Genomic DNA, 72089 nt, shown 5'->3' with positions numbered 1-72089 from the left:
AAATACAAGGATCACGTCTACCAGGTTTGGGGCCAAAACTCCTTCCAAAAAAATTTTAAAAAATCCTGAACCATAAAAAGTTTCGAAAATCGTGAAAAATAGAAAACGAGTCGTCTTGCCATGAAACTTCACATGAAGGCTTAAGGGACCATTGTATGAATTTACAGGCCATAAAAATGGCATTGCCACATAGAAATATGAAGATGTGCCTAAACCCACCTACCACCCTATCGATCCGCAGCTTGCGCATCCCGTCTCTCTGGCCGGCGTAGTGCCCTCCCGCCCGCCCGCTCGTTTCGTCGGTTCGCTTAGGCATACCGAGTTCATTCCCAATCTAAGATCGAACCGGTTTGAGGGTTACAGTAGCAGGATCGATAGCACGTAGAGTGGGACCCGATCGATCCCCGGCTTGCGCATCTCACCCCTCTGGCCGGCTGAGCGCCCGCACGCTCATTTCATGGGTCGACTTAGCCATACGCAGTTCATTCCCAGTCTAAGCATACGAAGTTCATTCCCAGTCAAAGATCGGACCAGACCGAGGGTTGCAGTAGCACATGCTGGGCTCGAGCATGTGCTGGTGCTGCATTTTTCTTCGTCGGGGCACCATCGTCGGAGCATCATCGGAGAACCTGACCGGCGGCATTGAGGTTCCGGCGATCAGGGGGCTGGGGGGTGTGCGCACATGATATGCGATGGGTGCTGGTACTTGGCCCTTATATTGGCCCCCTATCCCTCATCAAACCTTGAGAACTCACACCCCCTTAAAGAGCATTTTAGATTTTACAAGTTTGCTGCCAGTAGCCATTAAAGTGTCTGAAATGGGATACTTTTTTCAAATGGTCACAAAATCTTGTACAGTTTGAGTTTTTGGCTGAATTTTTTTTTGCACTCCAAAAAAAATACAAGGATCACGTCTTCCAAGTTTGGGGCCAAAACGCCTTTCGAAAAAATTTTAAAAAATCCCGAACAGCAAAAAGTTTCAAAAATCATGAAAAATCGAAAACGAGTCATCTTGCCATGAAGCTTCACGTGAAGGCTTAAGGGACCATTGTATAAATTTACAAGCCATAAAAATGGCATTGGCACGTAGAAATATGAAGATGTGCCTAAACCCACCTACCACACTATTGATCCAAGGCTTACGCATCCCGTCTCTCTGGCCAACGTAGTGCCCGCCCGCCCACCCGCCTGCTCGTTTCATCGGTTGGCTTAGGCATATGGAATTCATTCCCAGTCTAAGATCAGACAGGACTGAGGGTTGTGGCAGCAGGATCGACAGCATGTAGAGGGGGACCCAGTCGATCCCCGACTTGTGCATCCCACCCACCTGGCCGGTTGAGCACCCGCACGTTCATTTCATGGGTTGACTTAGGCATACAGAGTTCTTTCCCAGTCTAAGCAAATGGAGTTCATTCCCAGTCTAAGATTGGACCGGATCGAGGGCTGTGACAGCACATGCTGGACTTGGGCATGTGCTGGTGCTGCATTTTTCTTCGTCGGGGCACCATCGCCTGAGCATCACCGGAGAACCTGACCGGCGGTATTGGGGTTTCGGCGATCGGGGGAGCTGGGGGGGTGTGCGCACATGATGTGCGATGGGTGCTGGTATTTGGCCCTTATATTGGCCCCCTATCCCTCATCAAACCTCAAGAACTCACACCCCCTTAAAGAGCATTTGAGATTTTACAGGTTTGCTACCAGTAGCCATTAAAGTGTCTGAAATGGGGACACTTTTTTCAAATGGTCACAAAATCTTGTACACTTCAAGTTTTTAGATGAATTTTTTTGTGCATGCCAACAAAAATACAAGGATAATGTCTATCAAGTTTCGGGCCAAAATTCCTTCTAAAAAAATTTTAAAAAATCCCAAACTGCAAAAAGTTTCAAAAATCTTGAAAGATAGAAAATGAGTCGTCTCACCATGAAACGTCACGTGAAGGCTTAAGGGACCTTTTTATGAATTTACAAGCCATAAAAATGGCATTGGCACGCAGAAATATGAAGATGTGCCTAAACCCACCTACCACCCTATCGATCCACGGCTTGCGCATCCCATCTCTCTGGCCTGCGTAGTGCCCGCCCACCCGTCCGCTCATTTCGTTGGTTGGCTTAAGCATACAGAGTTCATTCCCAATCTTAGATCTGACCAGACCGAGGTTGTGGTAGCAGGATCAGCAACACATAGAGGGGGACCCGACCGATCCTCGGCTTGCGCATCCTGCCCCTCTGGTCGGCTGAGCGCCCGCACGCTCATTTCGTTGGTTGACTTAGGCATACAGAGTTCATTCCCAGTCTAAGCATATGGAGTTCATTCCCAGTCTAAGATCGGACCGAACTAAGGGTTGCGGCAGCAAATGTTGGGCTCGGGCATGTGCTGGTGCCGCATTTTTGTTCGTCAAGGCACCATCGTCGGAGCATCGCCCGAGAACCTGACCGGCGGCATTGAGGTTCCGATGATCGTGGGGACCGGGGGGGTGTACGCACATGATGTGCGATGGGTGCTGGTACTTGGCACTTATATTGTCCCCCTATCCCTCATCAAACCTCGAGAACTCACACCCCCTTAAAGAGCATTTGAGATTTTATAGGTTTGCTGCCAGTGGCTATTAAAGTGTCTGAAATGGGGACACTTTTTTCAAATGGTCACAAAATCTTGTACACTTTAAGTTTTTAGCTGGATTTTTTTGTGCATGGCAAAAAAAATACAAGGATCACGTCTAACAAGTTTGGGGCCAAAAATCCTTCCAAAAAAATTTAAAAAAATCCTGAACCTTAAAAAGTTTCAAAAATCATGAAAAATAGAAAACGAGTCGTCTTGCCTTGAAACTTCACATGAAGGCTTAAGGGATGATTGTATGAATTTACAAGCCATAAAAATGGCATTGGCATGCAGAAATATGAAGATATGCCTAAACCCACCTCATCCACGGCTTACACATCCCGTCTTTTTGGCTGACGTAATGCCCGTCCGCCCGCTCGTTTCATCGGTTGGCTTAGGCATACGGAGTTCATTCCTAGTCTATGATCAGACCGGACTGAGGGTTGTGGTAGAAGGATCGGTAGCACGCAGAGGGGGACCCGATCGATCCCTGGCTTGCGCACCCCGCCCCACTGGCCGACTGAGCGCCCGCACGCTAGTTTCATGAGTTGACTTAGGCATACAGAGTTCATTCCCAGTCTAAGCATACGGAGCTCATTCCCAGTCTACAATCGGACCGGACCGAGGGTTGCGACAGCACATACTGGGCTCGGGCATGTGCTGGTGTCACATTTTTCTTCGTCAGAGCACCATCGCCGGAGCATCGTCGGAGAACCTGACCGGCGGCCATGAAACTTCACGTGAAGGCTTAAGGGACCATTTTATGAATTTACAAGCCATAAAAATGGCATTGGCATGCAGAAATATGAAGATGTGCCTAAACCCACCTACCACCCTATCGATCAGCGGCTTGCGCATCCCGTCTCTCTGGCCGGCGTAGTTTCCGCCCGCCCGCCCGCTCGTTTCGTCGGTTGGCTTAGGCATACGAAGTTCATTCCTAATCTAGGATCAGACCGAATTGAGGGTCACGGCAGCAGGATCGGTAGCACGTAGAATGGGACCCGATCGATCCCCGGCTTGCGCATCCCGCCCCTCTGGCCGGTTGAGCGCCCGCACGCTCGTTTCGTGGATTGACTTAAGCATACGGAGTTCATTTCCAGTCTAAGCATACGGAGTTCATTCCCAGTCTAAGCATACAGAGTTCATTCCCACTATAAGATCAAACCGGACCAAAGGTTGCGGTAGCATATGATGGGCTCGGGCATGTGCTGGAGCCACATTTTTCATTGTCGGGGCACTATCACCGGAGCATCGTCGGAGAACTTGACCACAGCATTGGGGTTCCGGCGATCAGGGGGCCGAGGGGCGTGTGCGCACATGATGTGCGATGGGTGCTGGTACTTGGCCCTTATATTGGCCCCCTATCCTTCACCAAACCTCGAGAACTCACACCCCCTTAAAGATCATTTGAGATTTTACAGGTTTGCTGCCAGTAGCCATTAATGAGTCTGAAATGGGGACATTTTTTTCAAATGGTCACAAAATATTTTACACTTCGAGTTTTTAGCTGAATTTTTTTGTACATGCCAACAAAAATACAATGATCATGTCTACCACCCTATCGATCCACCCTATCGATCCACGGCTTGCGCATCCCACCTCTCTGGCCGGCGTAGTGCCCGTCTGTCTGCCCGCCCGCTCGTTTTGTCAGTTAGCTAAGGCATACGGAGTTCATTCCCAGTCTAAGATCAGGCCGGACCGAGGGTTATGGTAGTAGGATCGGTAGCATGCAGAGGGGGACCCGACCGATCCCTGGCTTGCGCTTTCCGCCCCTCCGGCTAGCTGAGCGCCTGCACGCTCGTTTTATGGGTTGACTTAGGCATACGGAGTTCATTCCCAGTCTCAGCATACGGAGTTCATTCCCAGTCTAAGATCAGACCAGATCGAAGGTTGCGGCAGCACATGCTGGGCTCAGGCATGTGCTGGTGTCACATTTTTCTTCGTCGGGACACCATCGTCGGAGCATCGCCGGAGAACCTGACCGACGGCATCGGGGTTCTGGCGATCGGGGGGGTCGGGGGGGGGTGTGCGCACATGATGTGCGAAGGGTGCTGGTACTTGGCCCTTATTTTGGCCCCCTATCCCTCATCAAACCTCAAGAACTCAGACCCCCTTAAAGAGCATTTGAGATTTTACAGGTTTCCTGCCAGTAGCCATTAAAGTTTCTGAAATGGGGACACTTTTTTCAAATGGTCACAAAATCTTGTACACTTCGAGTTTTTAGCTGAATTTTTTTTTGCATGCCAAAAAAAATACAATGATCACGACTACCAGGTTTGAGGCCAAAACTCCTTTTGAAAAAATTTTAAAAAATCTCGAACCGCAAAAAGTTTCAAAAATCGTGCAAAATGGAAAACGAGCCGTCTTGCCATGAAACTTCACGTGAATGCTTAAGGAACCATTCTATGAATTTACAGGCCATAAAAATGGCATTGACATGCAGAAATATGAAGATGTGCCTAAACCCACCTACCACCCTATTGATCCACGGCTTGCGCATCCCGTCTCTCTGGCCGACGTAGTGCCCGCCCGCCTGCTCGTTTCGTCGGTTAGATTAGGCATATGAAGTTCATTCTCAGTCTAACATTGGACCGGATCGACCGTTGCGGCAGCAGGACCGGCAGCACACGAAGGGGGACTCGGTCGATCCCCGGCTTACGCATCCCACCCCTCTGGCTGGCTGAGCGCCTGCATGCTCGTTTTGTGGGTTGACTTAGGCATACGGAGTTCATTCCCAGCCTAAGCATACGGAGTTCATTCCCAATCTAAGATCAGACCGGATCGAGGGTTGCGACAGCACATGCTGGGCTCGGGCATGTGCTGGCGCCACATTTTTCTTCGTCGGGGCACCATCACCGGAGAACCTGATCGGTGGCATTGAGGTTCCGACGATCGGGGGGCCGGGAGGTGTGCGCACATGATGTATGATGGGAGCTGGTACTTGGCTCTTATATTGGCCCCCTATCCCTTATCAAACCTCGAGAGCTCACACCCCCTTAAAGAGCATTTGAGATTTTACAAGTTTGCTGCCAGTAGCCATTAAAGTGTCTGAAATGGGGACACTTTTTTCAAATGGTCACAAAATCTTGTACACTTCGAGTTTCTAGCTGAATTTTTTTGTGCATGCCAACAAAAATACAATGATCATGTCTACCAAGTTTGGGGCCAAAACTCCTTCCAAAAGAATTTTAAAAAATCCCAAACCGTAAAAAGTTTCAAAAATCATGAAAAATAAAAAACGAGTCGTCTTGCCATGAAACTTCACGTGAAGGGTTAAAGCACCATTGTATGAACTTACAAGCCATAGAAATGGCATTGGCATGTAGAAATATGAAGATGTGCCTAAACCCACCTACCACCCTATCGATCCATGGCTTGCGCATCTTGCCCCTCTAGCCGACTGAGCACCCGCACGCTCATTTCGTGGGTTGACTTAGGCATACGAAGTTCATTCCCAGTCTAAGCATACAGAGTTCATTCCCAGTCTAAGATCAGACAGGACCGAGGGTTACGGCAGCACATGCTGGGCTCGAGCATGTGCTGGTGCCATATTTTTCTTCGTCGGGGCACCATCATCGGAGCATCGTCGGAGAACCTGACCGATGGCACTGGGGTTCCGATGATCAGAGGGGCCGGGCGGGTGTGTGCACATGATGTGCGATGGGTGCTGGCACTTGGCCCTTATATTGGCCCGCTATCCCTCATCAAACCTTGAGAACTCACACCCCCTTAAAGAACATTTGAGATTTTACAGGTTTGCTGCCAGTAGCCATTAAAGTGTCTGAAATGGGGACACTTTTTTCAAATGGGCACAAAATCTTGTAAACTTCGAGTTTTTGTCTGAATTTTTTTGTGCATGCCAAAAAAAATACAGCGATCACGTCTACCATGTTTATGGCCAAAACTCCTTCTGAAAAAATTTTAAAAAATATAGAACCGTAAAAAGTTTCAAAAATAATGAAAAATCGAAAACGAGTCATCTTGCCATGAAACTTCACGTGAAGGCTTAAGGGACCATTGTATGAATTTACAAGCCATAAAAATGGCATTGGCATGCAAAAATATGAAGTTGTGCCTAAACCCACCTACCACCCTATCGATCCACGGCTTGCGCATCCCATCTCTCTGGCCGGCGTAGTGCCCGCCCGCCCGCCCGCTCGCTCGTTTCATCGGTTGGCTTATGCATATGCAGTTCATTCCCAGTCTATGATTGGACCAGATCGAGGGATACGACAACAGGATCGACAGCATGCAGAAGGGGACTCGGCTGATCCCCGACTTGCGCATCCCGCCCCTCTGGCTAGCTGAGCGCCCGCACGCTCATTTCGTGGGTGGACTTAGGCATACGGAGTTCATTCCCAGTCTAAGATCAGATCGGATCGAGGGTTACGGCAGCACATGCTAGGCTTGGGCATGTGTTGGTGCCGTATTTTTCTTCATCAGGGCACCATCGTCGGAGCATCGCCGGAGAACCTGACCAGTGGCATTGGGGTTCCGGCAATCGGGGGGATCGGGGGGGTGTACGCACATGATGTGTGATGGGTGCTGGTACTTGGCCCTTATATTGGCCCCATATCCCTCATCAAACCTCAAGAATTCTCACCCCCTTAAAGAGCATTTGAGATTTTACAGGTTTGCTGCCAGTAGCCATTAAAATGTCTGAAATGGGGACACTTTTTTCAAATGGTCGCAAAATCTTGTACACTTCGAGTTTTTAGGTGAATTTTTTTTTGCATGCCAACAAAAATACAAGGATCATGTTTACAAAGTTTGGGGCCAAAACTCTTTCCGAAAAAATTTTAGAAACCCCAAACTGTAAAAAGTTTCAAAAATCGTGAAAAATAGAAAACGAGCCGTCTTGCCATGAAACTTCACGTGAAGGCTGAAGTGACCATTGTATGAATTTACAAGCCACAAAAATGGCATTGGTATGCAGAAATATGAAGATGTGCCTAACCCCACCTACCACCCTATCGATCCACGGCTTGCGCATCCCGTCTCTCTGGCCGGCATAGTGCCCGCCCGCCCGCCCGCTCATTTTGTCGGTTGGCTTAGGCATACGGAGTTCATTCCCAATCTAAGATCGAACCAGAGTGAGGGTTGTGTTAGCACACAGAGTGGGACTCGATCGATCCTCGGCTTGCGCATCCCGCCCCTCTGGTCGGCTGAGCTCCCGCACGCTCGTTTCATGGGTTGACTTAGGCATACAGAGTTCATTCCCAGTCTAAGCATACAGAGTTCATTCCAAGTCTAAGATCAGACCAGACGGAGGGGTGCAGTAGCACATGCTGGGCTCGGGCATGTGCTGGTGCCACATTTTTCTTTGTCGGGGCACCATCGCCGCAGAACCTGACCGACAGCATTGGGGTTCTGGCGATCGAGGGGTTCGGGGGGGTGTGCGCACTTGATATGCGATGGGTGCCGGTACTTGGCCCTTATATTGGCCCCTATCCCTCATCAACCCTCGAGAACTCACACCCCCTTAAAGAGCATTTGAGATTTAACAGGTTTGCTGCCAGTAGCCATTAAAGTGTCTAAAATGGGGACACTTTTTTCAAATGGTCACAAAATCTTGTACACTTCGAGTTTTTAGCTAAATGTTTTTGTGCATGCCAACAAAAGTAGAAGGATCACGTCTACGTAGTTTGGGGCCAAAACGCCTTCCGAAAAAATTTTAAAAAATCTCGAACCGTAAAAAGTTTTAAAAATCATGAAAAATAAAAAACGAGTCCTCTCACCATGAAACTTCACGTGAAGGCTTAAGGGACCGTTGTATGAATTTACAAGCCATAAAAATGGCATTGCTATGCAGAAATATGAAGATGTGCCTAAACCCACCTACCACCCTATCGATCAATGGCTTGCGCATCCCATCTCTCTGGCTGGCATAGTGCTCGCCCGCCCGTTCGTTTAATCGGTTGGCTTAGGCAAACGGAGTTCATTACCAGTCTAAGATCAGACCAGACTAAGGGTTGTAGTAGCAGGATTGGCAGCACGTAGAGGGTGACCCGGTCGATCCCCGGCTTGTGCATCCCGCCCCTCTGGCCAGCTGAGCGCCCGCATGCTCGTTTGGTGGGTTGACTTAGGCACACGGAGTTCATTCCCAGTCTAAGCATACGGACTTCATTCCCAATCTAAGATTGGATCGGATCGAGGGTTGCGACAGCACATGCTGGGCTCGGGCATGTCTTGGTGCCGCATTTTTCTTCACCGAGGCACCATCGCCGGAGCATCGCTGGAGAACCTGACCGATGGCATTAGGGTTCCGGCGATCTGGGGGGCCTGGGGGGGGTGTGCGCACATGATGTGCGATGGGTGCTGGTACTTGGCCCTTATATTGGCCCCCTATCCCTCATCAAACCTTAAGAACTCACACCCCCTTAAAGAGCATTTGAGATTTTACAGGTTTGCGGCCAGTAGCCGTTAAAGTTTCTGAAATGGGGACACTTTTTTCAAATGGTCACAAAATCTTGTACACTTCGAGTTTTTAGCTGAATTGTTTTGTGCATGCCAAAAAAAATACAAGGATCACGTCTACCAAGTTTGGGGCCAAAAATCCATCCGAAAAAATTTTAAAAAATCTCGAACCGTAAAAAGTTTCAAAAATCGTGAAAAATAGAAAACGAGTCATCTTGCCATGAAACTTCACGTGAAGGCTTAAGGGACCATTGTATGAATTTACAAGCCATAAGAATGGCATTGGCACACAAAAATATGAAGATGTGCCTAAAGCCACCTACCATCCTATCGGTCCAGGGCTTGCGCATCCTGTCTCTCTGTCCGACGTAGTGCCCGTCCACCCGCCCGCTCGTTTCGTCGATTGGCTTAGGCATCCGGAGTTCATTCCCAGTCTAAGATCAGACCAGACCGAGGGTTGCGACAGCAGGATCGATAGCGTGTAGAGGGGGACCCAACCGATCCTCGGCTTACGCATCCCGCCCCTCTGGCCGGCAGAGCGCCCGCACACTCGTTTCCTGGGTTAACTTAGGCATACGGAGTTCATTCCTAGTCTAAGCATACGGAGTTCATTCCAAGCCTAAGATCGGACCGGACTGAGGGTTACGGTAGCACATGCTGGGCTCGGGCATGTACTGGTGCCGCATTTTTCTTCTTCGGGGCACCATCGTCGGAGCATCGCCGGAGAACCTGACCGACAGCATTGGGGTTCTGGCGATCGGAGGGGCCAGGAAGGGTTGTGCGCACATGATTTGCGATGGGTGGTGGTACTTGGCCCTTATATTGGCCCCATATCCCTCATCAAACCTCGAGAACTCACACCCTCTTACGGAGTTCATTCCCAGTCTAAGCATACGGAGTTCATTCCACTCTAAGATCGGACCGGACCAAGGGCTACGGTAGCGCATGTTGGGCTTGGGCATGTGCTGGTGTCGCATTTTTCTTCGCCGGGGCACCATCGTCGGAGCATCGTCAAAAAACTTGACCGACGGCATTGGGGTTCCGACGATCGGGGGGGCCGGGGGGGTGTACGCACATGATGTGCCATGGGTGCTAGTACTTGGCCCTTATATTGGCCCCCTATCCCTCATCAAATCTCGAGAACTCACACCCCCTTACGGAGTTCATTCCCAATCTAAGCATACGAAGTTCATTCCCATCGGACTGGACCAAGGGCTGCGGCAGCACATGTTGGGCTTGGGCATGTGCTGGTGCCACATTTTTCTTCGTCGGGGCACCATCGTCGGAGCATCATCAAAAAACCTGACCGACAACATTGGGGTTTCGACGATTGGGGGGGTCGGGGGGTGTGCGCACATGATGTGCCATGGGTGCTGGTACTTGGCCCTTATATTGGCCCCCTATCCCTCATCAAACCTCGAGAACTCACACCGCCTTAAAGAGCATTTGAGATGTTACAGGTTTGCTACCAGTAGCCATTAAAGTGTCTAAAATGGGGACACTTTTTTCAAATGGTCACAAAATCTTGTACACTTCGAGTTTTTAGCAGAATTGTTTTGTGCATGCCAAAAAAAATACAAGGATCACGTCTACTAAGTTTGGGGCCAAAACTCCTTCCGAAAAAATTTTAAAAAATCCCAAACCATAAAAGGTTTTAAAAATTGTGAAAAATAAAAAACGAGTTGTCTTGCCATGAAACTTCACGTGAAGGCTTAAGGGACCATTGTATGAATTTACAAGCCATAAGAATGGCATTGGCACATAGAAATATGAAGATGTGCCTAAACCCACCGACCACCCTATTGATCCATGGCTTGTGCATCCCGTCTCTCTGGCCGGCGAAGTGCCCGCCCGCCCGCCCACCCGCTCCTTTCATCGGTTAGCTTAGGCATACGGAGTTCGTTCCCAGTCTAAGATCGGACAAGACCGAGGGTTGCGGTAGTAGGATCGACAACACATGGAGGGGGACCTGGCCAATCCCCGGCTTGCGCATCCCGCCCTTTTGGACTGTTGAGCGCCCGCACGCTCATGTCACGGGTTGACTTAGGCATACGGAGTTCATTCCTAGTCTGAGCATGTGGATTTCATTCCCAGTCTAAGATCGGACCGGACCGAGGGTTGCGGCAGCACATGCTGGGCTCGGTCATGTGCTGTTCTCGCATTTTTCTTCGCCAGGGCACCATCGTAGGAAAACCTGACCGGCGGCATTGGCGTTTTGACGATCGGGGGGGCCAGGGGGTGCGCACATAATGTGTGAAGGGTGCTGGTACTTGGCCCTTATATTGGCCCCCTATCCCTCATCAAACCTCGAGAACTCACACCCCTTAAAGAGCATTTGAGATTTTATAGGTTTGCTGCCAATAGCCCTCAAAGTGTCTGAAATAGGGACACTTTTTTCAAATGGACACAAAATCTTGTACACTTTGAGTTTTTAGCTGAATGTTTTTGTGCATGCCAAAAAAAATACAAGGATCACGTCTAGCAAATTTGGGGCCAAAACTCCATCCGAAAAAATTTTAAAAAATCTCGAACCGTAAAAAGTTTTGAAAATCGTGAAAAATCGAAAACGAGTCGTCTTGGCATGAAACTTCACGTGAAGGCTTAAGGGACCATTGTATGAATTTAAAAGCCGTAAAAATGGCATTGGCATGCAGAAATATGAAGATGTGCCTAAACCCACCTACCACCCTATCGATCCACGGCTTGCGCATCCCGTCTCTCTGGACTACGTAGTGCCCGCCCTCCCGCTCGTTTTGTCGGCTGGCTTAGGCATACGGAGTTCATTCCCAGTCTAAGATTGGACTAGACCGAGGGTTGCGGTAGCAGGATCGGTAGCACGCAGAGAAGGGCCTAGTCGATCCCTAGCTTGTGCATCCCGCCCTTCTTGCCGATTGAGCGCCCGCACGCTCGTTTCGTGGGTTGACTAAGGCATACGGAGTTCATTCCCAGCCTAAGACCGAACCGAGGGTTCCGGCAGCACATGCTGTGCTCGGGCATGTGCTGGTGCTGAATTTTTCTTCGTCGGGGCACCGTCGTCGGAGCATCGCCGGAGAACCTGACCGGCGGCTTTGGGGTTCCGGCGATCCAGGGGGCCGGGGTAGGTGTGCGCAGATGATGTGCGATAGGTGCTGGTACTTGACCCTTATATTGGGCCCCTATCCCTCATCAAACCTCAAGAACTCACACCCCCTTAAAGAGCATTTGAGATTTTACAGGTTTGCTACCAGTAGCCATTAAAGTGCCTGAAATGGGGACACTTTTTTCAAATGGTCACAAAATCTTGTACACTTCGAGTTTTTAGCTGAATTTTTTTGTGCATGCCAACAAAAAGACAAGGATCACGTCTACCAAGTTTGGGGCTAAAAGTCCTTCCAAACAAATTTTAAAAAATCCCAAACCGTAAAAAGTTTCAAAAATTGTGAAAAATAGAAAACGAGTCGTCTTGCGATGAAACTTCACGTGAAGGCTTAGGGGACCATTGTATGAATTTAAAAGCCATAAAAATGGCTTTGGCATGCAAAAATATAAAGATGTACCTAAACCCACCTACCACCCTATCGATACACGGCTTGCGCATCCCGTCTCTCTGGCCGGCGTAGCGCCCGGCCCACCCGCTTGTTTCTTTGGTTAGCTTAGGCATACGGAGTTCATTCCCAGTCTAAGATCGAATCAGACCAAGGATTACGATAGCAGGATCAACAGCACGCAGAGGGGGACCCGATCGATCCCCGGCTTGTGCATCCCACCCCTTTAGCCGTTTGAGCGCCCGCACGCTTGTTTCATGGGTTGACCTAGGCATACAGAGTTCATTCCCAGTCTAAGCATACGGAGTTCATTACCAGTCTAAGATCGGACCAGACCGAGGGTTACGACAGTACATGCTGGGCTCTGACATGTGCTGGTGCCACATTTTTCTTCGTCGGGGCACATCATTGGAGCATCGTCGGAGAACCTGACCGGCGGCATTGGGGTTCCAGCGATAAGGGGGGCCGGCGGGTGCGTACATGATGTGCGACAGGTGCTGGTACTTGGCCCTTATATTGGCACCCTATCCTTCATCAAACCTTGAGAACTCACACCCCCTTAAAGAGCATTTGAGATTTTACAGGTTTGCTACCAGTAGCCATTAAAGTGTCTGGAATGGGGACACTTTTTTCAAATGGTCACAAAATCTTGCACACTTCGATTTTTTAGCTGAATTTGTTTGTGCATGCCAACAAAAATACAAGGATCACGTCTACCAAGTTTGGGGCCAACACTCCTTCCAAAAAAATTTTAAAAAATCCTGAATCGCAAAATGTTTCGAAAATCATGAAAAATAGAAAAAAGAGTCGTCTTGGCATGAAACTTCACGTGAAGGCTTAAGGGACCACTGTATGAATTTACAAGCCATAAAAATGGCATTGGCATGTAGAAATATGAAGATGTCCATAAACGCACCTACCAACCTATCGATCCACAGCTTGCGCTTCCCTTCTCTTTGGCCGGCGTAGTGCCCGCCCGCCCGCCCGCCCGCTCGTGCCGTCGGTTGGCTTAGGCATACGGAGTTCATTCCGAGTCTAAGATCAGACCGAACCGAGGGTTGCGATAGTAGGATCGATAGCACGCAGAGGGGGACCCGACCGATCCCCGATATGCGCATCCCGCCCCTCTGGCCGGTTGAGCGCCTGCACGCTCGTTTCGTGGGTTGACATAGGCATACGGAGTTCATTGCCAGTCTAAGCATACGGAGTTCATTCCCAGTCTAAGATCAGGCCGGACCAAGGGTTGCGGCAGCACTTTCTGGGCTAGGGCATGTGTTGGTGCCGTATTTTTCTTTGCCGGGGCACCATCGTCGGAGAACCTGACCGGTGGCATTGGGGTTCCGACGATCGGGGAGGGGTGTGCGCACACGATGTGCGATGGGTGCTGGTACTTGGCCCTTATATTGGCCCTCTATCCCTCATCAAACCTTGAGAACTCACACCCCCTTAAAGAGCATTTGAGATTTTACAGGTTTGCTGCTAGTAGCCATTAAAGTGTCTGAAATGGGGACACTTTTTTCAAACGGTCACAAAATCTTGTACACTTCGAGTTTTTAGCTGAATTTTTTTGTGCATGCCAAAAAAAATACAAGGATCACGTCAACCAAGTTTGGGGCCAAAACTCCTTCTGAAAAAATTTTAAAGAATCTTGAACCGTAAAAAGTTTCAAAAATCATGAAAAATAAAAAAACGAGTCATCTTTGCATGAAACTTCACGTGAAGGCTTAAGGGACCATTGTATGAATTTACAAGCCATAAAAATGGCATTGGCACGCAGAAATATGAAGATGTCCCTAAACCCACCTACCAACCTATCGATCCACAGCTTGCGCATCCCGTCTCTCTGGCCGACGTAGTGCCCGCCTGCCCGCTCGCCTGCTCATTTCATTGGTTGGCTTAGGCATACGTAGTTCATTCCCAGTCTAAGATTGGACCGGACTGAGGGTTGCAGCAGCTGGATCGGCAACACGCAGAGGGGGACCCAGCCGATCCCCGGCTTGCGCATTCCACCCCTCTGGTCGGCTGAGATCCTGCGCGCTTGTTTCATGGGTTGACTTAGGCATATAGACTTCATTGCCAGTCTAAGCATACGGAGTTCATTCCCAATCTAAGATCAGACCAGACCAAGGGTTGCAGCAGCACATGCTGGGCTCTGGCATGTGTTGGTGTCACATTTTTCTTTGTCGGGGCACCATCGCCGGAGAACCTGACCGGTGGCATTGGGGTTCCGGCAATCGGGGAGGCCGGGGAGGGGGTGTGCTCACATGATGTGCGATGGGTGCTGGTACTTGGCCCTTATATTGGCCCTCTATCCCTCATCAAACCTCGAGAACTCACACGCCCTTAAAGAGCATTTGAGATTTTATAGGTTTGCTGCCTGTAGCCATTAAAGTGTCTGAATTCGGGACACTTTTTTCAAATGGTCACAAAATCTTGTACACTTCGAGTTTTTAGCTGAATTTTTTTGTGCATGCCAAAAAATAATACAAGGATCACGTCAACCAAGTTTGGGGCCAAAACTCTTTCTGAAAAAATTTTAAAGAATCTTGAACCGTAAAAAGTTTCAAAAATCATGAAAAATAAAAAAACGAGTCATCTTTGCATGAAACTTCACGTGAAGGCTTAAGGGACCATTGTATGAATTTACAAGCCATAAAAATGGCATTGGCATGCAGAAATATGAAGATGTCCCTAAACCCACCTACCAACCTATCGATCCACAGCTTGCGCATTCCGTCTCTCTGGCCGGCGTAGTGCCCGCCTGCCCGCTCGCCCGCTCATTTCATTGGTTGGCTTAGGCATACGGAGTTCATTCCCAGTCTAAGATCGGACCGGACTGAGGGTTGCAGTAGCTGGATCGACAACACACGGAGGGGGACCCAGCCAATCCCCGGCTTGCGCATCCCACCCCTCTGGCCGGCTGAGATCCTGCGCGCTTGTTTCATGGGTTGACTTAGGCATATGGACTTCATTGCCAGTCTAAGCATACGGAGTTCATTCCCAATCTAAGATCAGACCAGACCAAGGGTTGCGGCAGCACATGCTGGGCTCTGGCACGTGTTGGTGTCACATTTTTCTTCGTCGGGGCACCATCGCCGGATAACCTGACCGGTGGCATTGGGGTTCCGACAATCGGGGAGGCCGGGGAAGGGGTGTGCGCACACGATGTGCGATGGGTGCTGGTACTTGGCCCTTATATTGGCCCTCTATCCCTCATCAAACCTCGAGAACTCACACGCCCTTAAAGAGCATTTGAGATTTTACAGGTTTGCTGCCTGTAGCCATTAAAGTGTCTGAATTCGGGACACTTTTTTCAAATGGTCACAAAATCTTGTACACTTCGAGTTTTTAGCTGATTTGTTTTGTGCATGCCAAAAAAAATACAAGAATCATGTCTACCAAGTTAGGGGCCAAAACACCTTCCGAAAAAGCTTTAAAAAACTCTGAACCGTAAAAAGTTTCAAAAATCATGAAAAACAGAAAACGAGTCATCTCACCATGAAACTTCACGTGAAGGCTTAAGGGGCCATTGTATGAATTTACAAGCCATAGAAATGGCATTGGTACACAAAAATATGAAGATGAGCCTAAACCCACCTACCACCCTATCGATCCACAGCTTGCGCATCCCGTCTCTCTGGTCGGCGTAGTGCCCGCCCGCCCGCCCGCTTGTTTCGTCGGTTGGCTTAGGCATACGGAGTTCATTCCCAACCTAAGATCAAATCAGACCAAGGGTTGCGGTAGCAGGATCTACAGCATACAGAGGGGGACCCGACCGATCCCCGGCTTGCGCATCCCACCCCTCTGGGCAGCTGAGCGCCTGCACGCTCGTTTCATGGGTTGACTTAGGCATACGGAGTTCATTCCCAATCTAAGCATACGGAGTTCATTCCTAGTCTAAGATCAGATCAGACCAAGGGTTGTGCCAGCAGATGCTGGGCTCAGGGATGTGCTGGTACCACATTTTTCTTCGTCAGGGCACCATCATCAGAGCATCCTCGAAGAACTTGACCGGTGGCATTGGGGTTCCGACGATCGGGAGGGCCGGAGGGGGTGTGTGCACATGATGTGCGATGGGTGCTGGTACTTGGCCCTTATATTGGCCCCCTATCCTTCATCAAACCTTGAGTACTCACACCCCCTTAAAGAGAATTTGAGATTTTCCATGTTTCCTGCCAGTAGCCATTAAAGTGTCTAAAATGGGGACACATTTTTCAAATGGTCCCAAAATCTTGTACACTTCGAGTTTTTAGCTGAATTTTTTTTGTGCATGCCAAAAAAAATACAAGGATCACATCTACCAAGTTTGGGGCCAAAACTCCTTCTGAAAAAATTTCAAAAAATCCCGAACCGTAAAAAGTTTCAAAAATTGTGAAAAATAGAAAACGAGTCGTCTTGCCATGAAACTTCACGTGAAGGCTTAAGGGACCACTGTATGAATTTACAAGCCATAAAAATGGCATTGGCACACAAAAATATGAAGATGTGCCTAAACCCACCTACCACCCTATCGATCCACGACTTGCATATCCCGTCTCTCTGGCCGGCGTAGTGCCCACCCGCCCGCCCGCCCGCTCATTTCATCGATTGGCTTAGGCATACGGAGTTCATTCCCAGTCTAAGATCAGACTGGACTGAGGGTTACGACAGCAGGATCGACAGCACGCAGAGGGGGACTCGATCGATCTTCGGCTTGTAGATCCTGCCCTTCTGGCCGGTTGAGCTCCCGTACGCTCGTTTCGTGGGTTGACTTAGGCATACGGAGTTCATTCCCAGTCTAAGATCGGACCAGATCGAGGGTTGCAACAGCACATGCTCGGCTTGGTTAATACGTAAAGGGGGACTCGGTGATCGAGGGGGCCGGGGGGGTGTGCGTACATGATGTGCGTACATGATGTGCGATGGGTGCTGGTACTTGGCCCTTATATTGGCCCCCTATCCCTCATCAAAATTTGAGAGCTCGCACCCCCTTAAAGAGCATTTGAGATTTTACAGGTTTGCTGTCAGTAGTCATTAAAGTGTCTAAAATGGGGATACTTTTTTCAAATGGTCACAAAATCTTGTACACTTCGAGTTTTTAGCTGACTTTTTTGGTGAATGCCAGTAAAAATACAACGATCATGGCTACCAAGTTTGGGGCCAAAACTCCTTCTGAAAAAATTTTAAAAAATCTTGAACCGTAAAAAGGTTTGAAAATCATGAAAAATAGAAAACGAGTCGTCTTGCCATGAAACTTCACGTGAAGGCTTAAGGGACCATTGTATGAATTTACAAGCCATAAAAATGGCATTGGCACACAGAAATATAAAGATGTCCCTAAACCCACTTACCACCCTATCGATCCACGGCTTGCGCATCTCATCTCTCTGGCCGACGTAGTGCCCGCCCCCCCGCCCGCTCGTTTCGTCAGTTGGCTTAGGCATACGGAGTTAATTCCTAGTCTAAGATCAGACCAGACCGAGGGTTGCGGCAGTCGGATCGGTAGCACGTAGAGGGGGGCCCGGTCGATCCCCGGTTTGCGCATCCCGCCCCTCTGGTCGATTGAGCGCCCGCACACTCGTTTCGTAGGTTGACTTAGGCATACAGAGTTCATTCCCAGTCTAAGCATATGGAGTTCATTCCCAGTCTAAGATCGGACTGGATCGATGGTTGTAGCAGCACATGCTGGGCTTGGGCATTTGCCGGTGCCGAATTTTTCTTCACCGAGGCACCATCGCCGGAGCATCGCCGGAGAACCTGACCGACGGCATTGGGGTCCGCCGATCGGGGGGGCCGGGGAGGGTGTGCGCACATGATGTGCGATGGGTGCTGGTACTTGGCCCTTATATTGGCCCCCTATCCCTCATCAAACCTCGAGAACTCACACCCCCTTAAAGAGCATTTGAGATTTTACAGGTTTGCTGCTAGTAGCAATTAAAGTGTTTCTAATGGGGACACTTTTTTCAAATGGTCACAAAATCTTGTACACTTCAAATTTTTAGCTGAATTTTTTTATGCATGCCGAAAAAAGTACAAGGATCACATCTAAAAAGTTTGGGGCCAAACCTCCTTCCAAAAAAATTTTAAAAAGTTCCAAACCGTAAAAAGTTTCAAAAATTGTGAAAAATAGAAAACGAGTCGTCTTGCCATGAATCTTCATGTGAAAGCTTAAGGGACCATTGTATGAATTTACAAGCCATAAAAATGGCATTGGCATGCAGAAATATGAGATGTGCCTAAACCCACCTACCACCCTATCGATCCACGGCTTGCGCATCCCGTCTCTCTGGCCAGTGTAGTGCCTGCCCGCCCATTCGTTTCGTCGGTTGACTTAGGCATACGGAGCTCATTTCCAGTCTAAGATCAAACTGGATCGAGGGTTGCAGCAGCATGTAAAGGGGGACCAGGTCGATCCCCGGCTTGCGCATCCTGCCCCTCTTGTCGGTTGAGCGCCCCACGCTCATTTCGTCGGTTGACTTAGGCATACGGAGTTCATTCCTAGTCTAAGCGTACGGAGTTCATTCCGAGTCTAAGATTGGACCGGACGGAGGGTTACGGTAGCACAGGCTGGGCTCGGGTATGTGCTGGTGCCACATTTTTCTTCACCGGGCCACCATCGTTGGAGCATCGTCGGAGAACCTGACCGATGGCATTGGGGTTCCAGTGATCGGGGGGGTCGGGGGGTGTGCGCACATGATGTGCGATGGGTGCTGGTACGTGGCCCTTATATTGGCCCCCTATCCCTCATCAAACCTCCAGAACTCACACCCCCTTAAAGAGCATTTGAGATTTTATAGGTTTGCTGCCAGTAGCCATTAAAGTGTCTGAAATGGGGACATTTTTTTCAAATGGTCACAAAATCTTGTACACTTCAAGTTTTTACCTAAATGTTTTTGTGCATGCCAACAAAAATGAAAGGATCACGTCTACCAAGTTTGGGCAAAAAATCCTTCCGAAAAAATTTTAAAAAATCTCGAACCGTAAAAAGTTTCAAAAATCGTGGAAAATAGAGAACGAGTCGTCTTGCCATGAAACTTCACGTGAAGGCTTAAGGGACCATTGTATGAATTTACAAGCCATAAAAATGGTATTGGCAAGCAAAAATATGAAGATGTGCCTAAACCCACCTACCAACCTATCGATCCACGACTTGCGCATCCCGTCTCTCTGGCCGGCGTAGTGCCCGCCCACCAGTCCACCCGCCTGCTCGTTTCGTCGGTTAGCTTAGGCATACGGAGTCCATTCCCAGTCTAAGATCGGATCAGACTGATGGTTGCAGCAGTAGGATCGACAGCACGTAGAGGGGGAACCGGTCGATCCCCGACTTGCGCATCCCGTCCCTCTGGCCGGTTGAGAGCCCGCACGCTCGTTTCATGGGTTAACTTAGGCATACGAAGTTCATTCCCAGTCTAAGCATACGGAGTTCATTCCCAGTCTAAGACTGGACCAGACCGAGGGTTATGGTAGCACATGCTGGGCTTGGGCATGTGCTGGTTCCGTATTTTTCTTCGTCAGGGCACCATCGTCGGAGCATCGCTGGGGAACCTGACCGACGACACTGGGGTTCCGACGATCGGGGGTGCCGGGGGGGGCATGTGCACATGATGTGGGATGGGTGCTGGTACTCGGGCCTTATATTGGCCCCCTATCCCTCATCAAACCTTGAGAACTCACACCCCCTTAAAGAGCATTTGAGATTTTACAGGTTTGCTGCCAGTAGCAATTAAAGTGTCTGAAATGGGGACACTTTTTTCAAATGGTCACAAAATCTTGTACACTTCGAGTTCCTAGCTTAATTTTTTTGTGCATGCCAACAAAAATACAAGGATTACGTCTACCAAGTTTGGGGCCAAAACTCCTTCCAAAAAAATTTAAAAAAATCCCAAACCGTAAAAAGTTTCAAAAATCATGAAAAAGAGAAAACAAGTCGTCTTGCCATGAAACTTCACGTGAAGGCTTAAGGGACCATTGTATGAATTTACAAGCCATAAAAATGGTATTGGCATGCAAAAATATGAAGATGTGCCTAAGCCTACCTACCACCCTATCGATCCACAGCTTGCGCATCCCGTCTCTCTAGTCGATGTAGTGCCCGCCCGCCCGCCCGTTCATTTCGTCGGTTGGTTTAGGCATACTGAGTTCATTCCTAGTCTAAGATTGGACCGGACTGAGGGTTACGATAGCAGGATTGGCAGTACGCAAAGGGGGACCCGATTGATCCCCGGCTTGCGCATCCCGCCCCTCTGGCCGGTTGAAAGCCCTCACGCTCATTTCGTGGATTAACTTAGGCATACGGAGTTCATCCCCAGTCTAAGAATACGAAGTTCATTCCCAGTCTAAGATCAGACCAAACCGAGGGTTATGGCAGCACATGCTAGGCTTGGGCATGTGCTGGTGCCACATTTTTCTTCGTCGGGGCATCATCACTGGAGCATCACCGGAGATCCTGATCGGCGGCATTGGGGTTCCAACAATCGGGGGTGTCGGGGGGTGTGCGCACATGATGTGCGATGGGTGCTGGTACTTGGCCCTTATATCGATCCACGGCTTGCGCATCCCGTCTCTCTGGCCGAGGTAGTGCCCGCCCGCCCGCCTGCCTGCCCGTTTGTGTCGTCGATTGGCTTAGGCATACGTAGTTCATTCCCTGTCTAAGATTGGACTAAATCGAGGCTTGCGATAGTAGGATCGACAGCACACAAAGGGGGACCCAATCGATCCCCGGCTTGCGCATCCCGCCCCTCTGGCCGACTGAGCGCCCGCATGCTCGTTTCGTGGTTTGACTTACGTTTATAAAGTTCATTCCCAGTCTAATCATACAGAGTTCATTCCAGTCTAAGATCAGACCAGACTGAGGGTTGCAGCGGCACATGCTGGGCTCGGGCAAGTGTTGCTGCTGCATTTTTCTTTGTCGGGGAACCATTATCGGAGCATCGCCGGAGAACCTGACCGACGGCATTGGGGTTTCGACGATTGGGGGGGTCGGGGGGTGTGCACACATGATGTGCGATGGGTGCTGGTACTTGGCCCTTATATTGGCCCCTATCCCTCATCAAACCTCGAGAACTCACACCCTCTTAAAGAGCATTTGAGATTTTACAGGTTTGCTGTCAGTAGCCATTAAAGTGTCTGAAATGGGGACACTTTTTTCAAATGGTCACAAAATCTTGTACACTTCAAGTTTTTAGCTGACTTTTTTTGTGCATGCCAACAAAAATACAAGGATCACGTCTACCAAGGTTGGGGCCAAAAATCCTTCCGAAAAAATTTTAAAAAATCCTGAACCGTAAAAAGTTTTGAAAATCATTTAAAATAAAAAACGAGTCGTCTTGCCATGAAACTTCACGTGAAGGCTTAAGGGACCATTGTATGAATTTACAAGCCATAAAAATGGCATTGGCACGCAGAAATATGAAGATGTGCCTAAACCCACCTACCACCCTATCGATCCACGGTGTCACGGACTAAGCTCTCTCTCAACAAGCAATAGACCATGCGGCACTTGAATAGGTGCTCCCAACCAAGTCAGCCTTCAATAGATCGATATGTGAACAAATAACCATAAGCTATGGTTAGTCACAAGCATTCACCATAAGGCACAACATATCGAGATCAATCTTAAGCACACACACAAGAAGGCATATTCGCATCAAGAAAAAGAAAAACACATCAAGGCAACAATCGAGACATTCAATCGGGATGAGTTTTATTATAAACAGGACTCATACATCGGGACCTCCCACCGTCACCAGGGCCAGGGGGCAGCCCTTGGTGGGTGGCCTAAGCTCGCATAGCAACCGGTGAGACAACACAACACTACGCTGCCGGCTCACCCCCCTAAAGAGCCTTAGAGATTTTAGAGCTATGCTACCAGTAACCATTACAATGTTTGAAATGGGGACACTTTTCCTAGCACAAGGGATCTACCCGGCTATGGCCCTATACATGGGTGGGTTATGGTAACCTAAGTCTCGGTCATGGCCCTATACAAGGTTGGCTCATGACATCCTCCCCCCACCTATTCTATCGACGTCCTCATCGACTTGCTGGCTTGAAATTCTTTAATCTTCCTTTGAAATCTCTGGAGGTTGTGTTCTCTCTCCCAGTTGGTTTCTTCTGGTCCTAATCCCTCCCACTTCACTAAGTACTCTCGAACTAGTCTTCGAGATATCTTGGTTTCCCTGTCAGCTAAGATCTCTTCGACTCAACGCTCTTAGGGTGGCTTCATGGTGATGGCGACTCTGGTTGGCTCCCTTCAGCTAGCATCTATAGGATCTGCATGGAAAGGTTTCAGGTTGCTCACATGAAATACTGGGTGCACCTTCATCCACTTTGGTGGGTCAATTTTGTAAGAAGCATTCCCCACCTTGGAAAGGACCCTTACTGGACTTTCATATTTGTGCACCAGTCTATGATCTCTCTTTCTCAAGAACCTGGTTTGTTCAAGAACTAGTCGGACAAGAACCAAATCACCAGTTTGAAATTGTTGAGCTCTACGACCCTTGTCTGCCCATTTCTTCATCCACTTTGATGCTTTCTCCAGGTAGGCTTACATAATCTTTGTGTTTTGTTTCCACTATTTGCTGAGATTGAAGGCTCTCAAATTTTTTCCTCCATATTGTTCCAAGGAAGTGTGGGGTAGCCTTGGTAATTGTCCGGTGACCACCTCAAATGGGCTCTTGTTGGTGGAAGAGCTTTTATTGGAATTAAAGCAGAGTTGAGCCACATCCAATAATGAAAGCCAGTCTTTCTGATTAGCTTGAACAAAATGCCTCAAGTATTCCTCTAATAATCTGTTGAACCGTTCTGTTTGACCATCGGTTTGGGGGTGATAGCTTGAGGAGATGTTGAGTTGGGACCCCAATATCTTGAAAAGTTCTCTCCAGAAGGACCCCGTGAATCTCAAATCTTGATCGCTGACAATTTTTTTAGAGAGGCCCCAGTATTTAACCACATGTTTGAATAATAGTCGAGTTGTGTCTTCTGCTGTGCAATACTTGGGAGCAAGAATGAATGTGGCATACTTAGAGAACCGATCAATTACCACCAAAATCGCTCCAAGGTCACCAACCTTGGGTAGGCTTGAAATGAAATCGAGAGAGATGCTTTCCCAAGGTCTGGTGGGTACTGGTAGTGGTTTAAGCATGCCTGCAGGTTTCCTCCTTTCAACCTTGTCTTGTTGGCAAATGAGGCAAGTCTTCGTATAGTCCATCACATCTTATCGCATGTGAGGCCAATAGTATCCCTGTTTCAATAACGCCAAAGTACATTGCCAACCCGGGTGTCCCGCCCATGGTGTGTCATGACATTCTTTCATTAGCATCTGTCTCAGACCTTCTATTCTTGGCACAAATACTCGAGGTCCCTTGGTCCATAGGACCCCATTTTCTTGGCAGAAGTACTTGGACTTCCCTTCTTCCACTAGCTTCAGGATGGCACAAGCTTGCGGGTCCTTCCCTAAGTGATCTCCAATCAACTTGTGAATGTTTGTAGTGGCTCTACTAGCCACCATTGGGGCAATTCTTCTAAGGGCCGCTAGATCTACTTGTCTGCTCAATGCATCGGCCACTTGATTGGTCTTTCTAGCTGTGTGCTTAAAACGAAAGTCGAATTCCGCTAAAAATTCTTGCCACCTAGCTTGTTTTGTCGTAAGCCTTGGTTGGGTGAGAAAATGGCTAACAGTCGTATTGTCTGTCTTCACGACAAAGTGTGAACCCAACAAGTAATGTCACCAAGCCTTCAAGCAGTGAACCATCACGAGGAGTTCTTTTTCCTGAGCCGTATATTTTCTTTCAGCTTCACTTAGCTTCCTACTTTCAAATGCTACCGGGTGATGTTGTTGCAAAAGCACTCCTCCAATAGCAAAATCGGATGCATCCGTCTGAACTTCGAAGGGCTTTTCAATATCAGGGAGAGCTAAGATGGGATCCTTCATAACAGCATCCTTCAATCCCTCGAAGGCCTCTTGGCACTCACTCATCCAACACCATTTACGCTCCTTCTTCAATAGCTCTGTGAGGGCTGTGGTCTTACGAGAGTACCCTTCCACAAACCTTCTATAGTAGTTGGCTAGTCCCAAAAATGAGCGGAGCTCACTAACATTCTTCGATGTTGTCCACTCCTTGATGGCCCTAACCTTTCTCATGTCCATTCGAATATGGCCATGTTCGACAATATGATCGAGAAAATGGATTTGAGTCTGAGAAAATGCACACTTCTCCCTTTTTACGTATAACTGGTGGTCATGTAATCTTTGAAGTACCTGGCATAGGTGCTCTTGATGCTCTTCCAAAATGGAGTTATATACCACTATATCGTCTAAATAGATGACTACAAATTTGTCTAAGTAGTCATGGAACACCTGATTCATCAATGTACAAAATGTGGCAGGAGCATTGGTCAGTCCAAAAGGCATAACAAGAAATTCAAATGCACCATACTGTGTCACACAAGTGGTCTTTGGCTCATCTCCCTCAGCGATTCGGACCTGATGGTAGCCAGATCTCAGGTCCAATTTGGAAAAGTACTTGGCCCGGCTCAATTGATCAAACAAGTCTGCTATAAGGGGAATGGGATATTTGTTTCTCACGGGGACTTTGTTCAGGGCCCTGTAGTCAACACATAATCGCAAACTTCCATCGTGCTTCTTCTGAAATAACACTGGCACTCTGAAAGGAGCCTTTGATGGTCTGATGAACCCGGCTTGTAGTAGCTCATCTAACTACTTTCTTAGTTCGGCCAACTCTGGTGGGGCCATGCGGTAGGGCACTCTAGCAGGAGGTTTCACTCCTGGGAGGAGCTCGATTTCATGGTCCACTGCTCGTCGAGGGGGTAGAACTTTAGGCAACATCTCTGGCATCACCTCTTCGAATTCTTCCAACACTTTTTCCACACCATCAGGTATGGGTTCTACTTCTGACCCTTCTTTGTAAATCGACACCGCCACAAAGGAGGGTTCCCCTCTTTTTATCCCTTTCTTAAACTGCAAAGCTAAAATCATTTTCTTCCCACTCTTTGGTAGGATGTTGGCTGGCACCACACATGGGTGTTCTCCTAAGAACAACAAGTAGCTAGCGACGGGGATAGGGATAACCCGAGCCAACATCATGAAGTCCAATCCAAGGACAACATCAAAGTCATCCATGGGGGAAACTGTAAAGTCTACCTTCCCCTCCCACGGCCTTAATCGGGTTGTCACACTTTTGGAGCTTCCACTGATCGTAAAGGCTGGTGAATTGACTGCCTTCATTCATCCACAGTCTTTACTAATCTGAAGACCATACCTTTTTGCTTCTTCTGGTGTGATGAAAGTGTCGGTTGCACCCGTATCCACCATGGCCTTGGTGGCTTTCTCATTGATCATCAAGTTCACATACATCAAGCCTCTACTCTGCTCTTTCTTTATAGTGTTCAATTGGGTGCGGAGGGCATTGAGGAACCTTATTGAACCCATCATGGCTGGCTCCTCTTCAGCTTCTTCAACGCTCTCTGGCACTTTTGTGAACTCTTGAGATGAGGTCCTTAAGGCATTAAAGGCTCCCCTGTGTGAGCATTCAGCCACCCGATGCAGCCCCTTGCAAAGAAAGCAAGCTAGTGGTTGTTTAGGCTTGAAAATCCCTACGTTGCTTGTCTTGGGCTAGGTGCTATCTCAACCAAAGGACCTCCTGTCTAATCCCCCACTGAAGGGTCGGTCCAACCTAGTCATCTTTCCCCCACTCCCAAAGTTAAAGCTACTGCCAGCTAATGGAGGATTTTTCCATTTTAAGAGCCATCATTGTAATCGTGAAGACGTTCAGCTACAGCCATGGCCGTGGCCACATCTTGCACTTTCTGCCTTTGTAGTTTTGTCCTTGCCCAAGGCTTGAGGCCCTCAAGAAAATAGAACATCTTGTCCTTTTCAGACATGTCTCGAATATCCAACATCAGGGTGGAAAAGCTCCTCACAAATTCTCGCACCGTTCCGGTTTGCACCAACTCTCGAAGTCTCCTTCGAGCCATATACTCCACATTCTCAGGGAAAAACTGGTTTTTCAATTCTCGCTTCAGATCTGTCCAAGTCTTAATCGGGCGCTCGTCATCGACAAACTTGGAGCACCACCACAGCTTGTCATCCCCTGCGAGGTACATCGATGCCATTGTCACCTTGTCTTCCTCTGAATTTGTGTGTACAACTCAGAAGTATTGCTCCATGTCAAACAAGAAATTTTCAAGTTCCTTAGCATCCCTTGCCCCCTCATAGCATCGAGGCTCTGGCACCTTGGGCCTTTGTCCCCTTTCCATCGAGCTTGAACCCGATCTGGCCACAGCCATTTGTAGGATGCTCACCTGTGCTCTGAGCTCCTCAAACTCCTTCTGGAGAATGTTCAAGGCATCTCTAGCCTCTTCACTCACATTGTGGAGAGTATCGGACAACTCCCGCTGGGTTGTCTCGATCTCCCTCACTCGGTCTTTCGTCACCATATGAGTTTTCATTACGGCCACCGCGACCTCAAGTTCCTCAATTCTCTGTCAATGATCCGATCCACTATTTGTGGCCATCTTATCCATTTTTCTAGCACTTCTCAACCGTGCTCTGATACCACATGTCATGGACTAAGCTTTCTCTCAACAAGCAATAGACTGTACGGCACTTGAATGGGTGCTCCCAACTAAGCCAGCCTTCAATAGATCAATATCTGAACAAATAACCATAAGCTATGGTTAGTCACAAGCATTCACAATAAGGCACAACATATCGAGATCAATCTCAAGCACACACACAAGAAGGCATATTCGCATCAAGAAAAAGAAAAACACATCGAGGCAATAATCGGGACATTTAATCGGGATAAGTTTTATTATAAATGGGACTCATACATCGGGACCTCTCACCATCACCAGGGCCAGGGGGCAGCCCTTGGTGGGTGGCCTAAGCTCTCATAGCAACTGGTGAGACAGCCCAACACTACGCTACCAGCTCACCCCTCTAAAGAGCCTTAGAGATTTTAGAGCTATGCTACCAGTAACCATTACAATGTTTGAAATGGGGACACTTTTCCTAGCACAAGGGATCTACCCGGCCATGGCCCTATACATGGGTGGCTCATGGCAACCTAAGTCCCGGTCATGGCCCTATACAAGGTTGGCTCATGACCACAGCTTGCGCATGCCGTCTCTCTAGCCGGCGTAATGCCCACCCGCTCGTTTCATCGGTTGCCTTAAGCATATGGAGCGTATTCCCAGTTTAAGATCAGACCAGACCGAGGGTTGTGGCAGTAGGATCGGTAGCACACAGAGGGGGACCTGACCAATCCCCCGCTTGCGCATCCCGCCCCTCTGGCCGGTTGAGTGCCCACACGCTCGTTTCATGAGTTGACTTAGGCATATAGAGTTCATTCCTAGTCTAGCATACGGAGTTTATTCCTAGTCTAAGCATACAAAGTTCATTCCCAGTCTAAGATCGGACTGGATCGAGGGTTGTGGCAGCACATGCTGGGCTCGGGCATGTGCTGGTGCCATATTTTTCTTCGTCGGGGCACCATCACCGGAGCATTGCCGGAGAACATGACCGACGGCATTGGGGTTCCCGTGATCGGGGGGGCCGGGGGGTGTGCGCACATGATGTGCGATGGGTGCTGGTACTTGGCCCTTATATTGGCCCCCTATCCCTCATCAAACCTCGAGAACTCACACCCCCTTAAAGAGCATTTGAGATTTGACAGGTTTGTAACCAGTAGCCATTAAAGTGTCTGAAATGGGGACATTTTTTTCAAATGGTCACAAAATCTTGTACACTTTGATTTTTTAGCTGAATTTTTTTGTGCATGCCAACAAAAATACAAGGATCATGTCTACCAAGTTTGGGGCCAAAACTCCTTCCAAAAAAATTTTACAAAATCCCAAACCAAAAAAAGTTTCAAAAATCATGAAAAATAGAAAACGAGTCATCTTGCCATGAAACTTCACGTGAAGGCTTAAAAGACCATTGTATGAATTTACAAGCCATAAAAATGGCATTGGAACGCAGAAATATGAAGATGTGCCTAAACCCACCTACCACACTATCGATCCACGGCTTGCGCATCCCGTCTATCTGGCCGGCGTAGTGCCCTCCCTCCCACCCACCCGCTCGTTTCGTCGGTTGGCTTAGGCATACGAAGTTCATTCCCAGTCTAAGATCGGACCGGACCGAGGGTTGCGGTAGCAGGATCGACACACGCAAAGGAGGACTCGACCGATCCCCGGCTTGCGCATCCCACCCCTTTGATCGACTGAGCACCCGCACACTTATTTCATCGTTTGACTTAGGCATACGGAGTTCATTCCCAGTCTAAGCAAATGGAGTTCATTCCCAATCTAAGATCGGACTGGACCGAGGGTTGTGGCAGCACATGCTGGGCTCTGGCATGTGCTGGTGCCGCATTTTTCTTCGCCGGGGCACCAACGTCGGAGCATCGCCGGAGAACCTGATCGACAGCATTGGGGCTCCGCCGATCGGGGGGCCGGGGGGTGTGCGCACATGATGTGCGATGGGTGCTGGTACTTGGCCCTTATATTGGCCCCGTATCCCTCATCAAACCTCGAGAACTCACACCCCCTTAAAGAGCATTTGAGATTTTATTGGTTTGCTGCCAGTAGCCATTAAAGTGTCTAAAATGGGGACTGAGGGTTACGGCAGCAGGATCGACAGCATGCAGAAGGGGACCTGACCGATCCTCTGCTTGCGCATCCCGCCCCTCTGGCCGGCTGAGCACCCGCACGCTCGTTTCGTGAGTTGACTTAGGCATATGGAGTTCATTCCCAGTGTAAGCTTATGAAGATCAATACCAGTCAAAGATCCAATCAGACTGAGGGTTGTGGCAGCACATGCTGGGCTCGGGCATGTGCTGGTGCCGCAATTTTCTTCGTCGGGGCACCATCGTCGGAGAACCTGACCGGCGGCATTTGGGTTCCGGCGATCTAGGGGGCCGAGGGGGTGTGCGCACTTGATTTGCAATGGGTGCTGGTACTTGGCCCTTATATTGGCCTCTATCCCTCATCAAACCTCGAGAACTCACACCCCCTTAAAGAGCATTTGAGATTTTACAGGTTTGCTGCCAGTAGCCATTAAAGTGTCTAAAATGGGGACACTTTCTTCAAATGGTAACAAAATCTTGTACACTTCGATTTTTTAGCTGAATTTTTTTGTGCATGCCAAAAAAAAATACAAGTATTACGTCTACCAAGTTTGGGGTCAAAACTCCTTCGAAAATTTTTTTAAAAAATCCTGAACCCTAAAAAGTTTCAAAAATCGTGAAAAATAGAAAACGCGTCGTCTTGCCATGAAACTTCACGTGAAGGCTTAAGGGACCATTGTATGAATTTACAAGCCATAGAAATGGTATTGGCACGTAGAAATATGAAGATGTGCCTAAACCCACCTACCACCCTATCGATCCACGGCTTGCGCATCCCATCTCTCTGGCCGACGTAGTGCCCGCCCGCCCGCTCGCTCGCTCGTTTCGTTGGTGGCTTAGGCATACAGAGTTCATTCCCAGTCTAAGATCCAACCGGACTGAGGGTTGCTGCAGCAGGATCGACAGCACGTAGAGGGGGACCCGAGCGATCCCCTGCTTGCGCATCCTGCCCCTCTGGCCGACTGAGCGCCCGCACGCTCGTTTCGTGGGTTGACTTAGGCATATGGAGTTCATTCCCAGTCTAAGCATACGGAGATGAATCCCAGTCAAAGATCCGATCAGACCGAGGGTTGTGGCAGCACATGCTGGGCTCGGGCATGTGCTGGTGCCGTAATTTTCTTCACCGGGGCACCATCGCCGGAGAACCTGACCGACGGCATTGGGGTTCCTGCGATCGAGGGGGCCGGGGGGTGTGCGCACTTGATATGCGATGGGTGTCGGTACTTGGCCCTTATATTGGCCCCTATCCCTCATCAACCCTCGAGAACTCACACCCCCTTAAAGAGCATTTGAGATTTTACAGGTTTGCTGCCAGTAGCCATTAAAGTGTCTGAAATGGGGACACTTTTTTTAAATGGTCACAAAATCTTGTACACTTCGAGTTTTTAGCTGAATTGTTTTATGCATGCCAACAAAAACACAAGGATCACGTCTACCAAGTTTGGGGCCAAAACTCCTTCCAAAAAAATTTTAAAAAATCCCAAATCGCAAAAAGTTTTAAAAATCATGAAAAATAGAAAACGAGTTATCTTGCCAATGAAACTTCACATGAAGGCTTAAGGGACAATTGTATGAATTTACAAGCTATAAAAATGGTATTGGCACGCAGAAATATGAAGATGTGCCTAAACCCACATACCACCCTATCGATTCACGGCTTGCACATCCCGTCTCTCTAGTCGGCGTAGTGCACGCCCGCCCGCCCGCTAGTTTTGTCGGTTGGCTTAGGCATACGGAGTTCATTCCCAGTCTAAGATTGGACCAGACCAAGGGTTGCGGCAGCAGGATCGACAGCACATAGAGAGGGACTCGATCCCCGACTTGCGCATCCCGCCCCTCTAGCCGGTTGAGCACCCGCACGCTCGTTTCGTGGGTTGACTTAGGCATACAGAGTTCATTCCCAGTCTAAGCATACAGAGTTCATTTCCAGTCTAAGATCAGACCGGATCAAGGGTTACGATAGCACATGCTGGGCTCGGGTATGTGCTGGTGCCGTATTTTTCTTCACCGGAGTATCGTCGGAGAACCTGATGGCGACATTAGGGTTTCGACGATCAAGAGGGCCGGGGGGGTGTGCGCACATGATGTGCAATGGGTGCTGGTACTTGGCCCTTATATTGGCCCCCTATCCCTTATCAAACCTCAAGAACTCACACCCACTTAAAGAGCATTTGACATTTTACAGGTTTGCTGCCAGTTGCCATTACAGTGTCTGAAATGGAAACACTTTTTTCAAATGGTCACAAAATCTTGTACACTTCGAGTTTTTAATTGAATTTTTTTGTGCATGCCAAAAAAAATACAAGGATTACGTCTACGAAGTTTGAGGTCAAAACTCCTTCCGAAAATTTTTTTAAAAATCCTTAACACCAAAAATTTTTGAAAATTATGAAAAATAGAAAACGAGTCATCTTGCCATGAAACTTCACGTGAAGGCTTAAAAGACCAATATATGAATTTACAAGCCATAAAAATGGCATTGGCATGCAGAAATATGAAGATGTGCCTAAACCCACCTACCACCCTATCGATCCACGGCTTGCGCATGCCGTCTCTCTGGCCGGCGTAGTGCCCGCCCACCTGTTCGTTTCGTCGGTTGGCTTAGGCATACGGAGTTCATTCCTAATCTAAGATTGGACCCGATTGAGGGTTACGGCAATAGGATTGGCAGCATGCAGAGGGGGACCCGGCCGATCCCTGAGTTGCCTATCCTACCCCTCTGGCCGGCTAAGCGCCTGCACGGTCGTTTCGTGAGTTGACTTAGCCATACCGAGTTCATTCCCAGTCTAAGATCGGATCGGACCAAAGGTTGCGGTAGCACATGCTGGGCTCGGGCATGTGCTGGTGCTGAATTTTTCTTCGCCGGGGTACCATCACCGGAGCATCACTGGAGAACCTGATCGACGGCATTGGGGTTCCGGTGATCGGGGGGCCGGGGGCGGTGTGCGCACTTGATGTGCGATGGGTGCTGGTACTTGGCCCTTATATTGGCCCCGTATCCCTCATCAAACCTTGAGAACTCACACCCCCTTAAAGAGCATTTGACATTTTACAGGTTTGCTGCCAGTGGCCATTAAAGTGTCTGAAATGTGGATAGTTTTATCAAATGGACACAAAATCTTGTACACTGCGAGTTTTTAGCTAAATTTTTTTGTGCATGCCAAAAAAAATACAAGGATCATGTCTATGAAGTTTGGGGCCAGAACTACTTCCAAAAAAAGTTTAAAAAATCTCGAACCGTAAAAAGTTTTGAAAATCGTAAAAAATAGAAAACGAGTCGTCTTACCATGAAACTTCACGTGAAGGATTAAGGGACCATTGCATGAATTTACGAGCCATAATTGGCATGTAGAAATATGAAGATGTGCCTAAACCCACCTACCACCCTATCAATCCATGGCTTGCGCATCCCGTCTCTCTGGCCGACGTGGTTCCCGCCCACCCGCTCGTTTCGTCGATTGGCTTAGGCATACAAAGTTCATTCCCAGTCTAAGATTGGATCGGACTGAGGGTTGCAGCAGCAGTATCGACAGCACATAGAGGGGGACCCAGCCGATCCCTGGCTTGCGCATTCCGTGCCTCTCGCTGGCTGGGCGCCTGCACGCTCGTTTCATGGGTTGACTTAGGCATACGGAGTTCATTCCCAATCTAAACATACGGAGTTCATTCCCAGTCTAAGATCAGACCGGATCGAGGGTTGCGGTAGCGCATGCTGGGCTCGGGCATGGGCTGGTGCCACATTTTTCTTCGTCGGGGCACCATCACCGGAGCATCGCCGGAGAACCTGACCAACAGCATTGGGGTTCCGACGATCGGGGGGGCCGGGGGATGTGCGCACATGATGTCCAATGGGTGCTGGTACTTGGCCCTTATATTGGCCCCCTATCCCTCATCAAACCTCGAGAACTCACACCCCCTTAAAGAGCATTTGAGATTTTACAGGTTTGTTGCCAGTAGCCATTAAAGTGTCTGAAATGGGGACACTTTTTTCAAATGGTCACAAAATCTTGTACACTTCGAGTTTTTAGCTGAATTTTTTTGTGCTTGCCAACAAAAATACAAGGATCACATCTAAGAAGGTTGATGCTAAAACTCCTTCTGAAAAAATTTAAAAAAATCTCAAACCGTAAAAAGTTTCAAAAATCGTAAAAAATAGAAAACGAGTCGTCTTGCCATGAAACTTCACGTGAAGGCTTAAGGGACCATTGTATGAATTTACAAGCCATAAAAATATCATTGGCATATAGAAATATGAAGATGCACCTAAACCCACCTACCACCCTATCGATCCATGGCTTGCGCATCCCGTCTCTCTGGCCGGCGTAGTTCCCGCCCACCCGCCCGCTCGTTTTGTCGGTAGCCATACAGATTTCATTCCCAGTTTAAGATCAAACCGGACTGAGGGTTACGGCAGCAGGATTAGCAGCACGTAGAGGGGGACCCAGCTGATCCCTGGCTTGCGCATCCTGCCCCTCTGTCCGGCTGAGCACCCGCACGCTCGTTTCATTGGTTGACTTAGGCATACGGAGTTCATTCCCAATCTAAGCATACGGAGTTCATTCCCAGTCTAAGATTGGACCAGACCGACGGTTGTGGCAGCACAAGCTGGGCTCGGGCATGTGCTGGTGCCACATTTTTCTTCACCAGGGCACCATCGGCGGACCATTGTCGGAGAACCTGACCGACGACATTAGGGTTCCGATGATCGAAAGGCTCGGGGGGTGTGCGCACATGATATGCGATGGGTGCTGGTACTTGGCCCTTATATTGGCCCCCTATCCCTCATCAAACCTCGAGAACTCACAACCTCTTAAAGAGCATTTGAGATTTTACAGGTTTGTTGCCAGTAGCCATTAAAGTGTCTGAAATGGGGACACTTTTTTCACATGGTCACAAAATCTTGTACAATTCGAGTTTTTAGCTGAATTTTTTTGTGCTTGCCAGAAAAAATAAATGGATCACTTCTACCAAGTTTGAGGCCAAAACTCCTTTCGAAAAAATTTTAAAAATTCCCGAACCGCAAAAAGTTTCAAAAATCGTGAAAATAAAAAACGAGTCGTCTTGCCATGAAACTTCATGTGAAGGCTTAAGAGACCATTGCATGAATTTACAAGCCATAAAAATGGCATTTGCATGCAGAAATATGAAGATGTGCCTAAACCCACCTACCACCCTATCGATCCACGGCTTGCACATCCCGTCTCTTTGGCCGGCGTAGTGCCTGCCCGCCCACTCACTCGCTCGTTTCATCTGTTGGCTTAGGCATACGGAGTTCATTCCCAGTCTAACATGGGACCGGATCAAGGGTTATGGCAGCAGGATCGGCAGCACGCAGAAGGGGACCCGACTGATCCTCGACTTGAGCATCTCGCCCCTCTGGCTGGTTGAGCGCCTGCACGCTCATTTCGTGGGTTGACTTAGGCATACGGAGTTCATCCCCAGTCTAAGCATACGGAGTTCATTCCCAGTCTAAGATCGAACTAGACCGAGGGTTGCGGCAGCACATGCTGGGCTCGAGCATGGGCTGGTGCCGCATTTTTCTTTGTCGGGGTACCATCGTCGGAGCATCACTGGAGAACTTGACCGGCGGCATTGGGGTTTCGATGATCGGGGGGCCGAGGGGGGTGTGCGCACATGATGTGCGATGGGTGCTGGTACTTGGCCCTTATATTGGCTCCCTATCCCTCATCAAACCTCGAGAACTCACACCCCCTTAAAGAGCATTTGAGATTTTATAGGTTTGCTGCCAATAGCCATTAAAGTGTCTGAAATGGGGACACTTTTTTCAAATGGTCACAAAATCTTGTACACTTCGATTTTTTAGCTGAATTTTTTTGTGCACGCCAAGAAAAATACAAGGATAACGTCTACCAAGTTTGGGGTGAAAACTCCTTCCAAAACAATTTTAAAAAATCCCAATCTGTAAAAAGTTTCAAACATCGTGAAAAATAGAAAACGAGTCGTCTTGCCATGAAACTTCATGTGAAGGCTTAAAGGACCATTGTATGAATTTACAAGCCATAAAAATGGCTTTGGCATGCAAATATATGAAGATGTGCCTAAACGCACCTACCACCCTATCGATCCACGGCTTGCGCATCCCGTCTCTCTAACCGGCGTAGTCCCGCCCACCCGCCCGCCCGTTCATCTCGTCAGTTGGCATAGGCATACGGAGTTCATTCCAGTCTAAGATTGAATCGGACCGAGGGTTGTGGCAGCAGGATCGGTAGCATGCAAAGGAGGACCCGGTCGATCCCTGGCTTGTGCATCCTGCCCCTCTGGACGGCTGAGCCCCCGCACGCTCGTTCCGTGCGTTGACTTAGGCATACGGAGTTCATTCCCAGTTTAAGCATATGAAGTTCATTCCCAGTCTAAGATCGGATCGGACTGAGGGTTGCGACAGCACATGCTGGGCTCGGGCATGGGCTGGTGCCACTTTTTTCTTCACCGGGGCACCACCACCAGAGCATCGTCGGAGAACCTAACCGGCTGCATTGGGGTTCCGGTGATCGGGGGGCCAGGGGGCTGTGCGCACATGATGTGCGATGGGTGCTGGTACTTGGCCCCTATATTGGCCCTCTATCCCTCATCAAACCTCGAGAACTCACACCCCCTTAAAGAGCATTTGAGATTTTGCAGGTTTGCTGCCAGTAGCCATTAAAGTGTCTGAATTGGGGACACTTTTTTCGAATGGTCACAAAATCTTGTACACTTTGAGTTTTTAGCTGAATTTTTTTGTGCATGCCAACAAAAATACAAGGATCACGTCTAAGCATACGGAGTTCTTTCCCAGTCTAAGATCGGACCGAACGGAGGGTTGCGGCAGCACATGCTGGCCTTGGGCATGTGCTGGTGCCACATTTTTCTTCACCGGGGCACCATCGCCAGAGAACCTGATCGGTAGCATTGGGGTTCCGACGACGAGGGGCCGAGGGGTGTGCGCACATGATGTGCGATGGGTGCTGGTACTTGGCCCTTATATTGGCCCCCTATCCCTCATCAAACCTCAAGAACTCACACCCCCTTAAAGAGCATTTGAGATTTTACAGGTTTGCTGCCAATAGCTATTAAAGTGTCTGAAATGGGGACACTTTTTTCAAATGGTCACAAAATCTTGTACACTTCGAGTTTTTAACTGAATTTTTTTATGCATGCCAACAAAAATACAAGGATCACGTCTACCAAGTTCGGTGCCAAATCTCCTTCTAAAAAAATTTTAAAAAATCCCAAACCGCAAAAAGTTTCAAAAATTGTGAAAAATAGAAAGCGAGTCGTCTTGCCATGAAACTTCACGTGAAGGCTTAAGGGACCATTGTATGAATTTACAAGCCATCAAAATGGCATTGGCATGCAGAAATAAGAAGATGTGCCTAAACCCACCTACCACCCTATCGATCAACGGCTTGCGTATCCCGTCTCTCTGGCCGGCGTAGTACCTGCCCACCCCCCGCCCGCTCGTTTCGTCGGTTGGCTCAGGCATACGGAGTTCACTCCCAGTCTAAGATCAGACCAGACCGAGGGTTACAGTAGCAAGATTTGCAGCACGTAGAGAAGGACCCGATCGATCCCTAGCCTGTGCATTCCGGCCCTCTGGCCGACTGAACACCCACACGCTCATTTCGTGGGTTGACTTAGGCATACGGAGTTCATTCCCAGTCTAAGCATACGGAGTTCTTTCCCAGTCTAAGATCGGACGGTCCGAGGGTTGCTCCAGCATATGCTGGGCTCGGGCATGTGCTGGCGCCACATTTTTCTTCGTCGGGGCACCATCACCGGAGCATCGTCGAAGAACCTGACCGACGGCGTTGGGGTTCCGATGATCAGGGGGGCCGGGGGGTTGTGCGCACATGATGTGTGATGGGTGCTGGTACTTGGCCCTTATATTGGCCCCCTATCCCTCATCAAACTTTGAGAACTCACACCCCCTTAAAAAGCATTTGAGATTTTACAGGTTTGCTGGCAGTAGCCATTAAAGTGTTTGGAATGGGGACACTTTTTTCAAATGGTCACAAAATCTTGTACACTACGAGTTTTTAGCTGAATTTTTTTGTGCATGCCAACAAAAATACAAGGATCACATCTACCATTTTTGGGGCCAAAAATCATTTCAAAAAAATTTTAAAAAATCTCGAACCATAAAAAGTTTTAAAAATCGTGAAAAATAGAAAACGAGTCATCTTGCCATGAAACTTCACGTAAAGGCTTAAAGGACCATTGTATGAATTTACAGGCCATAAAAATGGCATTGGCACATAGAAATATGAAGATGTGCCTAAACCAACCTACCACCCTATCCATCCACGGCTTGCGCATCCCGTCTCTTTGGCCGGCGTAGTGCCCGTCCGCTCGCCCGTTCATTTCGTCGGTTGGCTTAGGCATACGGAGTTCATTCCTTGTGTAAGATTGAATCAGACTGAGGGTTGCGATAGCAGGATCGGTAGCACGCAGAGGGGGACCCGACTAATCCCTGGCTTCTGCATCCCGCCCCTCTGGCCGGCTGAGCGCCCGCACACTTGTTTCATGGGTTGACTTAGGTGTACGGAGTTCATTCCAGTCTTAGCATACGGAGTTCATTTCCAGTCTAAGATCAGACCAGACAGAGGGTTGTGGCAGTAGGATCGGTAGCACACAGAGGGGGACCCGACCAATCCCCGGCTTGTGCATCCCGCCCCTCTGGCCGGTTGAGCGCCCGCAGGCTCATTTCATGGGCTGACTTAGGCATACGGAGTTCATTCCCAGTCTAAGCATACGGAGTTCATTCCTAGTCTAAGATCAGATCGAACTGAGGGTTGCGACAGCACATGCTGGGCTCGGGCATGTGGTGGTGCCACATTTTTCTTCATCGAGGCACCATCGTCGGACCATCACCGGAGAACTTGACCGACGGCATTGAGGTTCCAGCGATCGGGGGGGCCGAGGGGTGGCGCACATGATGTGCGATGGGTGATGGTACTTGGCCCTTATATTGGCACCGTATCCCTCATCAAACCTCAAGAACTCACACCGCCTTAAAGAGCATTTGAGATTTTACAGGTTTGCTGCCAGTAGCCATTAAAGTGTCTGAAATGGGGATACTTTTTTCAAATGGTCACAAAATCTTGTACACTTCAAGTTTTTAGTTGAATTTTTTTATGCATGCTAACAAAAATACAAGGATCACGTCTTCCAAGTTTGGGGCCAAAACTCCTTTTGAAAAAATTTTAAAAAAATCCCGAACCGTAAAAAGTTTCAAAAATCGTAAGAAATAGAAAGCGAGTCGTCTTGGCATGAAACTTCACGTGAAGGCTTAAGAGACCATTGTATGAATTTACAAGCCATCAAAATGGCATTGGCACACAGAAACATGAAGATGTGCCTAAACCCACCTACCACCCTATCTATCCACGGCTTACGCATCCCGTCTCTCTGGTCGACGTAGTGCCCGCCCGCTTGTTTCATCGGTTGGCTTAGGCATACGGAGTTCATTCCTAGTCTAAGATCAAACTAGACTGAAGGTTGCAACAGCAGGATTGGCAACACGTAGAGGGGGACCCGACCGATCCTCGACCTACGCATCCTGACCCTCTGGCCAGTTGAACACCCATACGCTCGTTTCGTGGGTTGACTTAGGCATACGGAATTCATTCCCAGTCTAAGCATACAGAGTTCATTCACAGTCTGAGATCGGATGGGATCGAGGGTTGCGGCAGCACATGCTAGGCTCGGGCAACATTTTTTTATGGATACCAGAAAAAATACAAGGATCACATCTACCAAGTTTGGGGCCAAAACTCCTTCCGAAAAAATTTTAAAAAATCCCAAACCACAAAAAGTTTTGAGAATCATGAAAAATAAAAAACGAGTCATCTTGCCATGAAACTTCACATAAAGGCTTAAGGGACCATTGTATGAATTTACAGGCCAAAAAAATGGCATTGGCAAGTAGAAATATGAAGGTGTGCCTAAACCCACCTACCACCCAATCGATCCACGACTTGCGCATCCCGTCTCTCTGGCAGACGTAGTGCCCGGCCGCCCACCCGCTCGTTTCGTCGGTTGGTTTAGGCATACGGAGTTCATTCCTAGTCTAAGATCAAACCAGATCGAGGGTTACGGTGGTAGGATCGGCAGCACGCAAAGGGGGACCGGGCTGATCCTCGACTTGTGCATCCTGCCCCTCTAGCCGACTGAGCGCCCACACGCTCGTTTCATGGGTTGACTTAGGCATACGGAGTTCATTCCCAGTCTAAGCATACGGAGTTCATTCCCAGTCTAAGATCATATCGGACCGAGGGTTGTGGTGGCACATGCTGGGCCCGGGCATGTGCTGGTGCCGCATTTTTCTTCGTCGGGGCACCATCGCCAGAGCATCGCTGAAGAACCTGACCAGTGGCATTAGGGTTTCGACGATCGGGGGGGCAAGCAGGGGGGTGCGCACATGATGTGCGATGGGTGCTGGTACTTGGCCCTTATATTGGCCCCCTATCCCTCATCAAACCTCAAGAACTCACACCGACTTAAAGAGCATTTGAGATTTTACAGGTTTGCTGCCAGTAGCCATTAAAGTGTCTGAAATGGGGACACTTTTTTCAAATGGTCACAAAATCTTGTACACTTCAAGTTTTTAGTTGAATTTTTTTATGCATGCCAACAAAAATACAAGGATCACGTCTTCCAAGTTTGGGGCCAAAACTCCTTTTGAAAAAATTTTAAAAAAATCCCAAACCGTAAAAAGTTTGAAAAATCGTGAGAAATAGAAAGCGAGTCGTCTTGCCATGAAACTTCACGTGAAGGCTTAAGGGACCATTGTATGAATTTACAAGCCATCAAAATGGCATTGGCACACAGAAACATGAAGATGTGCCTAAACCCACCTACCACCCTATCTATCCACGGCTTGCGCATCCTATCTCTCTGGTCGACGTAGTGCCCGCCCGCTTGTTTCATCGATTGGCTTAGGCATACGGAGTTCATTCCCAGTCTAAGATCAAACCAGACTGAAGGTTGCAACAGCAGGATTGGCAACACGTAGAGGGGGACCCGACCGATCCTCGACCTACGCATCCTGACCCTCTGGCCAGTTGAACACCCATACGCTCGTTTCGTGGGTTAACTTAGGCATACGGAGTTCATTCCCAGTCTAAGCATACAGAGTTCATTCCCAGTCTGAGATCGGATGGGATCGAGGGTTGCGGCAGCACATGCTGGGCTCAGGCAACATTTTTTTATGGATGCCAACAAAAATACAAGGATCACATCTACCAAGTTTGGGGCCAAAACTCCTTCCGAAAAAATTTTAAAAAATCCCAAACCACAAAAAGTTTTGAAAATCATGAAAAATAAAAAACGAGTCATCTTGCCATGAAACTTCACGTAAAGGCTTAAGGGACCATTGTATGAATTTACAGGCCAAAAAAATGGCATTGGCACGTAGAAATATGAAGGTGTGCCTAAACCCACCTACCACCCTATCGATCCACGACTTGCGCATCCCGTCTCTCTGGCCGACGTAGTGCCCGGCCACCCACCCGCTCGTTTCGTCGGTTGGCTTAGGCATACAGAGTTCATTCCTAGTCTAAGATCAAACCAGATCGAGGGTTACGGTGGTAGGATCGGCAGCATGCAAAGGGGGACCGAGCTGATCCCTGACTTGTGCATCCTGCCCCTCTAGCCGACTGAGTGCCCACACGTTCGTTTCATGGGTTGACTTAGGCATACGAAGTTCATTCCCAGTCTAAGCATACGGAGTTCATTCCCAGTCTAAGATCATATCGGACCGAGGGTTGTGGCGGCACATGCTGGGCCCGGGCATGTGCTGGTGCCGCATTTTTCTTCGTCGGGGCACCATCGCCAGAGCATCGCCGAAGAACCTGACCAGTGGCATTGGGGTTTCGGCGATCGGGGGGGCAAGCAGGGGGTGTGCACATCATGTGCGCCAGTAGCCATTAAAGTGTCTGAAATGGGGACACTTTTTTCAAATGGTCACAAAATCTTGTACACTTCGAGTTTTTAGCTGAACTGTTTTGTGCATGCCAACAAAAATACAGGGATCACTCTACCAAGTTTGGGGCCAAAACTCCTTTCGAAAATATTTTAAAAAATCTCGAACCGTAAAAAGTTTTGAAAATCGTGAAAAATAGAAAACAAGTGTCTTACCATGAAACTTCACGTGAAGGCTTAAGGGACCATTGCATGAATTTACAAGCCATAAAAATGGCATTGGCACGTAGAAATATGAAGATGTGCCTAAACCCACCTACTACCCTATCGATCCATGGCTTGCGCATCCCATCTCTCTAGTCGACGTAGTGCCCGCCCGCCTGCCCGCCCGGTCGTTTCATCTGTTGGCTTAGGCATACGGAGTTCATTCCCAGTCTAAGATCAAACTAAACTGAGGGTTGCAGCAACAGGATCGGCAGCACGCAAAGGGGGACCCGATCGATCCCGACTTGCGCATCCCGCCCCTCTAGCCGACTGAGCGCCCGCACGGTCGTTTCATGGGTTGACTTAGGCATACGGAGTTCATTCCCAATCTAAGATCAGATCGGACCGAGGGTTGCGGCAGCACATGCTAGGCTCGGGCTTGTGCTTGTGCTAGGGCCGCATTGTTCTTCGTCGGGGCACCATCGCCAGAGCATCACCGGAGAACCTGACCGGCGGTATTGTGGTTTCGACGATCGGGGGGGGCGAGCGGGGGGGAGTGCGCACATGATGTGCGATGGGTGCTGCAACTTGGCCCTAATATTGGCCCCCTATCCCTCATCAAACCTCGAGAACCCACAGCCCCTTAAAGAGCATTTGAGATTTTAAAGGTTTGCTGCCAGCAGCCATTAAAGTGTCTAAAATGGGGACACTTTTTTCAAATGGTCACAAAATCTCGTACACTTCGAGTTCTTAGCTGAATTTTTTTATGCATGCCAACAAAAATACAACGATCACGTCCACCGAGTTTGGGGCCAAAACTCCTTCCGAAAAAATTTTAAAAAATCTCGAACCACAAAAAGTTTCAAAAATCATGAAAAATATAAAACAAGTCTTTGCCATGAAACTTCACGTGAAGGCTTAAGGGACCATTGCATGAATTTACAAGCCATAAAAATGGCATTGGCACTAAAAAATATGAAGATGTACCTAAACCCACTTACCACCCTATCGATCCATGGCTTGCGCATCCCGTCTCTCTGGCCGGTGTAGTGCCCGTCCGCCAGCCCGCCTGCTTATTTCGTCGGTTCGCTTAGGCATATGAAGTTCATTCCCAGTCTGAGATTGAATCGGACTGAGGGTTGCAGCAGCAGGATTAGCAGCACGCAGAGGGGGACCCGACCGATCCTCGGCTTGCGCATCCCGCCCCTCTGGCCGGCTGTGCCCCCGCACGCTCAATTCGTGGGTTGACTTAGGCATACGGAGTTCATTCCCAATCTAAGCATACAGAGTTCATTCACAGTCTAAGATAGGACCGAACCGAGGGTTGCGGCAGCACATGTTGGGGTCGGGCATGTGCTGGTGGCACATTTTTCTTCATCGGGGCACCATCGTCGGAGCATCGCCGGAGAACCTGACCGGCGGCTTTGGGGTTCCGGTGATCGAGGGGGTCGGGGGGGTGTACGCACATGATGTGCGATGGGTGCTGGTACTTGGCCCTTATATTGGCCCCCTATCCCTCATCAAACCTCGAGAACTCACACCGCCTTAAAGAACATTTGAGATTTTACAGGTTTGCTGCCAGTAGCCATTAAAGTGTCTGAAACGGGGACACTTTTTTCAAATGGTCACAAAATCTTGTACACTTCGAATTTTTAGCTGAATTTTTTTATGCATGCCAAAAAAAATACAAGAATCACGTCTACGAAGTTTGGGGCCAAAACTCCTTTCGAAAATATTTTTAAAAAATCCCGAACCGTAAAAATTTTAGAAATCGTGAAAAATATAAAACGAGTTGTCTTGCCATGAAACTTCACATGAAGGCTTAATGGACCATTGTATGAATTTACAAGCCATAAAAATGGCATTGGCATGCAGAAATATGAAGATGTGCCTAAACCCACCTACCACCCTATCGATCCACGGCTTACGCATCCCGTCTCTTTGGCCGGCATAGTGCCCGCTCGCCCGCCTGCCCGTTCATTTCATCGGTTGGCTTAGGCATACGAAGTTCATTCCTAGTCAAAGATCGGACCAGACCGAGGTTTGCAACAGCACGTGGTGGGGGACCCGGCCGATCCCCGGCTTGCGCATCCCGCCCCTTTGGCCGGTTGAGCACCCGCACGCTCGTTTCGTGGGTTGACTTAGGCATACAGAGTTCATTTCTAGTCTAAGCATACGGAGTTCATTCCCAATCTAAGATCGGATCAGACCGAGGGTTGCGACAGCACATGCTGGGGTCGGGCATGTGCCGGTGCTGTATTTTTCTTCGCCAGGGCACCATCGCCAGAGCATCATCGGAGAATCTGGCTGGCGGTATTGGGGTTCCGACGATCGAGCGGGTCGGGGGGGGTGTGCGCACATGATATGCGATGGGTGGTGGTACTTAGCCCTTATATTGGCCCTCTATCCCTCATCAAACCTCGAGAACTCACACCCCCTTAAAGAGCATTTGAGATTTTATAGGTTTGCTGCCAGTAGCCATTAAAGTGTCTGAAATGGGGACACTTTTTTCAAGTGGTCACAAAATCTTGTACACTTCGAGTTTTTACCTGAATTTTTTTATGCATGCCAACAAAAATAAAAGGATCACGTCCACCAAGTTTGGGGCCAAAACTCTTTCCGAAAAAATTTAAAAAAATCTCGAACAGCGAAAAGTTTCAAAAATCCTGAAAAATAGAAAACTTGTCGTCTTGCCATGAAACTTCACGTGAAGGCTTAAGGGACCATTGTACGAATTTACAAGCCATAAAAATGGCAGTGGCTTGTAAAAATATGAAGATTTTCCTAAACCCACCCACCACCCTATCGATCCACAGCTTGCGCATCCCGTCTCTCTGGCTGGCATAGTGCCCGCCCGCCCGCTCATTTCGTCGGTTGGCTTAGGCATACGGAGTTCATTCCCAGTCTAAGATTGGACCAGACCGAGTGTTGTGGCAGCAGGATTGGCAGCACGTAAAGGGGGACTCGGCCGATCCCCGGCTTACGCATCCCGCCCCTCTGGCCGGCTGAGCGCCTGCACGCTCATTTTGTTGCTTGACCTAGGCATACGGAGTTCATTCCCAGTCTAAGATCAGACCAGACCGAGGGTTACGGCAGCACATGCTAGGCTCGGGCATGTGCTGGTGCCCTATTTTTCTTCATCGGGGCACCATCGTCGGAGCATCACCGGAGAACCTGACCGGTGGCATTGGGGTTCCGACGATCGGGGCGAGAGGGGGGGGTGTGCACTCATAATGTGCATGCCAAAAAAAATACGAGGATCATGTCTACCAAGTTTGGGGCTAAAACTCCTTCCGAAAAGATTTTAAAAAATCTCGAACCGCAAAATGTTTCAAAAATCATGAAAAATAGAAAACGAGTCGTCTTGCCATGAAACTTCACGTGAAGGCTTAAGAGACCATTGTATGAATTTACAAGCCATAAAAATGGCATTGGCATGCAGAAATATGAAGATGTGCCTAAACCCACCTACCACCCTATCGATCCACAGCTTGCGCATGCCGTCTTTCTGGCCGGCGTAGTGCCCGCCTGCCCGTCTGCAAGTTTTGTCGGTTGGCTTAGGCATAAGGAGTTCATTCCCAGTCTAAGATTGGATCAGACTGAGGGTTACGGCAGCAAGATTGGCAGCACCCGGAGGGGGACTCGACTGATCCCCAGCTTGCGCATCCCGCCCCTCTGGCCGGCTGAGCGCCTGCACGCTCGTTTTGTGGGTTGACCTAGGCATACGGAGTTCATTCCCAGTCTAAGATCAGACCGGACCGGGGGTTGCGGCAGCATATGCTGGGCTTGGGCATGTGCTGGTGTCGTATTTTTCTTCGCCGGGGTACCATCGTCGGAGCATCACCGGAGAACCTGACCGACGGCATTGGGGTTCTGACGATCGGGGCGGGCGGGGTGGGGGGTGTGCGCTCATGATGTGCGATGGGTGCTGGTACTTGGCCCTTATATTGGCCCCCTATCCCTCATCAAACCTCGAGAACTCACACCCCCTTAAAGAGCATTTGAGATTTTACAGGCTTACTGCTAGTAGCCATTAAAGTGTCTAAAATGGGGACACTTTTTTCAAATGGTCACAAAATCTTGTACACTTTGAGTTTTTAGCTGAATTTTTTTGTGCATGCCAACAAAAATACCAGGATCACGTCTACCAAGTTTGGGGCCAAAACAACTTCCAAAAAATTTTTAAAAAATCCTTAACCGTAAAAAGTTTCAAAAATTGTAATAAATGGAAAACGAGTCGTCTTGCCATGAAACTTCACTTGAAGGCTTAAGGGACCATTGTATGAATTTCCAAGCCATAAAAATTGCATTGGCACACAAAAATATGAAGATGTGCCTAAACCTACCTGCCACCCTATCGATCCACGGTTTTCGCATCCCGTCTCTCTGGCTGGCGTAGTAACCGCCCGCCCGTCCGCTCGTTTCGTCGATTGGCTTAGGCATACGGAGTTCATTCCCAGTATAAGATCGGACCAGATTGAGGCTTGCGGTAGTAGGAACGGTAGCACGCGGAGGGGGACCCGGTCGATCCCTGGCTTGCGTATCCTGCCCCTCTGGCCGACTGAGCTACCGCACGCTCGTTTCGTGGGTTGACTTAGACATACGAAGTTCATTCCTAGTCTAAGCATACGGAGTTCATTCCCAGTCTAAGATCGAACCAGACCGAGGGTTGTGGCAGCACATGCTGGGCTCGGGCATGTGCTGGTGCCGCATTTTTCTTCGTCGGGGCACCATCGTCGGAGCATCGCCGGAGAACCTGACCGATGGCATTGGGGTTCTGGCATCGGGGGGGCCGGGGGGGGTGTGCGCACATGATGTGTGATGGGTGCTGGTACTTGGCCCTTATATTGGCCCCCTATCCCTCATCAAACCTCGAGAACTCACACCCCCTTAAAGAGCATTTCAGATTTTACAGGTTTGCTGCCAGTAGCCATTAAAGTGTCTGAAATGGGGACACTTTTTTCAAATGGTCACAAAATGTTGTACACTTTGAGTTTTTAGCTGAATTTTTTTGTGCATGGCAACAAAAATACAAGGATCACGTCTACCAAGTTTGGGACCAAAAATCCTTCCGAAAAAATTTAAAATGTCTCGAACCGTAAAAAGTTTCGAAAATCATGAAAAATAGAAAACGAGTCGTCTTGCCATGAAACTTCATGTCAAGGCTTAAGGGACCATTGTATGAATTTGCAAGCCATAAAAATGGCATTGGCATGCAGAAATATGAAGATGTGCCTAAACCCGCCTACCACCCTATCGATCCACGACTTGCTCATCCCGTCTCTCTGGCAGGCGTAGTCTCGTCCGCCCGCCAGCTTGTTTCATCGGTTGGCTTAGGCATACGGAGTTCATTCCCAGTCTAAGATCAGACTGAATCAAGGGTTGCAATAGCAAGATTGGTAGTACGTAGAGGGGGACTCGATCGATCCTCGACTTGCGCATGCCGCCCCTTTGGCCGACTGAGCGCCCGCACGCTCGTTTCATGGGTTGACTTAGGTATACGGAGTTCCTTCCCAGTCTAAGCATACGGAGTTCATTCCCAGTCTAAGATTGGACAGGACCGAGGGTTGTGGCAGCACATGCTGGGCTCTAGCATGAGCTGGTATCGCATTTTTCTTCCCTGAGGCACCATCACCGGAGCATCACCAGAGAACCTGACCGGCAACATTGGGGTTCCGACGATCGGAGGGGCCGGGGGGTGTGCGCACATGATGTGCAATGGGTACTGGTACTTGGCCCTTATATTGGCCCCCTATCCCTCATCAAACATCGAGAACTCACACCCCCTTAAAGAGCATTTGAGATTTTACAGGTTTGCTGCCACTAGCCATTAAAGTGTCTAAAGTGGGGACACTTTTTTCAAAGGGTCACAAAATCTTGTACACTTCGAGTTTTTAGCTGATTTTTATTGTGCATGACAAAAAAATACAGGGATCACGTCTACCAAGTTTGGGGCCAAAACTCCTTCCGAAAAAATTTTAAAAAATCCCAAACCGTAAAATGTTTCAAAAGTCGTGAAAAATAGAAAATGAGTCGTCTTGCCATTAAACTTCACGTGAAAGCTTAAGGGACCATGGTATAAATTTACAAGCCATAAAAATGGCATTGGCACGCAGAAATATGAAGATGCGCCTAAACCCACCTACCACCCTATCCATCCACGGCTTACGGATCCCGTCTCTCTGGCCGACGCAGTGCCCGCCCGCCCGCCCGCCCGCTCATTTCGTCGGTTGGCTTAGGCATACGAAGTTCATTCCTAGTCTAAGATTTGATCGGGCTGAAGATTGCGGCAGCAGGATCGACAGCACGCAGAGGGGGACCCAACCGATCCCCGGCTTACGCATGTCGCCCCTCTGGCTGTATGAGCGCCCGCACGCTCGTTTCGTGGGTTGACTTAGTCATACGGAGTTCATTCCCAGTCTATGCATACGGAGTTCATTCCTAGTCTAAGATCAGACTGGACCAAGGGTTGCGGTTGCACATGCTGGGCCCGGGCATGTGATGGTGCCGCATTTTTCTTCGTCGAGGCACCATCGCCGGAGAAATTGACCGGTAGCATTAGGGTTCCGCACATGCTGTGCGATGGGTGCTGGTACTTGGCCCTTATATTAGCCCCCCTATCCCTCATCAAACCTCGAGAACTCACACCCCCTTAAAAAGCATTTCAGATTTTACAGGTTTGCTGCCAGTAGCCATTAAAGTGTCTGAAATAGGGACACTTTTTTCAAATGGTCACAAAATCTTGTACACTTTGAGTTTTTAGCTGAATCTTTTTGTGCATGCCAAGCAAAATACAAGGATCACGTCTGCCAAGTTTAGGGACAAACCTCCTTCCGAAAAAATTTAAAAAAATCCCGAACCGCAAAAAATAAAAAACGAGTCATCTTGCCATGAAACTTCACGTGAAGGCTTAAGGGACCATTGTATGAATTTACAAGCCATAAAAAATGGCATTGGAATGCAGAAATATGAAGATGTGCCTAAACCCACCTACCACCCTATCGATCCACGACTTGCGCATCCCGTCTCTCTGGCCGGCATAGTACCCGCCCGCCCGTCCGCCCGTCAGCTTGTTTCATCGATTGGCTTAGGCATACGGAGTTCATTCCCAGTCTAAGATTAGACCAGACCAAGGGTTGTGGCAGTAGGATCAGTAGCACGCAGAGGGGGACCCGACTGATCCCCAGCTTGCAAATCCCGCCCCTCTGGTCGGCTGAGCGCTCGCAAATCGGGGGGGCCGGGGGAGTGTGCGCACATGATGTGCGATGGGTGCTGGTGCTTGGCCCTTATATTGGCCCCCTATCCCTCATCAAACCTCGAGAACTCACACCCCCTTAAAGCGCATTTGAGATTTTACAGGTTTGCTGCCAGTAGCCATTAAAGTGTTTGAAATGGGGACACTTTTTTCAAATGGTCACAAAATCTTGTACACTTCTAGTTTTTAGCTAATTTTTTTTTGATGCCAACAAAAATACAAGGATCACGTCTACAAAGTTTGGGACCAAAACTCCTTTCGAAAAAATTTTAAAAAATCTCAAAACGTAAAAAGTTTCAAAAATCGTGAAAAATAGAAAACGAGTCGTCTTGCCATGAAACTTCATGTGGAGGCTTAAGGGACCATTATATGAATTTACAAGCCATAAAAAATGGCATTGGAATGCAGAAATATGAAGATGTGCCTAAACCCACCTACCACCCTATCGATCCACGGCTTGAGCATCCCGTCTCTCTGGCCGGCATAGTGCCCGCCCGTCCGCCCGCTTGTTTCATCGGTTGGCTTAGGCAGACGGAGTTAATTCCCAGTCTAAGATCAGACCGGACTGAGGGTTATGGCAGTAGGATTGGCAGCACGCAGAGGGGGACCCGACTGATCGCCAGCTTGCAAATCCCGCCCCTCTGGCCGGCTGAGTGCTCGCAGATCGGGGGGGCCAGGGGGTGTGCGCACATGATGTGCGATGGGTGCTTGTACTTGGCCCTTATATTGGCCCCCTATCCCTCATCAAACCTCGAGAACTCACACCCCCTTAAAGCGCATTTGAGATTTTACAGGTTTGCTGCCAGTAGCCATTAAAGTGTTTGAAATGGGGACATTTTTTTCAAATGGTCACAAAATCTTGTGCACTTCGAGTTTTCACCTGAATTGTTTTGTGCATACCAAAAAAAATACAAGGATCACATCTACCAAGTTTGGAGCCTAAAGTCCTTCTGAAAAAATTTTAAAAAATCCCGAGCCTTAAAAAGTTTCAAAATTTGTGAAAAATAAAAAACGAGTCGTCTTGCCATGAAACTTCACGTGAAGGCTTAAGGGACCGTTGTATGAATTTACAAGCCATAAAAATTTCATTTGCACATAGAAATATAAAGATGTGCCTAAACCCACCTACCACCCTATCGATCCACGGCTCGTGCATCCCGTCTCTCTGGCCGAAATAGTGCCCGTCCGCCCGCTCGTTTTGTCGATTGGCTTAGGTATACGGAGTTCATTCCCAGTCTAAGATCGGACCGGACCGAGCGTTGCGACAGCAGGATCGACAACACACAAAGGGGGACCCGACCGATCCCCAGCTTGCAAATCCTGCCCCTCTGGCCGATTGAGCGCCCGCATGCTCGTTTCGTGGGTTGACTTAGGGATACGGAGTTCATTTCCAGTCTAAGCATACAGAGTTCATTCCCAGTCTAAGATCGGACCAGACCGAGGGTTGCGGTAGCACATGCTAGGCTTGGGCATGTGCTGGTGCCGCATTTTTCTTCGTCGAGGCACCATCGCGAAAGTATCGTCGGAGAACCTGACCGACAGCATTGGGGTTCCGACGATAGGGGGCCGGGGGGTGTGCGCACATGATGTGCGATGGGTGCTGGTACTTGGCCCTTATATTGGCCCCCTATCCCTCATCAAACCTTGAGAACTCACACCTCCTTAAAGAGCATTTGAGATTTTACAGGTTTGCTCCCAGTAGCCATTAAAGTGTCTGAAATGGGGACATTTTTTTCAAAATGGTCACAAAATCTTGTACACTTCGAGTTTTTAGCTGATTTTTTATGTGCATGCCAAAAAAATACAAGGATCACGTCTACCATGTTTAGGGCCAAAAATCCTTTCGAAAAAATTTTAAAAAATCTCGAACCGTAAAAAGTTTCAAAAATCATGAAAAATAGAAAACGAGTCGTCTTGCCATGAAACTTCACATGAAGTCTTAAGGGACCATTATATGAATTTACAAGCCATAAAAATGGCATTGGCATGGAGAAATATGAAGATGTGCCTAAACCCACCTACCACCCTATCGATCCACGGCTTGCGCATCCCGTCTCTTTGGCCGACCTAGTGCCCACCCGCCCGCCCGCCCACTCGTTTCATCAATTGGCTTAGGCATACAGAGTTCATTGCCAGTCTAAGATAGGATCAGACCGAGGGTTGCGATAGCAGGATTGGCAGCACGCAGAGGGGGACCCAGTCGATCCCCGGCTTGCGCATCCCGCCCCTCTGGCCGGTTGAGCGCCCGCACGCTCATTTCGTAGGTTGACTTAGGCATACGAAGTTCATTCCCAGTCTAAGCATACGGAGTTCATTCCCAGTCTAAGATCGGACCAGACCAAGGGTTGTGGCAGCACATGCTGGGCTCAGGCATGTGCTGGTGCCGCATTTTTCTTCTTCGAGGCACCATCGTCGGAGCATCGCCGGAGAACCTGACCGATGGAATTGGGGTTCCGACGATCGAGGGGGTCGGGGGGTGTGCGCACATGATGTGCGATGGGTGCTGGTACTTGGCCCTTATATTGGCCCCCTATCCCTTGTAAAACCTCAAGAACTCACACCCCCTTAAAGAGCAATTGAGATTTTACAGGTTTGCTGCTAGTAGCCATTAATGTGTCTAAAATGGGGACACTTTTTTCAAATGGTCACAAAATCTTGTACACTTTGAGTTTTTAGCTGATTTTTTGTGTGCATGCCAAAAAAAATACAAGGATCACGTCTACCAAGTTTGGGGCCAAAACTCTTTCCAAAAAAATTTTAAAAAATCCCGAACCGTAAAAAGTTTCAAAAATCATGAAAAATAGAAAATGAGTCGTCTTGGCATGAAACTTCACGTGAAGGCTTAAGGGACCATTGTATGAATTTACAAGCCATAAAAATGGCATTGGGATGCAAAAATATGAAGATGTGCCTAAACCCACCTAACACCCTATCGATCCACGGCTTGTGCATCCCGTCTCTCTGGTCGACGTAGTGCCTGCCCGTCCGCCCGCCCGCTCGTTTCGTCAGTTGGCTTAGGCATACGAGTTCATTCCTAGTCTAATATCAAACTGGACTGAGGGTTGTGGCAGCAGTATCGGCAGCACGCAGAGGGGGACCCTGCCGATGCTAGGCTTGCGCATGCCGCCCCTCTGGCAGACTGAGCGCCCGCACGCTGGTTTCGTGGGTTGACTTAGGCATACAGAGTTCATTCCCAGTCTAAGCAAACTAAGTTCATTCCTAGCTAAGATCAGACCAGACCAAGGGTTGCAGTAGAACATGCTGGGCTCGGGCATGTGCTGGTGCCGCATTTTTCTTCATCGGGGCACTATCGTCGGAGCATCGCCGGAGAACCTGACCGACGGCATTGGGGTTCCGGCGATCGGGGGGGCCGGGGTGGGTGAGCGCACATGATGTGCGATGGGTGCTTGTACTTGGCCCTTATATTGGCCCCCTATCCCTCACCAAACCTCGAGAGCTCACACCCCCTTAAAGAGCATTTGAGATTTTACAGGTTTGCTGCCAGTAGCTATTAAAGTGTCTGAAATGGGGACACTTTTTTCAAATGGTCACAAAAACTTGTACACTTCGAGTTTTTAGCTGATTTTTTTTGTGCATGCCAACAAAAATACAGGGATTACGTCTACCAAGTTTGGGGCCAGAACTCCTTCTGAAAAAATTTTGAAAAATCCCGAACCATAAAAACTTTTGAAAATTGTGAAAAATAGAAAACAAGTCGTCTTGCCATGAAACTTCACGTGAAGGCTTAAGGTACCATTGTATGAATTTACAAGCCATAAAAATTGCATTGGCGTGCAAAAATATGAAGATGTGCCTAAACCCACCTACCACCATATTGATCCACGGTTTGTGCATCCCGTCTCTCTAGCCAGCGTAGTGCCCGCCCGCCCGCTCGTTTCGTCGGTTGGCTTAGGCATACGGAGTTCATTCCCAGTCTAAGCTCGGACCGGACCGATGGTTGCGGCAGCACATACTGGGCTCGGGCATGTGCTGCTGTAGCATTTTTCTTCACCGGGGCACCATCTTCGGAGCATCGTCGGAGAACCTGACTGGCGGCATTGGGGATTCGACGATCGGGGGTGTCGGGGGGGTGTGCGCCCATGATGTGCGATGGGTGCTGGTACTTGGCCCTTATATTGGCTCTCTATCCCTCATCGAACCTTGAGAAGTCGCACCCCCTCAAAGATCATTTGAGATTTTACAGGTTTGGTGCCAGTAGCCATTAAAGTGCCTGAAATGGGGACACTTTTTTCAAATGGTCACAAAATCTTGTACACTTCGAGTTTTTAGCTGAATTTTTTTGTGCATGCCAAAAAAAATACAAGGATCATGTCTACCATGTTTGGGGCCAAAACTCTTTCCAAAAAAATTTTAAAAAATCCCAAACCGCAAAAAGTTTCAAAAATCATGAAAAATAGAAAACGAGTCGTCTTGCCATGAAACTTCACGTGAAGGCTTAAGGGACCATTGTATGAATTTAAAAGCCATAAAAATGGCATTGGCACGTAGAAATATGAAGATGTGCCTAAACCCACCTACCACCCTATCGATCCACGGCTTGCGTATCCCGTCTCTATGGTCGACGAAGTGCCCACCCACCCGCCCGCTCGTTTCGTCTGTTGGGTTAGGCATACGGAGTTCATTCCCAGTCTAAGATTGGACAGGACTAAGGGTTGCAGTAGCAAGATTGGCAGCACGTAGAAGGGGACCCTATCGATCCCCGGCTTGTTTATCTTGCCCCTTTGGCCGACTGAGCGCACGCACGGTCGTTTCGAGGGTTGACTTAGGCATACAGAGTTCATTCCCAGTCTAAGCATACGGAGTTCATTCCCAGTCTAAGATCGGACTGGGCCGAGGGTTGCAGCAGCACATGCTAGGCTCGGGCATGTGCTGGTGTCGTATTTTTCTTCGCAGGGGCACCATCGCCGGAGCATCACCGGAGAACCTGACCGGTAGCATTGGGGTTCCGACGATCGGGGGGGCCGGGGGGGTGTCCGCACATGTTGTGCAATGGGTGCTAGTACATGGCCCTTATATTGGCCCCTTATCCCTCATCAAACCTCAAGAACTCACACCCCCTTAAAGAGCAGTTGAGATTTTACAGGTTTGCAGCCAGTAGCCATTAAAGTGTTTGAAATGAGGACACTTTTTTCAAATGGTCACAAAATCTTGTACACTTCGAGTTTTTAGCTGAATTTTTTTGTGCATGCCAACAAAAATACAAGGATCACGTCTACCAAGTTTGGGGCCAAAAGTCCTTCCGAAACAATTTTAAAAAATCCCGAACCATAAAAATTTTCAAAAATCTTGAAAAATAAAAAACGAGTCGTCTTGCCATGAAACTTCACGTGAAGGCTTAAGGGACTATTGTATGAATTTACAAGCCATAAAAATGGCATTGGTATGCAAAAATATGAAGATGTGCCTAAACCCACCTACCACCCTATCGATCCACGGCTTGCGCATCCCGTCTCTCTGGTAGGCGTAGTTTTCGCCCGCCCGCCCGTTCGTTTCATCGGATGGCTTTGGCATACGGAGTTCATTCCTAGTCTAAGATCAGAGCAGATTGAGGGTTGTGGCAGCAGGATCGATAGCACGTAGAGGGGGACCCGATCGATCCCCGGCTTGCGCTTTCTGCCCCTCTGGCTGACTAAGCGCCCGCACGCTCGTTTCATAGGTATACTTAGGCACGTAGAGTTCATTGCCAGTTTAACGTATAGAGTTCATTCCCAGTCTAAGATCAGACTAGACCAAGGGTTGCGATAGCAAGATCAGTAGCACACAGAGGGGGACTCGGTCGATCCCCGGCTTGCGCATCCCGCCCCTCTGGCCGACTGAGTGCCCGTACGCTCATTTCGTGGGTTGACTTAGGCATGCGGAGTTCATTCCCAATCTAAGATTGGATCGGACTGAGGGTTGCGGCAGCACATGCTGGGCTCGGGAATGTGCTGGTTCCGCATTTTTCTTTGTCGGGGCACCATCGTCGGAGCATCACCGGAGAACCTGACCGACGACATTGGGGTTCCGACGATCGGGGGGGCCGGGGGGTGTGCGCACATGATGTGTGATGGGTGCTGGTACTTGGCCCTTATATTGGCCCCCTCATCAAACCTCGAGAAATCACACCACCTTAAAGAGCATTTGAGATTTTACAGGTTTGCTGCCAGTAGCCATTAAAGTGTCTGGAATGGGGACACTTTTTTCAAATGGTCACAAAATCTTGTACACTTTGAGTTTTTAGCTGATTTTTTTTGTGCATGCCACTAAAAATACAGGGATCACGTCTACCAAGTTTGGGGCCAAAACTCCTTTTGAAAAAAGTTTAAAAAATCTCTAACCGCGAAAAGTTTTGAAAATCGTGAAAAATAGAAAACGAGTCACCTTGCCATGAAACCTCACGTGAAGGCTTAAGGGACCATTGTATGAATTTACAAGCCATAAAAATGGCATTGTCATGCAGAAATATGAAGATGTGCCTAAACCCACCTACCACCCTATCGATCCATGGCTTGCGCATCCCATCTCTTTGGCTGACGTAGTGCCCGCCCATCCGCTCGTTTCATCGGTTGGCTTAGGCATACGAAGTTCATTCCTAGTCTAACATCGAATCGGATAGAGGGTTGCGGTAGCACATGCTGGGCTCGGGCATGTGCTGGTGCCATATTTTTCTTCATCGGGGCACCATCGCCGGAGAACCTGACCGATGGCATTGGGGTTCCGGTGATCGGGGGGGCCGGGGGGGTGTGAGCACATGATGTGCGGTTGGTGCTGGTACTTGGCCCTTGTATTGGCCCCCTATCCCTCATCAAACCTCGTGAACTCACATCCCCTTAAAGAGCATTTGAGATTTTACAGGTTTGCTGCCAGTAGCCAGTAAAGTGTCTGAAATGGGGACACTTTTTTCAAATGGTCACAAAATCTTGTACACTTCGAGTTTTTTGCTGAATTTTTTTGTGCCTGCCAACAAAAATACAAGGATCACGTCTACCAAGTTTGGGGCCAAAACTCCTTGTCATAACATCTAGATCCGGGGATCTATCGCTAGACATTGACTTTTAGGGAGTCGCCACCAATCTTTTTTTATCTAGGTGCGATTGGCCACCTAAGGAATCTGTTCTTTCAGGAACACCTAAGTTTAAGGGTCCCTAAAAGAATAAGTTCAGGTCTACAAACCAGAACAGGGTTCGAGAGTTCAGTTACGTGTGAGGAAGGTTATAGCACCCTCACAATGCCCATCAAAAGATGGTACTAGCTTAAATTTATGTTATCCAATTAGCCTTGAAATTTTACCAAGTAATTAATTATTGGAAATTTTTCTCAATTGACTCTAATACTTTTAGCAAAAAATTGAGAAAATTCCCTCACCTCAAGAGTATGCAAGAAAAAACTACTGTTTCACTTGCAGAGGCTCCGTCATCGGATTGGTTAAAGAAAAATCAAAATCAAAATCAAAATAGAAAGGAAGGAGAGAATGATTGCTCTTGTGTAGGAAAATTGATACTTTCAACTTTTCCTCAAAAATATTTTTTTGAAATTTTGATTTTCAAGGAAAATTGATACTTTCAACTTTTCCTCAAAAACCCTTTTTTTTTGAAAATTTATTTTTAAGGAAAATTGATATTTTCAACTTTTCCCTAAAAATATTTTTTTTGAAAATTTATTTTTAAGGAAAATTGATACTTTCAACTTTTCCTCAAAAACCCTTTTTGAAATTTATTTCTAAGGAAAATTGGTACTTTTAACTTTTCCCTAAAAATATTTTTTTTGGAAATTTTGATTTTTATTTAAAGAAAATAAAATAAAATAAAAGTGAAAATAAATAAAGATAAAAAATAAAGAAAAGTAAAACAAAAATAAAAATAAGATAAATAAATATTAAGTAAATCTAATCTAATAAATAAATAAATAAAATAAATAAATAAAAAATTTTGAAAAAAAAAAACCCGGAGCGGCTCGGCTATCGGCTCGGCTCAAGGAAGAGAAACGGCTCAGGGGGGCGGCTTGGAGCTCGGCTCGGCTCGACTCGGCTTGGAGGGGGTAGACACACGCGCGGGTCAGGAAGCGGGTCGACGCTCGGGTCGGGTCGGATCTCGGTAAAACATGCGGATCCTCTGGGTTATTTAAGGCCAAAACGACGACGTTTTGAAAGGGTATAAAAGGCACTTCCCTCTGTTTTTCGACAGAATGCTCCTCCCCTCTCTCTCTCTACTTCCTTTTTCCTCTCCCTTCTCTCTAAAAGCTGAAGCACTCCAATTGAATATCTGTCAGATTCTGGAAAATGTGGCCGAAATCTGGAAAATTTCACTGAAAGTTCACCGGAAGTTGGCCGAAAGATCATCGGTTTCTGGGATTCTTCATCGAAAACTGGGCAGGTCACCGAAAACTTCAAGTTTGGTCAAAATTTTCGTCGAAAAATTCAAACTTCGCCAGAAAATTCACCGAAATCTGGAATTTCCAAAAATTTACAAAAAAAAATCACCAAAAAGCCTTCAAAAAAATTCTTCTCACTCCCAGAACACTCCTAAACCCTTTCTTAGCTCTCTATACGCCCCTATTCTCTCAATCAGTAGCTTTTGCTTACTGTTTTCTCTGTGTGTTCTTCATTCTGTTCCAAAGGTGCCTTTTATAGGGATTGATCAAGAGTTCCTGATCAATCCCAATTCCTCCCTGGACGGGAATTTAATCTTTGAATCCAACTGGACTCTTCTGATTGAATTCCCATTCACGGTGGGATTCTTCAACTTTTCAATCCCAGCCCTCAAAAAAAGAAAAAAAAATATTCAGATAAATAAAAAAAATCAGATAAATGAATAAAATAAAATTAACAGATAATTAAAAAATAAAATAAAATAAATCCAAAAATATTACCAGAAAAAAAAAATTATAATATAATAATAAATATATAACTATATAAATAAATTACATATAAATATTAACAGAAAAAAATAAATAAAGATATACATAATAATAATAATAAATAATAAAATGCATAAAATACAAAAGAAGGAAAAAGAAAAAAGAAAAAAAATACAAGGTAAAAAATTGAATTGGGCTATACCCATTTGGGCCAGGCCCAATTGATCTGGGCCTGGACCCAATTGGGTGTCTACAGCTGCCCCTCTTTGCACATTTTCTGTGAAACAGAAATTGTGCAAAGACGTAGACACCCAATCAAGACTCAACTCAACATTGTCATTTTTTTTTGTTTTTTTTGTTGTTTTTTTGTTTTTTTTTTTGTTTTTGACCAAAGCTCCTCTAAATAGAGGCTCAACGACTTTGGAAAATAAATTGCTCATCTAAACAGAGGCACCACGACTTTGGAAAGTAAATTGCTCCTCTAAACAGAGGCACCACGACTTTGGAAAATAAATTGCTCCTCTAAACAGAGGCACCATAACTTTGAGAAAGTAAATTGCTCCTTTAAACAGAGGCACCACGACTTTGGAAAAGTAAATTGCTCTTCTAAACAGAGGCACCACGACTTTGGAAAAGTAAATTGCTCCTCTAAACAGAGGCACCGTGACTTTGAGAAAGTAAATTGCTCCTCTAAACAGAGGCACCATGACTTTGAGAAAGTAAATTGCTCCTCTAAACAGAGGCACCGTGACTTTGAGAAAGTAAATCAACAGAACTTTGGAAAAGTAAATTGCTCCTCTAAACAGAGGCACCACGACTTTGAGAAAGTAAATTGCTCCTCTAAACAGAGGCAACGAAACTTTGGAAAGTAAATTGCTCCTTGACAATCATGTCCAAAGGAGTTGAAAGTTGTGTTTGAAGGAATTTCAGGGGATTATGCCCAAAGGTCTTATAAATCAACCCTGATACCAAAAGCCATCCTATTTCAAGGATTAGGAACTTACCTGTAAAATATCTTCATATCTGTCTTCTCCATGTGGGATGTTGAAACACCCTTGCTTCTTGAATTTATACACTCTACTTTCCTAAAAGTAGTGTATGCTATGCAAACGCATATGAATTTCAATGCATGCTATGCAAATGTTGGTCAATTAATTCCTGTTCAATGTATGGTACTCAAATTTCTCAAGCTCTTTTCTTAGGCATCAAGCCCTTTGATTCTTCAAAGATCTAATTGCACTGCTCTTCTAAGATCGAACCAGTGTAGCTCTTAATTGTCTTTTCCACTCACATTCTTCCTTGTTCAGTTTCAATACTTTGGAATAAGCTTCATCAATCGATCATCACTTGACCATCATTCAATGAATTTCTCAGCACTAACAAATTTCAAAACAAGTTTCATCCACCATCACTGGGTCATTACTCATAGGTGTCTCAGCATTAACCATTCCAAAACAAACTTTGTCCACTGATTGTTCTCATCATTCAATCATAACTTGCAAATCATATCGACCAATTCATCATTGTACTCATCACTTGGTTGTACCACTTTTCAAAATTTGCCCCATCATATTCTCTATTTGGTCACATCATAATTCTTCCAAATAATCTCTTTTAGATTTCTGCCATTTCTTCATTTTGTCACCACCATCATCTTAGATTTCTTTTCAAATGAATACAAGACTCTTTTAAGCACATATTCATTCATTCATTATCATTTCAAATCTTGACAAATACAATGCAATCAAGCATTTTTTCAATTCATTTTAGGGGTGAAATAATAAGAGAACACAAGGTGAATTATCAATGAAGATCTATTTTGGTATAAAACAAATGGGAAAGGAAATAAATTGGATATATGTCATTGGGATGGATGGTATGTCCAAATGATGAATATTCAGACAATTCTCAACATTAATCTAGGATTCTTTTTTAAAAACTCATTCCATTTACTGTTGAAGTCATCTTAAGCTTGGCGAACTTTACCCCAGTCTTTGAGGGATCTTTAGATGTCTTTGATCTTCCATTCATGTGAGCCATTTGACCTGGATCTTTTTCTACCAAAATCACATTTTCAGGTTTTCAATTTGAATCTCTTTTTTCATTTTTTCATTTTTTCTTCTTTCTTTCTTTTTTTTTCTTTTTTTTTCGTCATCTTTTTTTTTTCTCATTTTTCATCTATTGTTGATATCCTTCATACATCAAACTTTAGAGTAATGTAGCATGATTCCATTGCTTCATCATGAGCATGATTCCATTGCTTCATCATGAGCATGCCTTCGCTCAACATATTATCATTCAAGTTGAGTATTCATACTTGATCCAAATGGACTTTTCAAGGTTGTAATGTAGGCCAAGGTGAAGGGTCATAAAAAAAATGGATATAATAGGCTCAAAACATGTATTAAAAAGGTTCAAAACCAAAGGATCATTTGATACAACTTGGCATTTTTCCCTCACATTATTTCACTATTTTCTTTCTTCACACAAAAGATTCTCATTACTTTGCCCCAAGTCATGTGTGTCATTTATTTTTTCTTTTTCTTTTCTTTCTTTTTCCATTTTTGAGACCTTTTGTGAAATTTTTTCAAAAATTACGCCCCAGTGTAGAAGGTGATCCTTGGTTAGGGTTCTTCAGAAAAAGAAATCATAATAGGCTCAAAGGGGTAGCAATAAATGGTTTTTTGAAAGGTAAAAGAAAGATGGCCATTTTTCATCTCAATTGTGAATACCTTTCTTGAATATCATCTATTGAACAAAGCTCATGAATCTGTATAAAGATTGCACATCTTCAAGACATATCTATTTCACCTCCGGTAACAGCTTACTTTTTGCTCAAATCATCTTCTCATATTAATGTGGATGAGTTCTCAAAAATTAAATCCCAGAATTACTGTTATAACTGTCCAAATATTCATCATCCAAAATTTGAGAATGGGAATGTGAAGTTATGAAAGGTAACAGGGCATGGAATAATGGTCGAGTGAAAGAGAAAATGTAATGAAATACATTAACTTGCCCTTATTAAGATGATAACAAGTGAAGTCATTTTGCAAAAAAGAAATCTAACATTACTTGAAAAGAAATCTTAAAATGACAAAAAAAAAAACCTTCAACAAGCCTTCTCTCCATTAAAAATTAGCCCCCTATATGATCAGGTGAAGAAATCCCTATTGACATCTTGCCCCTCAATTCATTGTGACTCTCCAAATCCTTTCTGTTCTTGACTTTCACTCAGTACGCTAACATTAGGTGTTGTTGCTTTTCCCTGATCAAAACTTACCATTCCATCATTGATCAATCGTTGCACCTTATACTTTAAAGCAGTGCAATTTTTAGTAGAATGGCCAGTAATTCCATAATGGTAGTCACAGTGGGCTGTAGGATCATACCACTTTGGATAGGGTGGTTTAAGCGGTTCCACATGGCTAGGGGCAATCAAATGGCTATTATAGAGTTCTCGATATAACTCTGTATAAGTCATAAGAATTGGATCAAATGCAGGTTTTTCTCGAGTAGTCCATTGTTCTCGTGAGCCACTTGCTGGGTTAGTAGGGCAAATTTGGGTTCTTATAGGAGCTTGAATGTTAAGGCTATATGTAAGATCTTGAGGGCTAAAAATTGATCGGTAAGTGGATGAATAAGGTGGTTGTGGAGTTAGCTGGTATGGGTGGGATGAGGCATTATTCACAGCAGGATAGTATGGAGAGTAACCTTGGGATGGATAGGGTTAATAACCCCTGAATTGTTGTCTATCAAAGCTCACAGCTTGAGCTTTAGCTTCTTTTTTTCTGATGTCTTCTTGGTTTCTCCTCCTTTCAACTTACCATTTTTATGGCACTTTCAATAATTTCTCTAGAGATCACCATGTCGGTAAAATTCTTTGTTGCATTCCCTATCATTTTTTTCATAATAGGGAGGTTTTAAAGTGCTAACAAACAGCACTGTGGTCTCTTTTTCTGTCAGTGGAGGTTGTACCTGTGAAGCTATATCTCTCCATCTCTAGGCGTATTCTTTAAAAGACTCATTTGCCTTTTTTTCTAGATTCTGTAAAGATAAACGATCAGGGGCCAAATCGATGATATGTCGATACTGATCGATGAAATCATGTGCCATATCGCTCCAACAGCGAATATGGGTCCTATCCAACTGAACATACCACCTGGTCGCAGAGCCAGTAAGGCTATCCTGGAAGACATGCATCAAGAGTTTTTCATCATGTGCATGAGCTACCATTTTTCAACAATACATTGAGATGTGAGTTTTGGGGCACTTTGTACCATCATATTTTTCAAATTTCAGTACTTTAAACTTATAAGGGATAACCACATCAGGAACTAAGCAGAGCCTAGTAGCATCAATTGACCCATAAAAGCTAAATCCTTCTACACCCCGTAGCCTTTGCTCTAGCATGCTAATCTTGGAACTTTTCTGTACTTCCACTCTCATCTTTTCTTTTTCCTTCTCTTTTAAATCATCTAGATCAAGAATTGGTTCTACTGCTTTTTCAGTGAATACAGGATTTATATAGCTATTATACTGCCCTGGGTTGAAAGCTGATGGCATTCCAAGATATGCGAAATGTTATGGCAGGACCTCTTAAGCAGACTGGGCTTGAGGAGGGCCAAAACCTGGAGGATACAAAGGGTCAGCCACATCTTGTTGGCTTGTATTTCCTTCAACTCCTTTTCCTTTATTCATGTTATTAAGAGCCTCCAGAATCTTGCTTAGTTCACTTTCAATCTTCTCCTGAGCTTTTTCTAGCTTTTCAAATCTATGAGAACTTTTCTCCTCCATTTGCCTTGCTCTGGATCTTGTGTTGTATGGATGAGCAGGGTTTTCGCTAGATGGAGCTATCCTCAAACCTTGAGTACCATACTTATGATTAGAAATGTTATGCTGTGCCTTATGTATGATGCTTTGATACACAAATAAAATGTATATTTTTCTGAATGAAATCTAGTATGAAATGAATGTAAATGATTGTGTTAAAACATGATCATGAAAATAATGCAGATGCATAAAATTAGACAAACAACATAGTTAGTTCCATGGATGAAATGAAAATGATGCTGATGCATAATGTTACATATGATACTGAAAATGATACACAAAGTTAAACAATCAAAATGGTTAGATAAACACCCTTTTTGTGTCTTAATTTCAGGGTATATCTATCATTAGGTAGAAAGGGCTCTATCCTAGGTTTAGGCATTCTTAAGGTTCACAAAGTTAAACAATCAAAATGGTTAGATAAACACCCTTTTTGTGTCTTAATTTTAGGGTATATCTATCATTAGGTAGAAAGGGCTCTATCCTAGGTTTAGGCATTCTTAAGGTTCACTATATGTGGTTTTAAAGTCAAAGTCTAAAGGTCCTCAAATTGTTCCTTACATCTTTGTCCATCACAGACTAGTAAGGCACCCTAATCCTCGCCCATTACAGGCTACAAGTGGAAAAGGTTCAATTTGAGTGGGAGTATTTCGCTAGCCACTGCGGAGGCATTAGACCTCATGAAAGCAATAGGTACTTTACTCCCTCCTAGAGGGACGGAGCTCGGGTGTTGAGCTCATGTTATGCACATGCACATGAATGACATAATTAACAAAGCAAATAAACATAAATGAATAATAACACATATATACAGAAGGGTTCAATTTTATTAGGCTTTTGGATAACACAAATTATTTGCTGGCCTGACTCTCAAGGTCCCCAGTGGAGTCACCAAGCTGTCATAACGTCTAGATCTAGGGATCTATCACTAGACATTGACTTTTAGGGAGTCGCCACCAATCTTTTTTTATCTAGGTGCGATTAGCCACCCAAGGAATCTGTTATTTCAGGAAACACCTAAGTTTAGGGTCCCTAAAAGAATAGGTTCAGGTCTACAAACCAAAACAGGGTTCGGGAGTTCGGTTACGTGTGAGAAAGGTTATAGCACCCTCACAACGCCCATCAAAAGATGGTACCAGCTTAAATTTGTGTTATCTAATTAGCCTTAAAATTTTACCAAGTAATTAATTATTGGAAATTTTTCTCAATTGACTCTAATACTTTTAGTAGAAAATTGAGAAAATTCCCTCACCTCAAGAGTATGCAAGAAAAAACTACTGTTTCACTTGTAGAGGCTCCGTCGTCAGATTGGTTAAAGAAAAATCATAATCAAAATCAAAATAGAAAGGAAAGAGAGAATGATTGTTCTTGTGTAGGAAAATTGATACTTTCAACTTTTCCTCAAAAATATTTTTTTGAAATTTTGATTTTCAAGGAAAATTGATACTTTCAACTTTTCCTCAAAAACCTTTTTTTTTAAAATTTATTTTTAAGAAAAATTGATATTTTCAACTTTTCCCTAAAAATATTTTTTTTGAAAATTTATTTTTAAGGAAAATTGATACTTTCAACTTTTCCCTAAAAATATTTTTTTGGAAATTTTGATTTTCAAGGAAAATTGATACTTTCAACTTTTCCTCAAAAACCCTTTTCGAACTTTATTTTTAAGGAAAATTGATACTTTCAACTTTTCCCTAAAAATATTTTTTTTGGAAATTTTGATTTTTATTTAAAGAAAATAGAATAAAATAAAAATGAAAATAAATAAAGATAAAAAATAAAGAAAAGTAAAACAAAAATAAAAATAAGATAAATAAATATTAAATAAAACTAATCTAATAAATAAATAAATAAAACAAATAAATAAAAAATTCTAAAAAAAAAAAAAAAACCTGGAACGGCTCGGCTATCGGCTCGGCTCAAGGAAGAGAAACGGCTCAGGGGGGCAGCTTGGAGCTCGGCTTGGCTCGGCTCGGCTTGAAGGGGGTAGACACACGCATGAGTCAGGAAGCGGGTCGACGCTCGGGTCAGGTCGGATCTCGACAAAACGCGCGGATGCTCTGGGTTACTTAAGGCCAAAACGACGTCATTTTGAAAGGGTATAAAATGCACTTCCCTCTATTTTTCGACAGAATGCTCCTCCCCTCTCTCTCTCTCCTTCCTTTTTCCTCTCCCTTCTCTCTAAAACCTGAAGAACTCCGATTGAATATCCGTCGGATTCTGGAAAATGTGGTCGGAATCTAGAAAATTTCACCGGAAGTTCACCGAAAGTTGGTCGAAAGATCATCGATTTTTGGGATTCTTCGTCGGAAACTGGGCAGGTCACCGAAAACTTCAAGTTTGGTCGGAATTTTCACCGGAAAATTCACACTTCGTCGAAAAATTCACCGGAATTTGGAATTTCCAGAAAAAAAATCGCCAAAAAAACTTTTAAAAAATTCTTCTCACTCTCAGAACACTCCTAAACCCTTTCTTAGCTCTCTATACGCCCCTATTCTCTCAATCAGTAGCTTTTGCTTATTGTTTTCTCTGTGTGTTCTTTATTCTGTTCCAAAGCTACCTTTTATAGGGATTGATCAGAAGTTCCTGATCAATCCCAATTCCTCCTTGGACGGGAATTCAATCTTTGAATCCAACTGGACTCTTCTGATTGAAATCCCATTCACAATGGGATTCTTCAACTTTCAATCCCAGCCCTCAAAAAAAGAAAAAAATAATAACAATAATAATAATCGGATAAATAAAAAAAATTAGATAAATGAATAAAATAAAATTAACAGATAATTAAAAAATAAAATAAAATAAATCTAAAAATATTACCAAAAAAAATTATAATATAATAATAAATATATAACTATATAAATAAATTACATATAAATATTAACAAAAAAAATAAAGATATAATAATAATAATAATAATAAATAATAAAATACATAAAATACAAAAGAAGGAAAAAGAAAAAAGAAAAAAAATACAAGGTAAAAAATTGAATTGGGCTATACCCATTTGGGCCAGGCCCAATTGATTTGGGCCAGGACCCAATTGGGTGTCTACACTCCTTCCGAAAAAATTTTAAAAAATCCCAAACCGCAAAAAGTTTTGAAAATCGTGAAAAATAGAAAACGGGTCGTCTTGCCATGAAACTTCACGTGAAGGCTTAAGGGACCATTGTATGAATTTACAAGCCATAAAAATGGCATTGGCACGTAGAAATATGAAGATGTGCCTAAACCCACCTACCACCCTATCGATCCACGGCTTGCGCATCTCGTCTCTCTAGCCGGCGTAGTGCCCGCCCGCCCGCCCGCTCGTTTCGTCGGTTGGCTTAGGCATACGGAGTTCATTCCCAGTCTAAGATCAGACCAGACTGAGGGTTACGACAACAAAATTAGCAGCACGCAGAAGGGGGACCCGACCGATCCTCGGCTTGCGCATCCCGCCCTTCTGGCCGGTAGAGCGCCCGCACGCTCATTTCGTGGGTTGACTTAGGCATACGGAGTTCATTCCCAGTCTAAGATCAGACCGGACCGAGGGTTGCAACAGCACATGCTGGGCTCGGGCATGTTCTGGTGCCGTATTTTTCTTCACCGTGGCACCATCGTCGGAGCATCATCGGAGAACCTGACCGACGGCATTTCGATTCCGGCAATCGGGGGGGTCAGGGGGGTGTGCGCACATGATGTGCGATGGGTGCTGGTACATGGCCCTTATATTGGCCCCCTATCCCTCATCAAACCTCAAGAACTCACACCCCCTTAAAGAGCGTTTGAGATTTTATAGGTTTGCTGCCAGTAGCCATTAAAGTATCTGAAATGGGGTCACTTTTCTCAAATGGTCACAAAATCTTGTACACTTTGAGTTTTCAACTGATTTTTTTTGTGCATGCCAACAAAAATACAAGGATCATGTCTACCATGTTTGGGGCCAAAACTCCTTCCGAAAAAATTTTGAAAAATCTCGAACCGCAAAAAGTTTTGAAAATCGTGAAAAATAAAGAACAAGTCGTCTTGCCATGAAACTTCACATGAAGGCTTAAGGGACCATTGTATGAATTTACAAGCCATAAAAATGGCATTGGCTTGCAGAAATATGAAGATATGACTAAACCCACCTACCACCCTATCGATCCACAGCTTGCGCATCCCGTCTCTCTGGCCGGCGTAGCGCCCGCCTGCCCGTTCGTTTCGTCGGTTAGCTTCGGCATACGGAGTTCATTCCCAGTCTAAGATCAGACCAGACTGAGGGTTGCGACAGCACATGCTGGGCTCAGGCATGTTCTAGTGCCGCATTTTTCTTCTCCGAGGAACCATCGCCAGAGCAACGTCGGAGAACCTGACCGACGGCATTGGGGTTCAGGCAATTAGGGGGCGGGGGGGTGTGCGCGCATGATGTGTGATGGGTACTTGCACGTGGCCCTTAAATTGGCCCCCTATCCTTCATCAAACCTCAAGAACTCACACCCCCTTAAAGAGCATTTGAGATTTTACAGGTTTGCTGCCAGTAGCCATTAAAGTGTCTGAAATGGGGACACTTTTTTCGAATGGTCACAAAATCTTGTACACTTCGAGATTTTAGCTGATTTTTTTGTGCATGCAAAAAAAAATACAAGGATCACATCTACCAAGTTTGGGGCCAAAACACCTTCCGAAAAAATTTAAAAAAATCCTGAACCGCAAAAAGTTTCGAAATCATGAAAAATAGAAAACGAGTCATCTTGCCATGAAACTTCACGTGAAGGCTTAAGGGACCATTGTATGAATTTACAAGCCATAAAATATGAAGATGTGCCTAAACCCACCTACCACCCTATCGATCCACGACTTGCACATCCCGTCTCTCTGGTCGGCGTAGTGCCTACCCGCCCGCCCGTCCGCTCGTTTTGTCGGTTGGCTTAGGCATACGGAGTTCATTCCCAGTCTAAGATCAGACCAGATGAAGGGTTGCAGCAGCAGGATCAGCAGCACGCAGAGGGGGACATGGCCGATCCCCGACTTGTGCATCCCGCCCCTCTGGCCGGCTGAGCGCCCATACGCTCATTTCATGGGTTGACTTAGGCATACGGAGTTCATTCCCAGTCTAAGCATACGGTGTTCATTCCCAGTCTAAGATCGGACCAGACCGAGGGTTGCTGTAGCATATGCTAGGCTCGAGCATGTGCTGGTGCCGCATTTTTCTTCGTCGGGGCACCATCGTCGGAGTATCGTCAGGAACCTGACCAGCGGCATTGGGGTTCCGACGATCGGGGGGGTCGGGGGGGTGTGCGTACATGATGTGCGACGGGTGCTGGTACTTGGCCTTCAAATTGGCCCCCTATCCCTCATCAAACCTCGAGAACTCACACCCCCTTAAAGAGCATTAGAGATTTTACAGGTTTGTTGCCAGTAGCCATTAAAGTGTTTGAAATGGGGACACTTTTTTCAAATGGTCACAAAATCTTTTACACTTCGAGTTTTTAGCTGAATGTTTTTGTGCATGCCAACAAAAATACAAGGATTAGGTCTACCAAGTTTGGGGCCAGAACTCATTCTGAAAAAATTTTAAAAAATCTCGAACCGTAAAAAGTTTCAAAAATCATGAAAAATAGAAAACGAGTCATCTTGCCATGAAACTTCACGTGAAGTCGTAAGGGACCATTGTATGAATTTACAAGCCATAAAAATGGCATTGGCATGCAGTAATATGAAGATGTGCCTAAACCCACCTACCACCCTATCGATCCACGGCTTGCGCATCCTGTCTCTCTGGCCGACATAGTGCCTGCCCGCCCGCCCGTCCGCTCGTTTCGTCAGTTGGCTTAGGCATACAGAGTTCATTCCCAGTCTAAGATCGGACCGGACCAAGGGTTGTGGCAGCAAGATCGACAGCATGCAGAGGGTGACCCGGCCGATCACCGGCTTGCGCATCCTGCCCCTCTGGCCGGCTGAGCACCCGCATGCTCGTTTCGTGGGTTGACTTAGGCAAACGGAGTTCATTCCCAGTCTAAGATCGGACCGGACCGAGGGTTGCGATAGCACATCCTAGGCTCGGGCATGTGCTGGTGTAGCATTTTTCTTCGTCGGGGCACCATCGTCGGAGCATCGTTGGAGAACCTGACTGGCGGTATTGGGGTTCCGACGATCGAGGGGGTTGGGGGGGTGTGCACACATGATGTATGATGCGTGCTGATACTTGGCCCTTATAGTGGCCCCCTATCCCTCATGAAACCTTGAGAACTCACACCCCCTTAAAGAGCATTTGAGATTTTACAAGTTTGCTGCCAGTAGCCATTAAAGTGTCTAAAATGGGGACACTTTTTTCAAATGATCACAAAATTTTGTACACTTTGAGTTTTTAGCTGAATGTTTTTTTGCATGCCAACAAAAATACAAGGATCACGTCTACCAAGTTTGGGGCTAAAACTCCTTCCAAAAAAATTTTAAAAAATCTCGAACCGTAAAAAGTTTTGAAAATCGTGAAAAATAGAAAACGAGTCGTCTTGCCATGAAACTTCACGTGAAGTCTTAAGGGACCATTGTTTGAATTTACAAGCCATAAAATATGAAGATGTACCTAAACCCACCTACCACCCTATCGATCCACGACTTGCACATCCCGTCTCTCTGGTCGGCGTAGTGCCTGCCCGTCCGCCCGTCCGCTCGTTTTGTCGGTTGGCTTAGGCATACGGAGTTCATTCCCAGTCTAAGATCAGACCAGATGAAGGGTTGCAGTAGCAAGATCAGCAGCACGCAGAGGGGGACATGGCCGATCCCCGACTTGTGCATCCCGCCCCTCTGGCCGGCTGGGCGCCCATACGCTCGTTTCATGGGTTGACTTAGGCATACGGAGTTCATTCCCAGTCTAAGCATACGGAGTTCATTCCCAGTCTAAGCATACGGAGTTCATTCCCAGTCTAAGATCGGACTGGACCGAGGGTTGCGACAGCACATTCTGGGCTTGGGCATGTGCCGGTGACGCATTTCTCTTCATTGGGGCACCATCGTCGGAGCATCGTCGGAGAACCTGACCGGCGGCATTGGGGTTCCGACGATCGGGGGGGTTGGGGGGGTGTGCGCAGATGATGTGTGATGGGAGCTAGTATTTGGCCCTTATATTGGCCCCCTATCCCTCATCAAACCTCGAGAACTCACACCCCCCTTAAAGAGCATTTGAGATTTTACAGGTTTGCTGCCAGTAGCCATTAAAGTGTCTGAAATGGGGACACTTTTTTCAAATGGTCACAAAATCTTGTACACTTCGAGTTTTTAGCTGAATTTTTTTGTGGATGCCAAAGAAAATACAAGGATCACGTCCAAAAAGGTTGGGGCCAAAACTCCTTCCGAAAAAATTTTAAAAAATCCCGAAACCGAAAAAAGTTTTAAAAATCATGAAAAATAGAAAACGAGTCATCTTGCCATGAAACTTCACGTGAAGGCTTAAGGGACCATTGTATGAATTTACAAGCCATAAAAATGGCATTGGCATGTAGAAATATGAAGATGTACCTAAACCGACCTACCAACCTATCGATCCATGGCTTGCGCATCCCTTCTCTCTGGCCGGCGTAGTGCCCACCCGCCCTCCCGCCCGCTTGTTTCATCGGTTGGCTTAGGCATACGGAGTTCATTCCCAGTCTAAGATTGGACCAGACTGAGGGTTGCGGTAGCAGGATTGGCAGCATGCAGAGAGGGACCCGACCGATCCCCGGCTTGTGCATCCTGCCCCTCTGGCTGGCTGAGCGCCCGTACGCTCGTTTCGTGGGTTGACTTGGGCATACGGAGTTCATTCCCAGTCTAAGCATACGGAGTTCATTCCCAGTCTAAGATCGGACCGGACTGAGGGTTACGATAGCACATCCTGGGCTCGGGCATGTACTGGTGCCGCATTTTTCTTCGTCGGGGCACCATTGTCAGAGCATCGTCAGAGAACCTGACCGACGGCATTGGGGTTCCGGTGATCGAGGGGACCGGGGAGGGGGGTGTCCGCACATGATGTGTGATGGGTGCTGGTACTTGGCCCTTATATTGGCCCCTATCCCTCATCAAACCTCGAGAACTCACACCCCCTTAAAGAGCATTTGAGATTTTACAGGTTTGCTGCCAGAAGCCACTAAAGTGTTTGAAATGGGGACACTTTTTTCAAATGGTCACAAAATCTTGTACACTGAGATTTTTTAGCTGAATTTTTTTGTGCGTGCCAACAAAAATACAAGCATCACGTCTACCAAGTTTGGGGCCAAAACTCCTTCGAAAATCATGAAAAACAAAAAACGAGTCGTCTTGCCATGAAACTTCACGTGAAGGCTTAAGGGACCATTGTATGAATTTTCAAGCCATTAAAATGGTAGTGGCATGCAAAAATATGAAGATGTGCCTAAACCCACCTACCACCCTATCTATCCATGGCCTGCGCATCCCGTCTCTCTGGCCGACGTCATGCCCACCCGCCTGCTCGTTTCGTCAGTTGGCTTAGGCATACGGAGTTCATTCCCAGTATAAGATCAAACCAGACTGAGGGTTGTGGCAGCAAGATCGAGAGCAAGCAGAGGGGGACCCGGTCGATCCCCAGCTTGCGCATCCTGCCCTTCTGGTCGGCTGAGCGCCCACGCACTCGTTTCGTGGGTTGACTTAGGCATACGGAGTTCATTCCTAGTCTAAGATCGGACTAGACCGAGGGTTACGGTAGCACATGCTGGGCTCGAGCATGTGCTGGTGCAGCATTTTTCTTCGTCGGGGCACCATCACCGGAGCATTGCTAGAGAACCTGACCGACGGCATTGGGGTTCCGATGATCGGGGGGGCCGGGGGTGGTGTGTGCATATGATGTGCGGTGGGTGCTGGTATTTCGCCCTTATATTGGCCCCCTATCCCTCATCAGACCTTGAGAACTCACACCCCCTTAAAGAGCATTTGAGATTTTACAGGTTTGCTGCCAGTAGCAATTAAAGTGTCTGAAATGGGGACACTTTTTTCAAATGGTCACAAAATCTTGTACACTTCGAGTTTTTAGGTGAATTTTTTTGTGCATGCCAACAAAAACACAAGGATCACGTCTACCAAGTTTGGGGCCAAAAATCCTTTTGAAAAAATTTAAAAAAATCTCAAAAAGCAAAAAGTTTAAAAAATGGTGAAAAATAAAAAACGAGTCGTCTTGCCATGACACTTCACGTGAAGGCTTAAGGGACCATTGTATGAATTTACAAGCCATAAAAATGGCATTCACACACAAAAATATGAGGATGTGCCTAAACCCACCTACCACCCCATCAATCCACGGCTCGCGCATCCTGTCTCTCTGGCCGGCGGAGTGCCCGCCCACCCGCTCGTTTCGTCGGTTGGCTTAGGCACACGAAGTTCATTCCCAGTCTAAGATCAGACCGGATCAAGGGTTGCAGTAGCAAGATCGGCAGCACACAGAGGGAGACCTGGCCAATCCCCGGCTTGCGCATCCCTTCCATCTGGCCGGCTGAGCACGCGTACGGTCGTTTCGTGGGTTGACTTGGGCATACGGAGTTCATTCCCAGTCTAACCATACGGAGTTCAGTCCCAGTCTAAGATCAGACCAGAACGAGGGTTGCGATAGCACATGCTGGGCTCGAGCATGTACTGGTGCTGCATTTTTCTTCGTCGGGGCACCATCACCGGAGCATCGTCGGAGAACCTGATCGGTTACATTGGGGTTCCGACAATCGGGGGGGCCGGGGGTGTGTGTGCACATGATGTGCGATGGGTGCTGGTACTTGGCCCTTATATTGGCCTCCTATCCCTCATCAAACCTCGAGAACTCACACCCCCTTAAAGAGCATTTGAGATTTTACAGGTTTGCTGCCAGTAGCCATTAAAGTGTCTGAAATGGGGACACTTTTTTCAAATGG

The sequence above is a fragment of the Durio zibethinus genome, chromosome 1, assembly GCF_047325235.1.
Source record: "Durio zibethinus cultivar Kanyao isolate XHJ-2024 chromosome 1, ASM4732523v1, whole genome shotgun sequence".
In the NCBI taxonomy this organism is placed as follows: domain Eukaryota; kingdom Viridiplantae; phylum Streptophyta; class Magnoliopsida; order Malvales; family Malvaceae; genus Durio; species Durio zibethinus.
This window is presented reverse-complemented; position numbering follows the sequence as displayed.